This window comes from Styela clava, chromosome 8 (assembly GCF_964204865.1).
Source record: "Styela clava chromosome 8, kaStyClav1.hap1.2, whole genome shotgun sequence".
NCBI classification, from domain to species: domain Eukaryota; kingdom Metazoa; phylum Chordata; class Ascidiacea; order Stolidobranchia; family Styelidae; genus Styela; species Styela clava.
This window is the reverse complement of record NC_135257.1, coordinates 1,479,641-1,551,729: the sequence shown is the minus strand read 5'-3', so window position 1 is coordinate 1,551,729 and position 72,089 is coordinate 1,479,641. Positions and strand designations below refer to the sequence as shown.

Sequence of the window (72,089 nt, the reverse complement as noted above, 5' to 3'; positions counted from 1 at the left end):
GGTTGGAGACCGGCGGACGCCGCCGAGTGGCTAAAGAGTTCAGCCCCTTATGTTTGTACTTGCAAAGTTTTAGGAATATTTGAAGAAAGGTTTTCGAAATATAGATAATTTTCAATAAGGGGGGCCATCATCCCCCGCCCTACTATATCAATAAAAAATCTTCTTCAGTGCCGTTTTTAATAATAGATTTCCCAACGACTAATTGTGTTATCTGTTAGTAAGTCCCTTGATACCTTCGTTAGCGTACTAAAGTTTTTTGGAATATTAGGAATAACCAGGACTTGACGATGAGGGGTGTAGGTTATGCAAGTGGTTCCGAAACTTTTTGTTCGTGCGGCGCCAAAGTATCGAAGAAAATTTACGGCGCACTTGCACGAAGAAAAAAAATGCTGCTTTTAAATAAAACTCAATTTTATGATCATGAATGTGTACCTTATACCTTAGGTCCGATTTGACCCTAAGGTGAAAAATAAGGCAAAATAAGGGCGTACTTAAAAATAGGGAAGGATATTATAAATAAGGACAAATATATTTAATAAGGCACACGTGTGAAATATAATTTAAATATGTGGACGACATGGAAGTCCTGGTTGTTCATATATAGGATATTTGAACTCACGTTTTGCCAATGACAAAGATTTCGCAAAATGTAGCTAGTATGCAGCACTCATAGATAGCCTATCGGTGATTTGTACAGATACAGTATGTATTCTGCATCAATTTTCCTCGGAGATTTCTAATCGGCCCATCTATATTCAGATAATATTATACTTCTTCAGATTAAACTTGGCAGAAGAGGTTGGCACCACTAAGTACATGAAAATGTTTTTGGCAGCTGTGAGGCCAGAGGACGGAAGAAAGGGGATATCTACTGAGTTTCTCAAAACATAAAACTGATTTTAGTTCAAACTAAACAGAGCTACGATAAATTGAGGGCTATGATATGTAAAAAACTGAACTAAGTTCACCTCATACTTTTAGCCATATAATATTTGCATTCGAAAGCTCATACTCTTGGAAATATTTACCAACACCCCCAAATAGATCATGTTGTCAAAGACATTTTATAAATAATCTCAAATATATATATTTTGGCGACAAATTTCCGCGAATACAGTTTTTGAGAACCAATATTCTGTAGAATGTAATTTTGTGTGTTGCATTTTTTGGACCGACTTTTGGGGGACTAACGATTTTAACGGAATGAATTTTATTGTTTTGTTAAAATGGAAGTACATAGTTTCGCAAATACGGAGTTTCACAAGAACGTATATTCGCGAGAACGGATTTTGCGTAGGTGCGCAAGCAGTCATTATGCCATCAAAAACTTATGGTAGAATTGAAAATGACTCGGGTAAAATAATTTTCTCGTCAATTACTAGATAGATCACCTTCATTAGTTGAAGAATAAAATGCCCGTCTGAATGATACCACTTGAAGATTTTTTATTATTAAATTCAGTATTTTTGTCATCTTGTTGTTGAAATGGAGGTCCAAAAGCATCTCGTTGAAAATTTTCCTTAAATACTTAAAAAAATGCATCGTTATCTAATATCAAATATATTTTAATCAGTTATATGAATTGTAGAGTATATGTCCTGCAGAGAGCCTCTAAGAAGCGTTTTATTTTACATTTTTGTTTTTAAATATGTGTTTAGCAATTTCAGTGCATGTGCATAAATATCCATGCATGTCTGTCTAATGGGTCGCCCCTGGATTCTAGGCTATTTTGCCTTTTCATTGACAGCGACTGCTCACTGTCGGACCCCAATGCATTCCTTCGAATGTGACTGGGATTTTGGGCTGTGGCAGGGTTTGACTTCCCCAAAGGAACAAAGTAAGACCCGCGAAGGTCATCGAGTGCTGACCCATTGGGTTGAACTTGTTGCAGTATAATACTTGAATAAAAAAAAATATATATAAATATGAAGCAATTTAAATATAAGGAAAGAAATGAGGTTAATTTCAGGTAAAATAAGCATATATATATATCGGCGTTGTCTACTTACAAAATAAAAACAAAACATCGACTGCTTATCATAATGTCGGCCACAACTACCTAAGCCTAATTTTGTTCGAATTTATTTTAGGATTGCATGCATAGGTTCGGTTAGAATATCTTTCATTTCCACGTCCTGCCGTCACAAATTTGCTAATTATATAGTTTGATGTCATTAATTAAAAGAGTAAGTTTAAAATTTGCTTCAACTAAAATCAAATTACAAAGTGTCACGCATTTATTTTCGGTTTAAAAGTGTGTCACCGCTAAGGATAACCCTTTGTGGTGCACCCTACACAAAAAGTTTTGTGAGCACTGGTTTGTTGCATAAATTTCATTCATCCTTTTTATTTAGGTTTTCTGACATAAACAAACACAAAAAGTGAACAGACAAACAAAATGCAGAGCTACCTGGTAGGCGAGCACAACTTAAAATAAAAAAAGTAGCTACGTGCCCACCCACAAAAAATTAAAAAAAAGCAAACAGTTCTTATTAACGGACGCAAATGTTACGCATCATTATCCTTACTAAAAAGCTATAGAGCACCAAGTTTGCTGAAGGGATCGGTGGAAATTCACACAGAATGAAAAAAGGCCGCACATGAAAAAACAGCAAAATTTAGGTAGATAATTAAGTGTAATAAATTTCTAGCTACTTCTTTCGTCATTGATTTATGAAATTCAACGATCCACATGTCCGTATTCAATCATGGTTTATTGAGAGATCGCCAGGATTTATATATAAATGGAGGTGATTTTGAATAGTTGGATGCTGCAAATTCTAGATTGTGTGTAGCACAAATCTAAATAAGTAAAAAGCTATAGAACACATCTTATGCTTTTATAAACACAATTATAATAAGTATAAGTTTATTTCGACTCCATAATCAGCAATAGACGATAAAATAATTGATGAAAACATAATAAATAAAACTGATTATAAAATCGGGAGGGCGAATAAAACCTCAAGTAAAGCGTACAGATTTTAGGCGGAAAGGTATTGATCAAAGTGACTATAACACTTTATAGAAACTTTGTTATTGATGAAAGGAGTAGTACGTGTTCGCTCATCCAAAAGTATTAAATTAATTGAGGCACGCACACACACATACACAATCACCGAGACACGGAAAGAAAGAAAAAATTATACACAAACAAATAAAATACAAATGAGTAAAATTTTTGCCACACAAATTTAATAAATTTTATGAGGATTGCCAAATTGGATACCGAATTAGTCAACAAGAGTTATATACTGTGGATAGAAAAATATTTCTCAAAAGATATCGCCAAGCTGATTATAATTGGAGTCACCTAATGCCAAATTCCCCAGCCAGAATTGTCATGTTGGATCTATGAAGAGGTGGGCTAAACCTGCTTAAGATTAATTATTCAGGCAGTACAATACCGAGTGAGTTAGCCTCCATGGCGAGTTAGCCTCCGGCCTCCACCCTTTTAAAGTCATGGATTATAGCTTGGGAGGAAATTTTATTGAGGTTGTTTATCACTGGGGCCAGTTCAGATTCATCACGGATGATCCATCAGTCTGCAAGTTTTGTTGATGTATACCCTTTTTATGTTGAATTAGCTAGTTTTTAAATTGATCATCATGGTGTCCTAAAAAACGAAGTATATTTCTGCGAGTACAATACTCAATGATTGCAGATAAGGAGACAATAGAACTAACTAACATTCACAACAAATGAACAAAACAAATAATAAAATGCATAGTTGAAAGGCAGCAGCAAGTTTGGAATATTGAGAACATTAAAGTGTAAAATTGCAAAATCAGCAAAAAAATCCCAAATTGATGCATTGTTGTGATAAGTTTGTGAACAATACCAGCCTACGGTAGCACCAACGACTAGCATACCGGTAGCACGTAGCCAATGACTAACATACCGCACGTAGCATAGTATTCCCACTCTGCTCGACAGCGACATTACGAGATTTTAGTTTAACACACAGTGTCGCTCGTGAACCCAAATAAACGATCACTTTGCCCTGCCCGACGAAATTATGCATTCTCTGCAATGGGATAAGATAGGATTTACATATTTAGTTTGTATAGATACCGGACATAGTTAGTATCTTGCTGTACCAGTGTTTATAATGTAAATGCTTTTGTCCCAGGTAATGAGATAGCTGTATGGTAAGATTATTATGTCTTAATTTATTAATAATAGTGTAAAATATTCATTTGCTAATTGTCATTTTTGTTTTTAAAAAAAAAATTAAATTAAGAGATTAGGTCAAGGTAATTCTGTAGTCTGGTAATTTTGAGTTGCATGGACATCTTTGTATTAGTGTCTCATTAAACCAGGAATACTCAATTCCTCCTCGTCATCAGAAACAAACACTGTAGCACTGCTGCACTGTGAAAAGAAATGACAGAACCAGATTTTCGTGAGATAATCTTCAAAAAACTCAAAGAACGAAATGAAGCAAATGACCGGTTTGCAGATCTCATACAATCACGTAAGTTAAAACTGGCATACTATACCAGACCCATCATACAGTCATATTTGCAAGTGCAGTTTTAAGTATTCTATGGCGTCTGCAGCTGCCGCAAAACCACGGCGGTATTTCCATACCATGGCCGCTACGGCCAAAGCTATGGCGACTGATTTTTTAGCTGCCACAAACCAATGTCCAGCTGCCGTTACCGCGGCAGCAAATTGAAAACCAATGGTGAATGGCAGGTAAAATTTTGCTGCCGTAACCGGCAGGTGGGCCGTAAGGACAGGGCTGTCCCTTATGGTGACAAATATTGGGTAAGTTGGAACGTTTTTCTTATGGATACAGTCTTGATAGATTTGGGGTTAGGGTTAGGGTTTAAGAAGATATAATTCCGCATGATCAATTAGAATTTGGTACATTAGTTTGTGATTATACCGTTAATACTGATTACTGAATACAGAATAGCGCTATAAAACCATGGCAAGAGCTGCCGCGGTTCGTTCGTGGCAGGAGCTGCCATGAAGTGGTAAGAACTGCGCCTCCATATTTGGGACCCATCATACTGAGGGCCAGGCTTTCAGATGAGTTAAATCTGAATAACTTTCGCTTTCATTTTATATATTTCCAGTCGGATATTTGCAGCAAGAAATTGTGCTGTTTGGGCATATGGGGCCGCATCACTTTCGAACCTCTGGTCTAGGCAGTCGACCGTCTTTGCGGGGATGTAGAGTCAGAGCAATTGTAAAATTAAAAGATGGTGTTATGAACAAGAATTTGACAGTTATTGCGATAACTCAGAAGGCTTCATCTACGTTTCTGCACAACATAGACTATGATTTTCTCAAATATAATTTTGTAATAAAAAATTGCTCTACAAAAGTACTCGCAAGTTCTATTTGCCAATTTGAAATTTTTCTCCTAAAAAAGAAAAAAATGGTGATTTTCCAGTCTCTAACAAAAACTGCAAAAGTGCCTCACAGTTTTCACAAAAAAGTGCGCCTATAGTGAACACTGGTGCCTAATAACTTTTTGAAGATCTGATCATCAAATAAATTCTTCCATGCTTGGTTGCATATGACATCTTTTTTGAGGGCGCAGTTCTTACCACTTCATGGCAGCTCCTGCCAAGAACGAACCGCAGCCTCTCTTGCCATGGTTTTATAGCGCTTTTCATTATTCAGTAATCCGTATTAACGGTATATTCACAAATTCATGTACCAGATTTTAATTGATCATGCGTAATTATATCTACTTAAACCCTAAACCTAACCCCAAATCCATCAAAACTGTGTCCATAAGAAAAACGTTCCAACTTACCCAATATTTGTCACCATCATGGACAGCCCTGTCTTTACGGCCCACCTGCCGTGGTTACGGCAGCAAAATTTTACCTGCCATTGGTTTTCAATTTGCTGCCGCGGTAACGGCAGCTCACAGTTTGTGTGCAGCTAAAAAGTCAGTCGCCATAGGTTTGGCCAAAGCGGCCCTGGTATGGAAATACTGCCAGGGTTTTGCGGCAGCTGCAGGCGCCACAGAATACTTAAAACTGCACTTGTCTTTTTTGGTAGTCGCAAAAAGTTGATCAAAAACTGTAGGAACTACCCCATTATTTAATTAAATGAATTTTACCATATTGAATCGTATTTCAGATAATCAATTATTTGAAGAGGTTGCTGGACTTCGACATGACAATTTTCAACTTAATATTCAGCTAGAAAAACTTAAACAAGATAATTTGGATTTACAAGTGAAAGCTGAAGCAGGGTACTTGTTTTTTATTTATTATCACACAGATAGGATTACGGTTGGATATTCCGAACAATCCTAATATACCAGACTGACAATTCGTAGGATTATCACAGTTCGACTAGGTTGTTAAATTATTTTGTCAACTATGATAACTATGGTAAATAAATATGTTTCGCAGTGTAATGCCATGTGTGAGTGTCGATGCATTGAAAACAAATATCTTGTTGACTATGCCCATTGCCCATACTCTTCATGCACTGATCACTAACGAGAGGGCTTGTTCTTCATATGAATAAGCTATCTTATTAATAACCTTCAAATTCCTCAGGGAAAATATAAAAATACTTTTATAACATCATACTATGCTAACCTCATTTATTTCAATATGTTTCCATTCTTATTTGCAATTTTCAGTTATAAGTTTTCATTTTACTGATAGGTGTAACTCATAGGTGTGGAAGTGAAGGTTTTCAAATATGTTATTCTTTTCTGTAGTGGAGGAGCTGAGAAAAGTGAACGATATGTTGCGATAGAACGGAAGTTATTTAGAGCTCAAGAAGAATTAACCGAAGTTCATCGGACAAAAGGAGCAAATGCTCAACAACTTTATAATTTAAATCTTGCTTTGCAAGAAAATGAAAAAGAAAAAAATGTTGCCAATGATAGGTATGTTTTGTTCATGAAAATAAAAACAAACTGGTAAATGCATAACTGTGTTGCACATGCAAAAACAAATTTACATACCAATTGTTTGTTATAAACTGTGTAAAGCAATTAAAAATTATGTTGATATGGAAAAGTCGATTTTAAGAAAATGTAATATTGAAGTAACTTTTTCGGTGAATCTTTTCTTTTTTGAATAGTGCAAAGTAGAAATAAATTGACATGGACATCTCCGCTATTAGGCATGTCAGTGTCTTTGTATACTGATTGCTTGTGATTTAAATCTGAGAAATTTTAATAAAAAAATATTTTGTATTTGCAGATTACGAGAAAAAGATGAAGAAATCAAAAAACTCAAAGAAGAACTTGAAAATCTTAATCAAAAATATGATGAATTATTTCAGGTTGTTTTCCGATAAATATTTGCTTCCACGATTCTGATTTTTGAAGAATGAAAATTTAAATCGAGGGTTTTAAAACAAATTTAAAAAAAAAAAAATTACAAAGTAGCTGGTTTTCTGATCAAAGTTTGAAGTGATTCACCAAAGTGTTTCAATAAAAAGTTAGACGAGTTTGAAAGAGTTTCACTCTTTTGGGTTGACTTGACTTGTTTTTAATTAAATTTAAAAAATATTTCAAGATTATTTGGGATCCTTAATAATTAGGTTAAATGGAACAAATATATAGAGATTGCTGTAAGCTAATTTTTGGTAGAATGCTAGATTTAACTAAACTAATTCACTCTGCAAATAGTGTTGAGTTACAATATACTCAATATTGTATTCTAGTAAAGCACGTATATGATATAGGAAGATTACTCCTATTATGAATGATACTTGATTGAGGCAAGCTTAATAATAAGGGGTGAATTGTCTTGTTAGTTTAAAAAGTTCTGTCTCTGTGATATTCATTGTTATATGATTCTTTTTTTTCAGGGAAATCAAACACTTCGAGATGAGCATAATGCTCTACATTTGATGTGCAATCAACTGGAAACAAAGCTTCGAGATAGCCAATCAGAAAATTCTGATCTCGTTCAAAAATTACTTGAAATAAAAAATTTGCAAGCGGAGCAAATTGAAAAAGAAAGAGCCAATGTTAATATGAATAAGTAAGCTTGATAAACATATTGTGTAGCAAATTATGTAGGCCTAACTTCAGGTTCATGTTTATAAAAGGATGGGATCTATTTAGTTTCGATATATCGTAATCATATTTTTTCCAAACACGTTGATTTGACTGGTGTCAGAAATGACAACATGATCCAGGTCATCACTTTCGCAACAGACTTACATGGTCACTGACCATTGGTCAGAATCTCCTTGTTAAATTCTTTGGTCAAAATCCTTTTTCATGATCTCTGACCGGATGGTACTTATTTATACGGGGACTTGACTCTACAGTTTGAATAAAACCGAACTTCAACTCAGCAGTTGATGACTTGGCTTTCTCATTGATTAATAAACCGGAATGTTTATCAAAGAGTTATGTTATAGAAATATAAATGATCAAGAGTATCATGTTTTATGTCAAATTTAATTGCACAAAAAGTAAAAATAATATTCTTTTGTAACTTTTAAAATATCATACATTATATCATTGAAGTCGTACTTTCTGTAACAGAAAAAATTCTATGACTGCTACAGCGACAACAACAACAACAACATCTGTATCAACAGCATTACCTACCACTACCAGGTAAATATCAGCAGAGTTATATCCAGGTAGATGAGATTAGAGCAATGATTGTCTGTGCTAAATTATGGACTTGAATTCTAAATTGTATATTTTAATACCCGGTATATTACAGATGAAAGTAGTAATTTGATATCTCTGTATTTTTATTTTAATATTATTATATGGGTTCGATTAATATCTATTTTCATGCTTCAACAAAAGTTTATAACTAATATTTTTAGATAGGCCTACTTGAGGATTTACTAGTATTAGCATAAATAGAGTCATATAGTTTTTAGTTCTGGATTCTGGATGAATTGACGAAATTCAACTTGTGGCTTGACCAAACTTGATTTGAGATTTCTAAAATTTCCATACTTCTATAATAGGGTGATCACTAGACCATTACGACCATACAATAATGTACGGTAGACTCACAATAATAAGGATTATAATAAATTTTTTTCTTCATTTTCCAGCAATGGATCACCTCCATCCGCAGACGGGAGTCCACAGAAAAGATCTGGGTACTTACTTTATTATAGATTGCAATTCAATTATTTTTTTTTGTGTAAATTACCAGTTTAACGTTTCCAATCATTTCATTTTTGCTTATACAGCTTTCACTTCTGTTAATAACAATAGTCAAACTGTGGGATGTTTTGGAGGCTGTTTATTGATTTATCCAGTCTTACATTTACTAATATCCATATTCCAATTACATGAATACAAAATCCAATTTTCTGATTAATCTATACTGACTATTCAACTGACAAATCATTATAAATATTATTATACGATTTCCTATTGTTCAAGTCATATTGTAATGCCACTTTAAAGTGCAGTTATGTCTGAATAATCTGATTAACTCTCTCTGTAGTTTTCCTTTCTCTAGGTTCGGAGAAGCTGTTTCAGATTTCTTCAGGTGACATATTGATTTATTTTGTTTCAATTAATTTGCACATATTAAATTTCACTTTTTTATGCAATTCATGTAATGAAGGAACTGAGTATTTAGGACATGGTTCTTCAACCTTTTATATGGTGGTATACCTTTTAAAATTTTTCAAGAAAATTGTATGTATATCTTACAAATACCAATGTATGTTCAAGGCCTAAATAAACATGAAATTTTGAGCACAGATGGTAAAAAAAACTAAAGCTAACGATACTGCAATATCACAATGCAATCTAATGAGCTACTGTCCATATGTTCAAGTTGTACACGGTCTATATTTGACTGAGGGCCCTAGCGTCAACAGGAATCGTGTTTAACTTAAATCAAGTGAAATCAAGCCGAAATCATCAACCCAGACACCTGCATTATCTATATAATTTGTGATGTAACAATGTGCTCAAGTCGGTTTTGCGTAAACGACATTTTATATTTCATGTGTGCCGCGTTAGCATTGTTGTCTCCATATGAATATTAAATAATTTTATATTAGAGTTTAGAAGCCCTGACTTAGGCTGTTCACCCTTCGTATACCGTTTATTAGTCGTACTTATGATTCGGTATACACTTGGGTATACCCTATACCTGGTTGAAGAGCGCTGATTTAGAATACAGTGCAATTGAATAGTTAGAATATAACACAATGCATTTGACACTTCTTTCACATCTCACCATTATGCCAACTGGGTCATACATAATCTTCCCAATTATGACAATTTCTTTTCTATCAGACCAAAACCAGTAGCAAGAACTACATCTCAGGAAACAGGAATAGAAACTCCTAGGTCTCCTGCACATCAAGGATGTCTTTATGTCACTTTACCCTCAAGAAGTAGATGTAAATGGGTATGAAACATATTTTGTTTATAATATTGGCCACCGACAACTTCGTAAATAGTAGTTTATTGCTATGTTCAATTGTTCATTGATTTTGGAAAGTTATTATAGAAACTTCAAGAAGTCACTCAAATATATGTTAAACAGTGCTGCATTTATTTGTGTGCTCTTTCTTGAAACTTGTACTACAAAATAAAATACACTTCAATAGCAAAATTCTCAAAAAGATTCCCCAAAATACAGGTTTCACCTATCTAAGTTAGGAAATTTGTTGTGTTATTGGGCTAAACCAGATAGAATACGATAAACCTTCTATATTTTTATCCGGGAAATACAATGTGATGGCTTATTAATCATATGACAAACTACGACATTTCCATATTCTAGTATTATTATTAAATTTTGTATCGACTAATTTTTATTCAAATAGCGTAATAGCAGTTAATTATCATCAAGTTTTTTTTTAAATGGAGTAAAATTAAACATACAACTTCTTTCATATCTGTTGAATGGCATTCATGTCAGATTTTTTATGCCCATCCGAGTAGACATTTCAAAATATATTATTTCATGAGATCAATGTTAAATCGAATTGGTGTATTATCCACCACTTTTTTTTTGAAATTTTTCACTAGAAGAAAAGTATCTGTTACCTTTTTTGGTTAAAAAATCTGATTTTTATATTTCAGAAAGCTCACGAAGGAGAAGTATCTTCTGTTAAATTTTCAGCATCTGGTGAAATACTAGCGACTGGTGGTTCTGATAAAGTAGTCAGATTATGGAGCGTTGTGGGAGGTTTGTCTAAATTAAATATTTTTAAAAATGAGCTTCCAATATTTCAAAATTATAATATCTTCACTACAGTTACCGCTTACCGGTATGTCATTTAATTGAATAATATTGGCGTTTTCTAAATCTTGAAAATCTCTGATTCAATGCACACGGCAGGATGATATCCAAATGCTTACTTACTATTATGATTGAATATGCTTGTAATTAAAGTAATTAATTTTCAGGTGATCCAAGTCTGATCATCTTAAAAAGTGAATAAGATGACCTCTATTTTTATATTTTAGAAAAATGCATGATGGAGCACACACTACGAGGTTGTAATGGTGGAATAACTAATATAGATTTTGATCCACAGGAACAATTATTAATTGCGTGTTCGAGTGATTATGCAGTACGATTGTGGACAATGTCTATCCAAAGATTAAAAGTAAGTTGAATATATCTGAAACCTTCACTCTGTTTTCATTGCATCGAGTTTATGATATTATCTACATCAGGGGTCGGCAACCTGCGGCCTGGGAGTAAAACCGGTCCGTGAGTGACGCTTCAATGAATTACAGCTACAAAACGGCTGTTTTCACGATAATATTCTTTACCCAACAGAATTTATTGTGAGACACGTGTAGACTAAATTATATTATAACCGAACAATTTAATGACCAGATACTTGTTCAATGAGCCTACAATTTAATTATAACTATACATTAATTATTAATTATAATTATGGCAACAAAACGCAGAAAAGTTGATGCTGAGTGCAATGGGTTCAATGGCGCAGAAAATATTCAATGCAATGAGAAAATAAAATCTATATTTCATTCGAGAGATGTATCACTGCTTGATTTTTATGAAAAGTAATTTATTGAAGAAATTCTATGTTCAAATTTGACAAACCATGCGAAAAAATTCACATCGATGTTTGGAAGTACATATGTGTGCGAACAGCGAGGATTGCTGGACTCCTCGCCGCCGTAAGAAACAAATATCTGGCTAACTGATCCCGTACCTGACATGGACTAGTAGCCTATCTAGAGGAACGCCATATGATAAGCTGTCATATCGCCTTTCCTCTACCCTGGGATAAATATAAAAATCCCATCCTATCTAATTTTTTACACTATTACTGTAAGTAGCCAGCATTCATTTTATCTTCAATAAATATTCCTCTTATATGTTTTACAGTTGACATTAACTGGTCATCAAGGCAAGGTTTTATCAGCAAGATATCTTGGTTATGGTCACCGTCTTGTCTCTGGCAGTAATGATAGAACAGTTAAAGTTTGGGATCTAAAAAGTGGTTCCTGTGTTAAAACATATCTTGCCGGTTCTTCATGTAATGATGTTGTCACAACAGATCAATCTGGTGAATGCGTTGCAAGTGGTCATTTTGATAGGAAATTAAGGTTTTATGACACAAGGTTAGTCATTGTTTAAATGTTTTTCTTATCTTCTACTGTGAACAAATTGAAAATACCTCAATAGTTGACAACATTTGCCTGAACCGGCTAAAACATTCAATTTCAGAATTTTGGCTTAATACTAAACATGAACAACCATACCAGCATTTATGGAACAACCCAGGCCCAACTATGTTAGTGTTGACTTAGGGTGAACGATATGGGCCCAGGCTCCAATCCAATTCTCGCATCCACGACACAATAATTCGGGTAGGCTGTGCGGAGTCGGGACGATTGTAATCTTTACAATCATAGTTGCTTTATATGTTAATATTATATCGCATTTTAGGAGTGAAGGTTTGATAGAAAAGCATTTTGTTTTCAAAGGTCTGGTTCGTCAGCAACTTCAGAAATGTCATTAGGTGGCAGAATCACATCACTGGATACACCACTCGATAAAAATTCTGTTGTCTGCTGCACCAAAGATCATACATTAGAAATTATTGACTTAAGGAAGAGATCAGTGTTACACAGCCTGAGGTTTGTAGAATTTGTCAACTAAATTGGATGTATCTAATGTATATCCTCCCATGGGTGCTTGTTCACTTTTCTTCAGGACAATTTTCAAATAAAGGCATTTGAACGATGTGTTGCTTCTCAGTAATTATTGATAAGAACATACACAACAGGAGTTTAACTACTGTTGACACTGTAAATAAGACATGGTGCATCATAGTTATTGAGGTTATTTTGTCCCAATAGCCAAATTCCTCCTTCTTTAAGCTCCTTAATCAAGGCTGTGTGGGGTCTGGGGTGTTCATTTTCAGTAATTACATCATTAATCTACTTTTGCAGACAAAGATTTATTAACATTGTTACGATATAACATATTCAAAAAATTCAATAATACCCAATGTACCATCATGTGTTTATTATTACTGCGCTTTTATTTATTCTATGAATCATTTTTTAATCATTGTGACATTTTAGTGCCTATTTGTGTATGCTAGTCGTTTCCTATACATTTTGTTTTCATAAAGCCATGACTACTTCAAAGTTGCAACAGATTATTCGAGATGTGCGTTTAGTCCAAGTGGAGAATATGTTGCTGTCGGATCTTCTGATGGGACGTTACTTGTATGGAACGCCTCAAGTGGAGATTTGGAAACCACTGTGCATGAGCATGAGTGAGTTGTATTACTAACTTATCCTCCAAAAAATTCTGGTTCAGAACAAAGAGCTGAATATATCGGAAATATCAGTTTATTTTTAGCCAATACTAACACAATACCTATATATCAGTACATCCCTAGTGTGCTCTCTCCACTTGGCAAAAATTTTGGTGTAAACTGTAAAGTATTTATTCATCTGATAAAATGTCACAGTTGTGTGATAATACAAACATCGAAACATTGCCTGATTGTATAATTGTTTTCAATCCTACTGAGTAATCATATAATTCATCATTAGGATAGTGGACAAAGTTATTCAGGTCATTTCTTGCACCAATCTATAAAAATTTGATTTTATGAATCAAAATGTAGAAAATTTTTTTAAACATTTTGTTGAAATGGGCACAAGAAAAGTATATTTCAAGAATTGTAGCAGTCATGTGCATGAGTGTTACTTCATTGCTTTCTGAACATAACAATGTGGGTAAAGTGATCCTGTTTTTTAGTGATCCTGTTATATCTTGCTCATGGAATGGTGGAAATCTTATCACTGGGGATAAAGCACGAAATTGCATTTTGTGGACAGATGTATGAGAAACGAAGATTTAGTTGTGTCTTGGTTTCCTCATGACCCTCATTCTTGAGAAGAGCTATCCGTATGAATCCTACAGTATCTGACTGTATGCTGACTATAGATTTGGCAGGTTCATATGATCAAGTAATTTTGTTGGAAATTGCAATTACTGATCTTACTTCAATTGCCTCATTGAGTCTAATTCGAAATCTGAGGCATAAAAAAGGCTTTGTATGTTGTGGCAGTATCTACCTATTGTAGAATTGAAAATGTATACTGCACTGCAATATAATGTAGAAGGCGATTGTTATATCGGAATCAGTCGTTTTAAGTTCTGAAACTGTAGTTGGAGCGGCTCAGCAAAAATTGACTTCCTTATCGATATATTCTGAAAACTATTTCACAGATAACATGCTCAATTTGAATTGCATTATGCATAGGCTCTTTACATGATCGTAGTTGTGTTGCGCAATGAATCATCTTCGACAATAAACGACAATGTAAAATGAGCTGAAGTTCGACCATGTGAATCGGACTACTTTTTAAATGTCAGTATACTTACCCAATTTAAGCTTTGATGTCTTTTAAATCGGCAAGATTTGTTGTCTATGATATGCACTTTCTGATTACTTCTGCCTTTTTGTTCCTTCGGTTTTCGTAAATATTTACATTTCTTTAGATATTTATATTAATATTATTTAGAACTTTTATGACATCATTTTGTGATGCCACTCAACGGCAAGATATTTGCTAGGTATTTGACAGCTGTTCACTGTTTGTTAACCTGGCTTTCTCGTTCCAGAACCAGAGCGTTATCTCGCTGAATGGTTTAATTTCAACTTTTTCAGATTTATGTAATAAATCGATAACACCTTATGCTAATGGTCCTTAACCCGGGAGGGAGAAGCCGATAAGGCGGCGTAACCATATGACGAACCACGGAATAGGCGGCCACGGGCGAAGAAGAATACCCAATTATTAATTACTCCTTCCTGCGAAAAATTTTTTTCTCATTTAAGGTAGATTTGAGTATTTTCTTGCGTTGAGAAAGACGAGGTTACTTCTGTGTTGAAAGTCTGTAATTTTTTGTTGGGTATTATGCATAAAGTATTGTAGGTACTCCCGAAGTATGTGAGCCAAGATGGCGGACAACGGAACGTAGTATGTGTACCAGGTTAGGCCATAATTTCAGGTACAAATACTACGGGAGACACTTGGCTAGTCCTCGAACTCGTAAAAGAACTAAAATTGGAATGAAAAAATTATGGCCTAACCCCAACCTGGTACCGTATTGTAGAAACGAAACAACTATAAGGGGATTTATCACTGATCTGTATCAGGTTACCTATATCAACAGCCTTGATGTAAGTTTTAAGTGGAGCGTGATCTTGGAGCTTGGACCCATATGAATCTCTTCTTCGACGCTGATACTTGGGGAAGAGGCTGAGACACTCCACTAGTTTTGACTTTAGGACCGCTTTATGTCGACTGAAGTGAATTTCAGACATACAGCAGAATATGAATGGCACTGAACAATGCAATATAAAAAGTATATGCAGTATATAAATAATATGAGAATGCTTGGAAACGGAAAATGTATATCTTCAGTTGGTCAATATATTCATTTGTGCGCGAAATTCTTTTTCCGTTATTCAAATCAGATAGGAAAAATCAAATTTTTCTTTTTTCTTCCTTCATCATCAAGAGCTGTTAATTCTCTTTCGAACATCCTTATTTTTTCAGTAACCTGCATGCCCATAGTTCTCCAGTGTCTCACTTGTTCATTCATATATTCTACACTCCTCGTGCATCTCCGAATTTCTTCTTCTACATACTTTGCTTTGGCAATCTGCTTCTGCCGTTTTATTGTCAATTTTTTAGCTTTATTGCTCTCGCACGCCAAATAGTGGAGCATGTGACGATTTTTCAATACAGGCCTTTTGTTGTTCATGGCAGTTTGGGAATTTCCAAATGTTTCAAGACTTTCTGCTACTAAAATTTCCAACATCTGTGGAACTTCGCTTTCAATATCCATTTCGACAATGAATTAAATTAAATCTAATTTAAAGATATTCTTATTCAACTTTATATTATGACATCACAATTTCAGTTAAATATCGAAATTCGAACTCCACATGAATAGACATAAAACCTCGTAATCTCGTTCGGATTTTGAAGTGAGTTTAGACTAGAGAATCAAAACTGCTACTCGGTTTTAAAATCGAGAAAAATGTCTTACTTGTCAAAGGCAAGAAGGAGAGAAAGGGGCTTAATAATAACATCATGAATTATTTCGAAATTAAAATTAAGAATGTTTCAAAATTTGCGTACATTTAATCTAATTTTATGCATACGAAACATATTCATTTTAATGAGATGCTCTTTTACGAGAAATTGTCCTCCGCAAACTTCATGTAGACAAAATATATATAATATCCTTGCTGGCAGACACACTTAATTACGCGCACGCAAAGTAGGGAAATACTCTCATTCTAATCAGAAATATTTTCACTTTACCGATTGCGTCAAGACCTGACTTTCATTACAGCTCGGACGAGCTCTAACTGCTAATTATAAATGCTTTCATACATTGAATACATTAAAGGAATGCATCGAGCGACGCGTCTTGTCCAATTAACTGCAGCAGGAAGGTGGTATTGTCCTACTTCAGGTGTCTGTTAAAAATTACATTTAATTTGATTATGATTTAAAAAAAAAGCCTTAGCCCCTGATCAACACAATGTATTTTTCACGATTGAATTTAAATCCAGAAGAAAGTATTTACATTTCAAACAAAAACGATTAGGATAGAAACAAACTGTTATTCGTTGGTTTGGATGATTAAACTATCTCCCGCGTACACTCGGAAATAATTTTCATGCAATTTTGGGCGGCGCGTTGCCCTAGCGTTTAAAGCGTTGGACTCAATTGTGTTGACATCACAGACTACACATCTTGGGTTGAAATCCTGTGCCTCCACCCCACCCATGTTGTAGTAAATTGGGTAAGCAATACCAAACCGGAAAGTCTTTGTGACTTCCAAATGATGATGACTCTCTCTCTACATATCGTTAGATATCAGCTGTTTGTACAGAACATTGCTCGGAGCGAAAAGACTGAATAATCGTCGTATAAAAAATAATTACGGTGGACATGTTTTACCAATTGCTTGTTTTGAGACTTTTTGATTTTTTACAAATCTTGGAAACTCCCATCTGCTTATGTCAGCCTGTGTCGCAATGATCTTATCCATTCATGTAATGCGAAATTATTCCGAAACGTTTTGTCTCACTGAAACCTGTATTTAAACACATAGTCTTTATTGTTGGATATATATCGAACTGCGTGACAGTATCGTCGTTATAAATTATTTCTGTGTTGAAAATGATACCATCGAATATATCCTAAGGTACTGGTAATGAGTTACTAGTAAAGTGTAAGCTTAGCATTGTATTCATTATTGTTGCAAATATAACTCCTGATTACTAATACTTAAAGTATTGGGGTATAATCGATAGCTCTGTGGCTTAAATGTACGATTATAAGATTAGGAATTATTAGTTATTCATCTAGCAGCCGATTGTATTATTTTATTAACACGAGTAGTTGTGAAATTAATCTCTTTCTGTTATCAATATGCCGCTTTCTTGTTATTACGTAGATTTAGTGTGGAACTAAATCATCGTATCATACTTGAGCCAAATTGATTGGGGACTATTTATGAAGTTGTAAGTGGAAATAGCGCATGGTTAATCTACAAGCAACGTTGATTATAAACTAATCTCCTTTCGCCAATTGTTATTGGCATGTGTTCACATCGCCAGTCAGAAAACCATCGTTTGTCTTCTCCATTCGCGATTTTTCATCGCTTGGTGGCTTGAAGTTTTGTTTTCTGTTGTATCGTGTTTTGAAGTTGTAAGTGGAAATAGCGCATGGTTAATCTACAAGCAACGTTGATTATAAACTAATCTCCTTTCGTCAATTGTTATTGGCATGTGTTTACATCGCCTTTCTGAAAACGATCGCTTGTCTCCTCCATTCGCGATTTCTCATTTCTTGGTGTCTTGGAGTTTCTTTTCTTTAGCGTCGTGTTACTGAGCTGAGGTAGCTTTATAAAATATTCAATATGCATTTACAGCTTGCAGTATATAGACGAATTTAATATAGTATCGCAATAGCAATACTGCATGTATGTGTGATATCAATTGGCTTTTACCGCTTGAAGACGAATTTTGAAGACGAAAATGCCGTGGAATAGAAATCGTGGGATTTCAACTCTGTACAAGTATTCTGCATTTCATTTTCAGCAAAACGAAACAAACAGAAATCTATTGACAAGGATAATGGTGGTGATTTTTACCCTCGTGTTCATGGTCGCGGTCGTATTGGTCTTTCGCTGGACAATGTCCGCGCCGAAAGTCGTCGATTTAAATTTAACTGCCGGACAGATTATGAATAAGATATATTACAGGCGTGTGGTGGAATTTGTAGATTATGAGGATATTATATATTACCCTAAAAGCAAAATCGATGAATTAGTTGAGCCTAAAAGGTCTGAACAACAGAATGGTAGACGTTTGTTGACAGAAGACACATTCAGACCGAATGTTCCGATCGAAGAGGCAAGGTTAATTCGACGGCGGAGGGATTTTTATTCGCAGACTGAACAACATTATGGCGAGTATCGAAGGCACCGTTCAGCATCCTCCGATGCTGAGCTGAAAACCGTCACCGTCGTTAGAAATAATCAAATTGAAAACGACGCTATCGACCAGGCCGAAGTCGAGGTGAGAACTCTTGCTACGGAAATTAATCCCGAATCAGATCATGGTCAAGAACATCGACCTGGTGTATCAAATGAACCAACTTCCGATGACCAATCAGAAATGGATATCATATATATGAACGCACTGCAAGTTTGCGAAGATGCGTTGGATTCGGAAAAGTAAGTAGATGGTGTGAATTTATTCAAAGTTAGCGAAAGAATTGTAATCTGTCTTGGTCCCGGTGCCTTTCCAAAATATGACCTGGCCCGGAGGCCTTTATTGCATTGCTTAATATTTCAAAAATGTAATTAATATTATTCAATTATCCTCCTGTTATGAACATAAATATTTATGAATATATATATATATAACTATATACTAGCTTGAATGTTTATTATACTAAAAATATTGACAAATCTTTGCAGCATTGAGATGTAACATATCTATGGAGGTATTCAAATCATCGATTCATTTTGAAGTTTTATCGGGAAATTTAAAATGAATTGCTATTAAGATAACCTTATTTATTATTTATGTTCGAGAAAGCGCCTATACAGTTGGGTTCCTTTTTTTGCCAACAGCGTGATGCGCAATGCGTAGTACAACTCGACTATGGGCTTGTACGACAAAAATATTTGATGGTTTATCCGATTAAACTGATTTTCATTTTTAATTGAATTTATAGTGTTTCCACTTTAAAGTGTATGTATGAAGCTGATATAAATTTTGATTCAACAAAACATTGCTCGGTTCTGCAATAAAACAAACAAAAAAATTGTTCCGGTATGAAATAGATTTAAAAAACATCCCTAACTGAATATTGCATTAAAACGGAGGTAATCGTACAAGAGCTTTGCGGATGGCACTTTTTAATAATTCAAAATCGGTTGGCGGTAAACTAGTTTGGCAACATTTTGTTTTTATTTAATTATTCATCTCGACGGTCTTTTGACTATGTTCTCAAAAGTACCTTGGTTTAGAATGTTGAGTGACCTCACGACATATTTGACCCGGTCTTTTTCTCAAAGTTTTCTTGCGCAATATCATATGACTTAACATTCTAAATAATGGAACTTACCACCGTTAGGACCTGAAATATTTTTCATATTTGGTATCCAAGAATGCAAATACTATAATAATAATTAATACTCTTGATACACAAAAATATATATTCCAATTACCAATTCTTCATTTACGTACAGTTTTTGTGAATAACGTAACTCTACAACCATTGACGCGTACCAAAATATTCTCAATATTGGATCAAATTATGTTGCATCTCTTGTAGAGATATCGGGTCCAACCACAATCCCACGGGTTTTCATTGATTTCTTGCTGGATCCTTGTTCAGAGTAAATATGTCACAACATCGCATTAGCAGCTGTTCTCGCGATTAAAATGATATTGTCATATTTGTTGGATGGTGAAATTTCAATTTCAAAATCACTCCCGTTATAATGCACCTCACTCTTGAAAAAATTAATTATTTACGTTCCCCAAAGTCGTTTTATCCTTGCCATATATGGCATTGAACAACTTGACGTCGAAACACCGAAACATTTTGTTAAATGTTGTGCATTTACTGAACTTTACACATAAAAGTAAAAGTATTCACACAACATATTACCCACTCGCATTCCAGTTGATTTGCGTTTACGTTACTGATTTAGAATGTAGCGCTGAATTGTCCATTTATTGTTAGCGGCACGTCGAAGGTGATTAACTGGTTTCGAGGGTATCAGCGCAAAAGCAAAAGCCTCTGATGCTCTGCAACTATTTTTGATTAGTGTGGAACTTTCAAAGATACTCAAACATCTTGGCTCGAAAAACTGGAACAGACTCATTGTGAGCAGGGGCGATGGAAAACTAATGTAAAATTGATGTGAATCTTTGTTTTGACTGAGAATAGCTAGTTATCGATTGATGCGTAAGCGCCATGTAGCTGCATTTTTGATTACAATATCCTCGTGCAAAACACACAAGAATTTGGAGTTCGCATCTTGGTTATAGAAAGTAAAAAAGAACAGTAAACAGCTATGCGCTTTATTGTTTAGTGTTTAAATCATGACTATTTATAATTGGACAAGTCATGTTTATTGAGCCAATGCAAAGTCAAGCATGATCCATTCCTGTGTTTCAATTAACTTTCGGAAAGTGAGCATGCATTTATTTTTTAAGAAATCGTTCATTAAACATATCTCAACGAAAGTTGAATTTAGGTCAGATTGTTGGTTGGGTTCTTCATAAATGATAATGAGATATACCTCAAAATAAATCACATTTCGGAAACTTTTGTTCAGAAATGTCGTAAAACTAGCAATATCCACCATTATTGTTCGAAATTGGTAGTATCGATTCTAGTAATCGATTCTATCGGTCTGTTTTTCAGATCTTCCCTTTTTATTGGTACAATTGATTTAAAAATTATTTCTAGGAATAAGACGACTAATCATATCGGAAATGAGACATCAGAAGATGGACATCATAACCGATGTGCAGGAGAAATAACAAGCGGAGTACCAGCGTTGTGGGTCTTGCTCTACATCATAATCATTTTGTTTCTTTTCATTGGTAAGTCTTCAGAAAAATTGCCATTCAGTTGACGCTTACTTTTCTATGGATGTTATATGGCCCGACTTAAGGTTTTGACAAATCTCACCACAACTTATTTTGCACAAAGTCGCCAAGTAACATTAGTCATTTTGTGATTTTGTGTCTACGCTATATCAATGCATTCGAGAAGTGCAGACAAGTGTACACCCTTGAGGTCAGGAATCATCCAGGTAAATTTTGAGGCTTTCAATTTGATTGCTTTCCGCATATCAACTAAGTTGTTCCGTTTGTGCGTAAGTTAACTAGTTTTCGAATGACCGAGCACTGATGGTATAATCAATTCTGGCTCGTCCTGTACGTGACTATAGCTGACCTCGACAGTGTGCAAATTGTAGAACGTTACGATTTTGCTCTTTTGTTATATATCTTGATTCAAATTTGAGTAAATTCAACAAATGGTAAATTTACCCAAAACTTCCCATTTTCACATTGAAACAACCAAGAAGGATTAGGTATGTCGTAACATAAAGATGTGATTACGGTTGCAGTCTTTATTTTCCTTTTTATATTTTAAATTGAGGTCTCGCGATTATTTGTGACGATTTTTTCATCGCTTCTCTCGAGGCAATATCTCAGCGTCTCAATCTTAGCGAGGATGTGGCAGGTGCCACGTTTATGGCTGCCGGATCGTCGGCTCCTGAACTATTTATTTCAATTGCTGGTGCTGGTGCTGGAAGTGACGTAGGAGTCGGCACAATCGTTGGGTGAGTCGAAATGATATAGTCCACAGTAAACTTTAGATTCTGAGTTTCTCATTGAGTAGTAGACAGAACTCTTTTTTCCACCTTATAAGTTTTGTATTCACGTCACTTATAACTCTGGGGGCTTAGGTATAATGAATGTTACTTTATTCAAACATGATACTTCTTATTTTGTAGGTCCGCTGTCTTTAATTTATTGATCATCATTGCTCTGACGGCCGCTTTAGCAGGAAAGGTAGTCAACGTGAAACTATTATTTCATTTTTGTATTTTTTTTGCTTTTACACCCTGTTAAATGAGTTTGGTGAAAATATGTGTTGTGTTGTATCGGTTCATTTGTAATTTTTTCGTAAAAAGCTTTACTTCAATTGCGTTCAAATTCAAACCAAGCGTTTTTTAGATGAAAAACGCTTACGTGCACGGCGCACCACAGCTGACGACTATCGTTATATTTGACGTTTCAAAACTTATATATTAGATTAATATTACGCTGGTCATGTTGATGCAGCTTACGTAGTGACACACATATATTTCATGAAATAGGAGAATCAGTTATAGTGAGTCAATACAAAAAATTCGAATCTCACCGCTGCTTATTCATCCATCGGAAATATTGCTAACAGATGACGGATTTGTGATAATCCACGTAATCCCGTATGGTTTTGACGGATTTTTCGGATTGATTTTTATTGTAATCTTGCTTAACAATTGTTGATCAAATATTAGGAAAATAAGCTTTCGGTAGCGGTCATATGTATAGCTGGATTACAATAAATTACAATAAATTACAATACATATATCGATATATTAATTAATGCATAAATTTGACATAGTGAACTTTCACTTTTTATAGTATAGGGTCTGGTATGCCACGCATTCCGATTTGTAGTCCTTCTTTAGACTTATTCATTATTATTCAAATTTATATTAAAAATACAAGCATGCACTTTGTTTTGATTGTGTTTGCTCTGTAGTTTTATGTCCTACAACTCGTTGTTTGGCATTCGCATCGTAATATTTAATCAATTAACGCTTGCACAAAACCTTGCATTGTATACCACCAGCTACACGGAAGAGTGATTCTCCAAGCTTTTTTTGTAGCACATCTTATTCCATCTGAAAGAAATCCCCATTTCTATGGACAATTATTAATGCACGACAGTACTATTACTGGTTTTTGTTAACACTATATGCGTGAACACACATTCGTGTTGTAATAATATATAAAAAAAATTCAATTTTCCATTCAATGATATATATTTTTTAGCATAGTAACCAAGGTAATGATAATAACATTTTGGCGTCAAAAAATAACAATCATTCAAACTGTTGAATAATCGATCCGTTGTTTACGCTATTGTCAAGTCGTCTTCGCCCTTTTGGATTATTATTCATATATAATACTATTTTAATATTGCCAGTCACGTGCATTCATGTGTTGAGTTAAGTTTTTATGGCATAATAAGAACATATACGTGATTTCTGTACAATATGATTTGCTGTTTGAAATATGAATATTTTCAAATTCTCGAAGTTTCAAACAAACGCAATGCTTGAAACATTCCCATCACATTTTAATGGGCACATCAGACCACAGAAAGTAAGAAAGATGGGGAAATTTGGACGACGTCGCGTGAGCATAAAAGTATCATGCTAAAGCACTAAGTGGACAAATTTAGTGCATTTGCATTATAAAGTAATTCACCGGGTGGGTTAAAATAGTTTGATCGCTTTGCATCTTTTCCGAAGAGAATAAATTTATTGCTTCGTAGAAATTACAATCAAATCAGGGAATCACCAATAGGACTTGTCTCTAATCCTTGTCACCGCTTGTCTCTAGGACTTGCGAACATTTTTAACAAACAATTCTACACGATTCAGGTACTGTGTCTCGACTGGCGACCATTTGTTCGAGATTCAATCTTTTACGCAATGTCGATTGTTGCCTTCATCGTGTTTTCACTTGATACTCAATTTACATACTGGGAATCACTCATGCTGCTCGTATTATACGCTTTATATATTGTTGTCATGAAGTTTAACGCTCGACTTATGGATTGCATGGGAAAATGGAATTGTTGGTGAGATATACTATGACTATTCGTAATTAAGCTGAGCTGCTGATAACGACAAACTAAATTTGCAGAAATATAGTTAACGTACGCCATCCTACTTTTTTGTGAGTATTGTGAGTAAGTGAGGTATTGAATCATACTCAGCCAAATTGGTTGATAACCAGATTAGATTATGCTTTGGTTTGGAGAAACAGCTTGTTAAAACCAAAGTCGACCTCTGTCGTTCTCTTCTTCCGACCGAGGCGGAAGTGAGATGAATGTGCTCCGTTGGAACAAAGAAAACAGGTTTTGCGATAATTCTGACTTGAGAGGGATTTTCGCCCATAGGGGGGCAATATCGCCCGCTGTGAGAATAAATGGACTGGGATATTTCAGCCTATTGGCTTCTGGGCCTGGAACAACTATTTTTTTGTGTCCTAGGATTGTATTTTCGTTTTGGCATCGCTTTCATTTTACCAAAAATCGAGCACACTCACAACTTTGATCTGGAAGTGTTTTATTGAATAATGGAATGCTGCGATGTCTCTATATATTTTGAAGATTGTACGTCAAATTTCGCTCAAATTGATAATCTACTCGAACTAAACGAAACTCCAGTTACATATTTTGTAGCAAACAACTAATTACGTCGATCAAAGCTACATACAAAATAATATTGGTTACCATCAAAACGCAATACTTTTTGGAACGTTTCAGATGGAGTTTGGGCACATTTTTAGCTTCAACTTGACACAGTTTTTGTTTCAATTCAGTTCATGTTTCGAAAGTCGGGTCGGACCTGAAGACTCTGATAAGTCATTAGAGATAAAAGAAACTTGTCCAAAAACTCCTGATCCTCCACCCACACGATCTCCATCTCCGAAACCAGTTTCGAAGGCGGCAGTGGGGCCGGAAGTAGTGGCAACAGCACCAGTGGATATGTCACCACCTGAAAAAATGGTGTCACAGAAAGAATCTACTATTCCCACAGCGCCTCCGCCCACCTCACTCTCGACACCGGTATTACATTCTTATTTTTTTCAACATGCAGTGAAGTTTTGCATGTCTTAAGAACTCGTCATACTATTTTCATTAATTTTCTTCACAGACTCCGGAAATTCGAACTCCAGAGTCGAGAGCAGAGTCAGTTGAATCTAAAAGTGCCAAGTAAGTGTTTTTCTATTTTGGAATCAAACTTCTTTTCGTGTTGAAGGATAGTCAACTCGAGTGTATTATCCCATTTTTGATGAAATATTATAGTAACCAACGGTGAGGTTTGTCACGTGACAAGACCATAAATTGCCGGTACCATTTCTCGTGTTTTTACACAGTTGAGCATTGAGAATGTAGAATCGTTGTACTACACCTTTCACTTTTATTTTGTATGGTATGACTTTTTTATATTTGACATATAACAGTGATTCCGGTATATGTATATGTGGCAGTAACAACGGAGGAGGTGCGTCACCACAGCCTAGCACATGCACATCGTGCGTCATACACGTGTCGTCTCAACCTTGTAACATGGGATGCGTGACGTATGGAAGTCCTCGTATATCTAGGCCTGTATCTCGTTGTCCATCCTGTACATCGGTGAAGGAAAGCGTCACAGTTATAAATGGAAGAAGCCAATTTCAAAATAATGAATCTCGGAATATCGCCAATGACGTGAGAGTTGTCGAAGAAAAGAATACATACTTGCCAAATCTATCGGCCACAGATTGTGATTCCAGACAGCGTTCCGATTCTCTCGTGACCCTAAACCTGACGCTTGATTCAAAGTCTACAGTCAAAAAAAATGTAAACGGTTCCAACAATGTTAGCAATTCCGAGTGCAACTGTGAAAACGAGGACGTTAAAATTGTATCCGAAACTTTTCATGAAACGGCAGGAAGTATCGACGTAGGCGGGCCAGTAGAGGTAACCACTTGTTTTATATATACACCCCGTTAACTCTACTTGCATATTCAAAGCTTGACAAGAAATCTTAAATTCTGAACAGCTATGATAGGCCATACAGAATGAATCACATCTAAGATAATCAGTATTGCATATCAGAGATAACCAGCGACGAAGTGGTTTCTCAAAGCTGATATAAGATTGATCTTCCACCTTAAAACGTGTTTAACTTTTTCAAGCTTTTAATAATTAATGTATGTACCGTATATATCACATTTCCAAGAATCGTATCGTATATTTCCAATACCCTTTCGAGCATGTGAATAATGTAAATTAAATTTGCTATTTGAATTATCCGATGTTACTTGAGCTACCGCCGTCGCTGAACAATGTATTCAATATCATTATGGTTACTCATAGATAGACAATGTGTAGTTAAAAAAGTATTACTTGTGTGTTATTCTGCATGAAACTGGCAAAACTGCCGCTATTAACTGGGGATTATCAAAAAGAATGTGAGTGATTGCTAAAAATTAAGCAGAATTTATTTCATTATTGAAGTTATTTCAGATTTTCGTTCCATTTCGATCCAATATTAAATCAATCTGGATCAATCTTATATTTCTGGGTTCAAATTGGGGTCAATTCTACATTGAATCCAAACTCGCATGAAATAAAGACGAAAAGAAATACGCCAGTAGTCAAGTTCGTTGACATTCACGTTATACCAACATTGACGAAAATGATACACACGAATATAATATCCATACGTATAGCCAGATTTTCGTTCCATTTCGATCCAATATTAAATCAATCTGGATCAATCTTATATTTCTGGGTTCAAATTGGGGTCAATTCTACATTGAATCCAAACTCGCATGAAATAAAGACGAAAAGAAATACGCCAGTAGTCAAGTTCGTTGACATTCACGTTATACCAACATTGACGAAAACGATACACACGAATATAATATCCATACGTATAGCCAAAAATACTAGTTCTATTTCCGGAAAACAAACATTTGAGAAAAGTAATTTTTTATGTGTTTGTTTTTCTAGGCTGGAAATTTACAGTATTTGATAAGCTTGCGAAATGTGTCTTCAAATGAGACAATCGTGTATTGTTGTAGGTGTGGACTATTGAATCGTGTATTGTTGTAGGTGTGGACTATTGAACATGCAAACAGAAACTAAAATGATTGCCATAGTAGATTTCATTTATTTTAGCGTTTAACAGCAGCAGATACTTGCTCACCGCAATGTTTAACAATTTGATTTTCTAACATATTAATATTTTATGTTTTCAACAGAAAACTTAACGCTTTATATTCATTACACAGTGTCTGTGACGCATGGTACAGCTTCATCGCAATATAAACCCAACCCCGTGATGACGCATAAACAATATATATATTCATATACCCTTTTTCCAAAAGACTCCACCCAAGCCAAGAAAAATTTGTCATCTAGTGATTGCGCTGCCGGACGCGATTAATAATTTTTTATGAGCTGTACGCTCGCACATTTATTTGTCCCAAATTTTGATTATTAACTGGCTGAGTGACTTGAAACGTTAAACAAAAAATCATAATTGTGGATACTGCAAATATTTGTTTAGTTATGAATTGGCCCGATCTATAAGTTTTGACGGAGATAGAGGGAAAATGCATCGAATTTAAACATCCGGTCTGGCCGTACAAATTCTTACCACAATACTGTGCGGTTATAGCGCTCGTCGTATGACCGTATCGACTATTTCATTTTTATGGTTCCTGGATACCCATAATAAGCTGAAATGTAATAGATGATTATATGAATTATTTCCCCTAGCTGTTTACTTTAAAACTTCGTTTGCAATGATTTTACTCTAGTGTTCTTGCATATATCCAGATGGGAAAAGAAGCGGCAGGAGAAGATGACGGGGTACCAACAATTGTTATTCTCCCTTGCTTGCCTGCTGTTAAAAATCCACCACCGGAGAAGTGAGAAATACATTCATTTTTCTATTTTCTCGGTTTTCCAAGCCAGCTCCGACTTGACGATAAGTCTTTATCATATAAATTATCTGTTACAGACCAAATTCAAGTCGATGCATTCCCGGTTCCAAATATGTTCTTATGTACGTCGTTTACATTTTATCATTTCCATGGGTGTGTGCTTTCACGTGGACAGTTCCCAAGTGCGATACTCCGCAGAAAAGGTAATACGTCTAAATTTAGCCATAGTGACGGCAGGAGTAAAATACAACAATCTAAATTTAAGATAAGTGTTGATGTTAATGGTTCTCGGATCCCAGTACAAGTTCTGGCAACTGATTGATTCCTAAAATGGTCGCCAAGGAATATCCCAACCAAAATATAAATTTGGGAATTTTTGATTATGTTTGCTTTCTGAACTGTTCATTTTATCACGTGAAATCAGTTTAAGAATGGATAGGAAGTTCACAAAGAATACACTATAGCGTAGTACCCATTACATTCAGTTACTCTAGAAATAAAAAGTCCATCGTGTACTCGTGTTTTCGAGTTCCATCTCGAATGTCGACGTGAGCTACCACGAAAGGAAAAATACTGATTAAAATACTTTAAAAAAATAAAATATTTAGCGAAAAAAAAATGATAAATAGAAAAAATAAGAAGCTAATTCATTAACAGTCACAGGCTTTTGTTGCAAGAAGGTTGGGCAGGCCAAGGCACAACACCCCCGCTTTTTGGATATTTTTTGGTATTGATTTGCTATTAAGATCTCTTAATAATTGACCTTTTATTGTTTAGAAAATGGTACCTTGCCTCATTTTTTCTATGTATTGCTTGGATTGCTCTTGTCAGTTGGATCATGATTGAACTAGTTGAAAAGATTGGTTGCTTACTCGGTATTGATACTTATACAATGGGTCTTGTCGTGGTAGCTGTTGGAACGAGTGTGCCGGTAAGTTCTTTTCTGTTAGAGTTGGTTCGAATTTATCAGAGGATATACACCACCCAGTGGACTAGATATTAAATAGGCATCTGATATGACTACTTAAGTCATTGCTAGGGCTGTGCAGTTTGAAGTGGGGTCTTATCTTCTGTTTGATGATACAGGCGTTTATACTTGGTTGTAAATATTTTTGGCTTTGGTTCAAATTTTTACCTGTCCTAAACCTACGAATAATACCTTGTACTCCTATTACTATAAGTGTGTCAATACCAGGTGCATTGAAGGCCGAAATGTGTAATAAGTCGTGAATCCAATCTTCTCAAATGCTGCAGTGGAGGTTTCAAGCCATTTTTCTTTGTCACTGTTAATCTTATTTATATTCAGGATGCCATTAGTTCAGTCCTTGTTGCAAAAGAAGGTTTTGGAGATATGGCTGTATCAAATGCACTTGGTTCAAATGTATTCGACATAAACCTTGGATTGGGGTTACCATTCTTCATCACAAGTCTAGTAACATCAAGTCCAGTCAGTTTGTTATCACCATTACAAATGGTAAGTAAACTGCCATAAATTATTAAGTTTGATAAATAGGTATATTTAGTAACAACTTTCAATAAATTATTTCAAATAACAATTCGATTTTCATTAAAAGCCTGACTTATCGATCTCCCGCATGTTTAATATTTTACTCGACAATTTTTACGGATTACGATTTCACATGAGTTATTCTCGCAATCGCAAACAGGGCATTGGTACGCACACAATCGTTCGCAGCGACGAAAGTAAGGGGATCCCCCCAAACAGAAACTGCGGTTTCGATTCCTTGGCACTTGACTCAATAGCGATCATCCCTAATTAATTATTAACTCGCTAATTATACGACATAATTCATCCAAAATCAATAGGTTTCTGGTCCGAGATGTCATGAATGCACATGCAAAATTTGGAGCAGATTAACCTCGCTTTCGAAGATATCGTGTAACATACGAAAGTGCAAACAAATAAACAAATACGTATCAACATACTTACCGATCGAGATCGATAAATTATAAATCAAAATATATGCAGAGTTGATTCAATTCGAAAAATGAACATTCGAATGAAAAAAATCTAAAATCACAAAGATTGCGGCTGATGTAATATATTATCGTACTCAACCAGGCAAACTTTCAAATAAATTATCTAATCATACATGGGGAGAATCTGCGTTTATTGATTATCTTACTGCACAATGATTGAGGATTTTAGGCTAGGAGTTATAATTTAACTATCGTAACCAAATATTCTCATTTCTAGTGCCTGTTCGAAAGTTTACCACTTCCATTCAAGATTGTTCCTCATGTTAAATTTGGACTTATATTGTTATTAGTTTTACTGGTCGCCGTTGCAGTTTTTATGTTTGTTCGGTTCAAGTAAGTTTGTTTCTATTACTGTACAATACAATACATTAAAAAAGGCATAGCTTATCCTTTCTTCGACAATGACCATAATTGGAAAGTTTGGCGCTCTCCAAGTATATATGTGTACTAATATGAAGGTAACTAATTTTGTTCGCCTACTTTACATCAAGTTGTGTAAAGGGACGGAAGCCTGTAGGTAGAGGGTATATTCACTTGGCTAAAACAGACAGTCCCCGAACTAGTAATAAAACTAAAATAAGGAAAATCAGAATTGAATTATGGCCTGACCCTAACCTATATAAGGGAGTACCTAGAGTTTAATGACGAATGCCTGCGTGTTTTGTTGCACTATATCCAGCAACGGAAAGTGCACAGATGGATTCATTGTAATGCCTATTTATTTGGTGCATTAATTTTTTGAACAAAAACAACTGATGGTAATTTTTTTTTTGAAATATCATTACGTACAGTTCAACACTGTATAGTACAGTGTTTTCCAACCAATGGGTCGCTTGTTTTTCAAAAGTTCACCACTCAATTTATATTGAATTTTTTTGTATTTGATCTCCATTTGGTATTGAAGAGTTGCTCAATAGTATATGTGGGAATTATCACAGTGTAAAAACTCTATTTTGATCGAGCAAAGTCACGCTACAAATTCGAAAACTCGCTAATAGGAAACAATGCGACCTCCTCACTTTGAAGTAAATTCTGGTGAATTAAATGTTATGTAAAAACGATAGTTTGTACTAACAATTTAATTTTGCGGCTATAAAAGAACTACATGCCGTTTATACTTGAGTCGCGACATTTTCCTTTTTTTAATTTGGGTCGCTTGAAAAAAGGTTTGGAACCGCTGGAGTAGTATATTCATGTAAGTCCAACCATAAACTGAGTAGTCAGCATCTGACAAAGAAATGCATATATACTCGTCGAGACTATACAAAAACGTAAAACTAATTTTTTTAACAAAACGAGAGTTAAAATAAACTTATATATTTAGATTGAACAGAAAAGTTACAATTCTCTTTATTGTGATGTATATAGCATTTATGATATATGCATTTGTACAAGAGAAAAGATGCTATTCCTTCTTTTGCTGATGACGCAATGGAGTCAATCGCTCAAGACGTGCGATTAGCCGATGTATCACCGCTGGATCTTTCAAAATATGCCAATAATATACTGGATGAACTAGAAAGTCTTGGGTCTCACTGAATACATTGTATTGGCGTCATTAGAATTGGCTCTCAACCTGTGAACCCCAGGACGAGGCGTCGAATCATTCAAAACTCCAAGAATTGACAAGCAAATTGTAGTCGAGTGCTGTCATTGGAGCTGAAAATTTGTGTGAAACTTAAGGGAGTTTGTAACGATCAAACGGGGCAGTTGGTCTAGCGTTCAGAGCGTTGAGTTGGGAACATCCTTCAATTGCGTACAAGTTGGATAAAGTACTAATGCACACCGTATGTTATCATCTGTCACTGACCCGGGTATCCGGGTATCTACTCCAATATTCTTTCTCTTTTTGTAATTAATATTGGTAAAAAAAATCTTGTTCTATTTTATGGCGTTTCGTCTGAAAAGAGGAGGTAAAACTGATGGGACTGCTAATTATGCATCGGGGATTATGTCGTGCTCACTACCGAATTATGCGAGCTTTTCAACCAATCTTGTTCTTTTTGAAATGCAGAAAATATCACGAAAGTTTCTAGCGAGACGGAGCATGGGTGCGGAGTCTTATTGAACAGACGCTGACGAAACAAACCTCAACCCAGTCTAGTGAGAACTTGCACGTGTTTGAAACGCGTGTGAATATGGTTGTTTGTGATATATATACAAGGTGACTCCAAAACAGAACTCGATTTCCTAAATAACTTTATTTTTTTTTACTCTCGAACTTTTGTTTGTGCATGACTGTCTGCTAAAGTTTCAGAAGTCGTTTTGTACAAAAGTTAGGCCCCCTCTAGAATTTGTTTCAAATGACCTGCTGGGTGGTAAAATAAGCAGTGGTCTTCACAAAATCAACACTTTTGTTTGACACAAATTGTTTTTTATTGCGAACCAGGAACCGAACATTACCGTAATATGTGGTTTAAATAGCTTCGAAATAGATTCTTGTTGTAAAACTAAAATGCAGGATACTCGTTACCATAAAATATTACAAATAATAAGTTTTTTGTCGTATATCGATTTCCCATGTTGCATCATTTTTCCCCGGAAATTTTATAAGTTGCGCAAGTTGTCAATCACTCGCACGCACTCCTCTATAGGGATTTCTCTGAATTTTGCTGCAATTGCAGATGAGTTCACCGATTGCACGAGGATTTATCCAATCCTTACAGCGTCTTTCAAATACCCCTACAGATGAAAATTTGGAGGGTTCCAAGTACGATGAGTGAGGTGCCTCGACGTCACTGCTGACCAGCTTTTCCTGAAATCACACGCTCGGCCAACTCTCAGCCAGTGTGTGTGTACACCACCACGCAACGTATTCGCTTTTTAATTTTTGGCCTCGAACCACTGATACTTTTTACGTAAGTAAGTCTACTAAAATGAGTAGTATTTTTTTTTGTCGGACCGATTGTGCGATGGTTGATTACCCGTGCCGTGATGCCATGCCATATTCCAGTTAACATTATTGACTGATAATTACGCACAACGGATGCAAGTCTGCCTCTAATGCCAAGAAGGTAATGCGGAACATATTCTAGACTCTAGCTAAAGGGAGCATAACTTTTGTACAAAGCGCCCGAGGTTCCTGAAATAATCATACACAAACATATGATCGGGTGAAACAAAATAAAATTTATCCAATTTCTTCCCTTTTTGTAGAATTAAGAAATTCATGGGTTCTATTTTTTGGAGTCACCCTGTATCACACTAGATTTAGCAGTAGAGGGTTCGGGATTTCGCATCGAGCAAATTTATGCGAGATAAATTCGGACTCATCCCAAATCCTAATTTGTTTCTCTTGTCCTGGTATATCCTGGAAAAGCGCTGTGTTTTAACATGCTTCGCGCCATAAATTCTGGACAAACTCACGAGCATTACGCAGCCCTGAAGGAAGAGCTATTCGTTTCATCTATTTTTACAGACGACAATACGCATGGGCGCAGGTTGGACCACTTATTTTCTTTTGCATCTTTTGAGCCGTAAAAAACCTACACATTCACTTGGCGTTGCGAGGCTAATGGAGAGAGGTGTAAATGTAGTTCTTATTCAGCGACGATGAAATTCTCTAGCGACACACATCTTGTCATCAAAATGTCTTGAAAACCGCTTGTCGAGTGTCCCACTGCAACCCACTTGTGGCGCACATTCGGACGGGTGTCTCAAAAATGTGTTGTTCCAAATATAATTTCCTATAACTACAATTTTATAAATTACGCAAATCAAACACCGCGATTCCTTGCGCAACAAAATTTCTGCAAAAACTACCATTAATTTGTTTAATAAAAGTGCCGAGGCGCAACTTTGCATACGTACTGGGTTGCAGAGCCATCTGCGGTGCAATTGATTCAAGTACTGTTAGCTGTTACTGTTAGCATTGATTCTAATGACACGTCATGCATGTATTTGAATCACAAATATAATGTCAATTTCATATGTTCTGAAATACCCATTCAAGCTGACATAATGATCAATGTAAATATAATTCGCAGGCAAATATTTTATCTCTTCTGTTCCTTGAAATCGAGATGGTAATTGTATATTATCGGAATATAAGCAATATCGGATCGATACCGGTATGGACAATGAGGGGGATATCGGTATATCTCTAATGCAGAGCTTTCCAAACTTTTGAGCTCGCGGCCCCTTTCAATATATTAAACCATTTCGCAGCCCGTGTTCACATTAATAATGCTAAAAAAATGAACATTAATATTGCATTAAACAAGCCTAATGCTAAAATGCCTAAATCGAAATATTTTATTGACACAGTTAATTATCAACTTTTGGTAGGCCTACTCGATAACGCAAACAAATTCACATTTACTCAGATTAATATTACTCAATTATATATTCAGTGTGCTGGGTGCGAATGTTTTGCAGCAAGTCCAGCCGTGGCGCAATGTTTGTTGTTTGAAGGCCTCAATATCAATGAATTATGGTGTCTGGCCATCGACGGCACGGTCCTTATCCGGCATTGTTACTCACTCTCAATGATCAAACTTAGCACAAGGCAGCGGTTCGTGCGGCGCCAAATTATCAGAGAAAAATCTCACGGTGCACCTACACGAAAAAAATACTGCCTTTAAAATAAAACACAATTTTGTCATCGTTAATTTATAAAGGTAAAAAAAATGTTCGCTTAAACTCGGTTTAGCAAATGAATAAATGAAATATGTTAAATATTCAATCATGAAATCATCGTTACGCGAGCAAACCGGGTCCTACGATCGGTATAGACATTGTTATGCAAGCGCGATGATTCTAGCGTGTTTCCGCGAAAATAAGACCAAGCCTGAAAATGCGACCTAGCCCTCCCCTCAAAATAAGACTTAGTCGATAGCGCAAAAAAAAAATTGTTCTTCATATACTTTGTATATTTAAAAATCTCGTAATTCTCTAATTTGTTTAATAAAAAATGAAAACAAAAGACATTCCGCAAAAATAAGCCCTAGTGTTATTTTTCTGAAGAAAATTGAGAAACAGTCTTATTTTCGGGGAAACACTGTATGATGATGTATTCACTTGGAATCGTGAGATTTTTGTTTTACGCTAGTTTTATTAATTGTATTTTGACTCAAGAGTCTGAAAGAGAACAATAGATATGGTAATTTGTGTAAAGATGTTGTTCTCTTTGCGGCCTCTAGTTTGGGAAGCCCTGCTCTTATGCATAAGGATGATATTTTATGAATAGTAATCACAATAGTTTTATCAAGTACAGTGAGAGTTACCTTCTGACTTAACCCGGTTTCTAACGATGGATCTGTTCCAGAGGTTCGACAGAGATCCTCTAAAACAGTTGCATATTATAGGACTTTTCCATTACCTAGTCTTAGCCTACTAATTATGCAAAAAATAACTATGGTGCATTGCAGATATTCAGATAAATTAGCTTAGCTGTGTGTAAAGCTTCCCGCAGATATAAGTTTCAGTGGACCTGTCGATGTTACACCTTAGATTCTCATATCTCCACAGATGTTCCACGCTTGAGTGTGCCTACCTATCTATGATAGCGCTTAAAGGCGTTCTACGTATCATGGCTTCCAAATATCTTAGGTTGTTATGACAAACTAAGGAGTATATTAGCGTGACCCTCATTCATATTCTACCGTAGTAAGAGAATTTAACTCAGTTTTACGGATAAATCGAAGATAGGCGGTAAATGTACATGAATGAATGTAAAATCAGGGTGTGTTTGAATTCACTAGGTGATAAACTTGCGACAAAGAATACCCTATTGCAGATCTTTGGCCGAGGTTATCGTCATCCGTTCCGGTATGGCGATATGGCGCCGAGTCATATCCAATTTTTTTTCCTTTCCCTGGAAACGAGGCATCATCCGTATTGCTATCAAAGGGAAATAAACATTAATTTAGGAAAGCATATTTTCAAGATAAGTAAACCGATGTGTGTATAAGAAGTGAAGAATATGATAAGAAGTGCATTTTAACAATTTCCCTTGATAACAGAATACCTGTTACAGAACACCAGAATACCATGGAAACGAGGTATCGTTATCGACCAAACACGATTATAAGTCGCACAACCTGTATTTTCTGTTATTGTCGTGGATCACAAATTAAGCTACATTCACTTTCAAAATGTAATTCCTTTTGTGCTCAATCAACTGCCATCACCAATAGTATACTTTCAAACTCATATCCACGTAAAGCTGGTGAAAATATAAAATATATATCTTGGAGCTATCATATCTTCATCATATATAATAATGAAGAGATAAATTAATTCTCTTAACTCTGGCATTAGTATCTCAGTCTGATAAAAAACGGAAAACTTGCATTACATTTAAGCTCAAACTCGGCTGGAATCGTTGATTATTCTAATCTATATCTACGCCGCCTTATGTAAGTGCCACAAAAAGAAATAAATAGAAAAACGATTGAAATAATTATATTATATATTTGAACATCGCTATCGCGTTTGATTTCATATGATATCGTTTAGGTGGGTATGTTTTCTCGGTATGCTATGCCGATGAATCGGATAAGAATCGAACACTCATCATCAACACTCATAATCATACTTAGCATCCTTAGTCCCTACACGCAACCTCTAAAGCAGTGGTTTCCAACCGGGAGCTCGTGGCCCACCAAAGGGGCCGAAGAGCAGTTGGAGGGGACGACCATGCCAGGCGCAAAACTCATTTTGTTTTCACACACTTCACAAGAAAACTCTCCGTTCTTCCTAGTTTTATTGATTGATAAGGTCATTTCACAGGGTGTTTTCACTTTGTTGAGTATAAATTATTTGAACACAATGGGATAGATTATAAATTTATCAATCGAAGTAACGTTTTCACGGAAGCTTTTACGCAGAACACGAACGGGCCATCCGTGTTTTTAAGACAAAAGAGAACGCAACTCAAAAATAAGAACTTTTCTTAGAAACAGGCATATGTTACTTTATAAGACGCGGGCTAAAAAAAAGCCCGATATGGTAACCCTGGGCATAGTTCATCTATACGGCAATATTCACAACTTTGGGACAAATAGGACACGTGGGAAAAGGAGGACACGCGAGACAATTGGAAGTGGAACTCGTTTGACAAGCCGGACACGACATTTTCGAGACACCGGATTCCGACACACTCTGGTACACAATAGGGCAGTCTATTAAATTTAACGAAATATGCCGTGAAAAATCAGCATCTTCATCTAAAGAACGGTGGGACTTCAAATTTGGAGATTATATTTTTTAAATTAATGTTCTCCCAATATATTTCAGATCTTTCTCCTTTGGCAACACAAATGACAAAACTACTACTTTAGCGACATACGTATCTAAAAAGTCTGCTATTGAATATTTAATCCGAAATAAATTCATTGTTTTACTTGGGGATGATGCCTTACTTAAATCAATTGAAAATAAGATCTAAAACTTTCATTCTCGACGATGAGGCCATATAAACATCAAATACGGGTTTTTGAGTGCTGTTCAAAAAAAAAAGAAAGTGTACTTTTTTTATTCCCTAAACTGTTCACAGCGTCCAATAAAACCAACATTTATATATTGACAAGTAAAATGCCCAACTCCAGCCAAAAGAAAATAATTTACTTTTTCGAATACACGCAGAAAAATATTTTTGAATCTAGAATTGTTCCCAGTGAGGCATGTCCCACTGAACCCCAGTTCATTGTTCCCCAAACTGAGATGGAGAAATTTTAGTTTCACCTCCCCCCCCCCCCAAAAAAAACAATTTCATCTCATCGCTGCTCTCCGTTTGCGCGGACGGGCCACCCACCGAATGACGTAGTCAAAAACTGCTACCCGATATAGTATGAGAGCTGATTTTCCACTGGGTCCAGTGTCCTACCTAAGCCCATACACTTCATATTTCGAGTTAAAATAAGCAGGGGTCTTCACAAAATCAAAACTTTTATTCACCGCAAAATGCTTTTTACTGCAAACCAGAAACCGAATACTGCCGCCATGTGCGGTTCAACTAGCTGTCAATTAGATTCTGATTGTAAAACTAAAACGCAGGACACGCATTACCATAAAATATTACAAATGGATGTTTTACAAGTGTTTTGTGATATACCAATTCCCAAAACATTTTCCAGTGTAAACCATGTTGAATCATTCCCATCTGAAATTTTTTTTATCGCACGATTAAAGGAGAAAAAAGACTTTTCCTGGCGGATAAACTTGAGTGCAATAAAAAAATTAAATTGCCCCGAATGTATTGGAGCGATCTTGGCAGCATTGTAAATCAAAACAGAAGAACAATATCAAGAGATAAAACAGTGTATTCGGTAATTTCAAACAACTGGTGTGAGAATTATATCAAAAATAGAACAGTCAGTTTAACGAAATGATGTTTTACTTGTGTGATCCATGATTTTATTGAAGAATATTTAGACCATCCAGTCCAGTGTTAACCCTATTTACAGTCCTCAGACATCCATTTATGATTGTAAAAAATGCTTGTTTTTCTGCAGTAAAATCATATAAAGTAAGGTGTATTTGATGAATTCACTGAAAGAGTCAATTCAAATTACAATAAGTTCTGTTTAAAATAAATAATAATAACTGTACCAGGATGTTCAAAGAATTTAATGAAAACCCAAAATTGAACACTTGACAAGAGCACCGTTTAAGAATATTTCTTTTCAATACAATTTACTACAATATTGATCTAGTTTTAATAAACCTGAACTAAAATGAGATGTAAAGAATAATTCCAAATAACCAGAATACAAAGATAAAATCAATGAACATTTTCTTCCAAGCTGCTGGGATCAGGCAACTTGAATTAGCGCAGATAAATGAAAGAAACAAAGAACAATCATTACACATAATTTGAACAGGTATAGGGTACTTGCGCTAGCTTGTAGAAAAACTTGATATAAATCTCATAAAGATGGAATTCCACAGTTCCATCTGAAGAAAGGTATAACAAAGACAGCTGAACTTGCAAATGAATTAGGCAGTGATGAAGTATAAAAGTGAGAATATGTAGAAATTGTGCTAAACAGACTGCACTTGAGATTAGACTGAATATCCTGCGTTATCACAGACATAATTCAGATACCACTTTTGGTACATTTCACAACTCAGCATTTTGTTTGCGCTATGCTCCCATTCCAATTAACTACTCTGCATAGAATTGAATGTTGGGGATTATTCCCCATTAACTATTTTATCACAGGCAAGTAATACAGTGTGTTGTCCACCGCCACCAACCATAATAACCGATCTTTCTTCCAACTGTTTTCCCCGGAATTCAATAGGAGTCCACTCGTCATCTTCTTCCCCTGCAGAAAACAACATTTACTTTCATTATCTCATTATTTCAACTGAAGATAACGTTTTTCCATTTGCAAAGAAAAAAAACTATAGTGAATGAAGCCATGATGATGAATTCTTTCGTCCAGATATGAGCCTGGCTGGCTTGGGTATAGGTTCCAGCAAGTTCAAATCAGTCAGTATGGATGTGGCCCCGTGTAGATTGCAAATGTGAGCATGATGGAGGAATAGCTAAACCTATTTTTACAGTGGCACGAATGTTCAGTACATCACATGTCAAATTCCCAGATAAACAATTTTCAAGTGCAGCTATTTTACACTGTTTTTTAAATTATGTTTTGAACAAATCTGTGAGGATCTTCCTATCTCACCACAGGTTCGATTTAAAATCAGCATGTATTCAAAACTATATTGTTGAATCTTCAGGGATATTTGTGTACATGAAACTCTGTGTACTAGGGCTAGCCTATTCGGTTTACTTGATATGATACATCTACATTTGCTGAGTTGGGAATTATTCCCGTACTTTACCCATTTACCAAATAAACCGTTAAAGTATGACAATCCTATGTCTATTACAACTTACAGGCTAAAAATATATAACTGAAGAGAAATGAAAAAGATCAAACTGAATAAATGATAAATAATAAAACAGTTTCTGGATTCCATACCTGATGTAAGTTGAAAGTTAGTTCCCATTCCCCATGCAAATGCTTTCCCATTCTTATCAACAGCAAATGATACACAGGGACCTGCTCCAATTTGAACAATATTTTGTAATGCTTCAATTTTAGTTGGTTTATCAGCGATTAGAACTTTTTCGCCAAGGCCTAACCGACCATAGTCACCTCGACCAATACAGTAAACATCACCTGTAATAACAAAAGAAAAAGTGAATAACATATTATAATCTGCTCAGCGATTCATTAAAAACATTGAAAATCGGATTCAATATCATAGTAGTAAATAATAATACAAAAGTTGTTAGTGTTTACAGGTGATAAAAGGGTACTCCTGTGGTATGTGTACCAGGTTAAGGTTAGGCCACAATTTTATTCTGATTTTCCTTATTTTAGTTCCATTACGAGTTCGGGGAATGTCTGTGTTAGCCAAGTGAATATTCCTCTGCCCATAGGTTTCAGTCCCTTTACACAAACTTGATGTAAAGTAGGCGAACAAAATTGGTTACCTCCAAACTGGTACACACACTTCTGGAGCGTCGATAATATATTTTATAACTGAACTGTTTCCCAAACTTGTAATTTAAATCTTAATGAAGGTAATCAGCTAAAAGTTTCCTCAAAGCAAGGTCCCACAAAAACAGGAAATTGATTTCAGATTTTATAAAGAAATAAGCTGAAACTTACCATGCTCATCCAGTAACATAGAATGATGCAATCCACCGGATATTGATCTCCATTTCTTTTCAGAAAATGTGGGAATGTAAACTGGCATATACCTGCTTTCTCCATCTGGTATACCTGATATAAAAAAAATTACAATTATTAATTAAAATTCAGATCAGGAGTAGAAATCTTTGGAGTTAATAATTGTCTTAGAATCATAATAATGTTCTTCTAAGTCTTTATCTAAGCAGCTAAGTAGTGGTGCCAAGTGAAAGTCGAAAAATCTGATATTTACAGGAAGATAAAATAGAGATACTCTATGCATGTAACAAATCTTTTGAAGATAACTCAACATAAATAATTTGTTATAAAGTTGCAACTTGGCATGACTACATAATTATATTGCAAAATCTATTCACTCTAAACATTGAAATTAATTTTAAGGCTTGAAAACACAATTACTCATATATAAAGTTACAAATATTGCAAGCATGCTTAAACTTACCTAACTGATGATAATTATTAAGACCGAACCCAAAAACATCTCCATCCGTTGAAACTATATATGTACAATATGATCCACAATAAACTTCACAAAACATTGGTTTTCCTGACTTCCCCTTTATTTTCGGCACTGTTACAGGTTTAGGACGTAGACATCGTTCTTCTTATAAAAGAGAGAATAATATATATCGTAAATAAAATGATACAAAAGAACGTTCAAAATTTGATTCAATTCAAAATCCAAATGAGAGAAGGTGATAACCAACAGACCACACAGCTCAAGCCCAGCCTGTTGTCGAATCGGTATTACATTAGTCCTGCTTGTTTGAATTATGCATTATTTGAATTCTGTTGAATTTGAGTCTAATAGTAGTCATAGTATTGTTAGTTTGTTACATCATAATATAATATACCAGAAAATCAAAACCAGGAATTGATTTTCCCATTTTTTGAAAATCAAACAAACAAGAAACCAGGAATTGATTTTCCCATTTTTGAAAATCAAACAAACAAGACCCTCCAACTGATAATCACGTTCTCAATCTATTGCATTGCTTAGTTTTCAAATAGACATTCATCATAAGTTACTGTAGGTTAAGCTTAGGCACACTCAAACAATGAGCAATTACAAGCTTTTGCCAAGGCTAATCAGGCATTCAAATTGTCTATATAACCCAATTGTCTATATAATTCGAACCCACGGGCGGTCTTTATCCATCTGACTGAAGTATCAGTAATACAATTACCAATCCTGTTTGATAAACACACCCTAAAATAAATCAATTCATTACTATCTTTGTATTAAATCTACAGAAATCAATCAGAAACTATCCTTTAAACCTGAATCTTGCTGTCCAAGGGATTTATAACCATTAGCTCTGCATTCAAGCAAAATATTCAGATTCAGACTGTTCTAATGAACTACCATTCAACTCATATAGTAATTTTCTAAGTCGATATCCAAATCACATTTTATGACAAATCTTTTGTAAAGATAAAACCATCTCAACTGTAAAACCGCATTATACCTGCAAAACTTAATCTTTCACGCAAACTGCTTCTTGGCATGGGTACTTCTGGATTTGCTGTAGTACTAGAAGATGAGACTTCATCTGTAGAATATTATTATTATTCTGTTCTCTCACTTCTCTGTATTATTAAATTTATCTAGAAGTCTGCCATGACCATCAATTTGGAACATTGAACTTGGTAAGTAAATAATCTGCTTTCCTAGCTCTACTTGTAACTTGGACGAGGAACCTCTGTTTGAGTCTGACAGACTTAAGACTAGATTTGGTTTCTTAAACTGGGTGTCCTGACCCCTCCCCTGGTGGGTCACAATAAGGCTTCATAGAGATTGCGGTGGACTAGATGAAAGTTGCTATTACACTAATTCATGAAGAGATTCCGTCATATTTGCTATCTCAATAATGACAGTGAGCATTTTGGTGATGATGATTATATATGGGTGCTTGGGTCTAAGATTGTTAGCAATCAATGACTAATTTATCATATTGTATCACTTCATTCTTACCTGCACTTTTCCTTCCACCTCTACTTAATGCGTATTTACTCAATCTTCCAAGTTGTCCTTGCTCACCACAACCTAATGTAAATACCTGTGAAGTATTGTAATATTAGTTTGAAAACCGGTAATATGTCTCAAAAAAAGTAGCATGCATTTTTTCTAATGAATAAGCACACAAGCAAAGAAATAATATTTTTGCTGTCTATGAAAATTGAATGCCTACATAACGTAACATAACTTCACAGTGCAAGATCAAATTAGGCTGCTTAGGCATTGCCTTACTTAATATTGCCCTACTTAATTCATTACACTTAGGGTTTGAACGAGAGAATGTTAAAGTTAATTGATGTACATTGGCAAATACTCAACTCGTGAAACAAACGAACCCACGATTTCCAGATAAATTGAAAAAATTCAATTTGCTTTCAACAGATTTAGTTCTGAAGATACAAAGGTTCAACTGAATGAATATTAGAGAAAATTTGAAATGACAAACCTTTCCCTCGTCAGTGATCATTGCAACATGGTCACATCCAGAGGCAATTGCTACAACACAATTTTGAATTTGGTCTAATTTGATTGGCTCGCCACACTTTTCCCATTCCTTAGCTAAACCCAGTCTGCCGTGATTATCCTGAAAACAATTGAACAAAAATGAAACATCCTAAATCTTGTAATCACAAGAAATTTATAAACTCGATTGAAAAGATTCGACATGATCATTAATTTTTATGAACAATTGGGGCCCAATTAAATTTGCACCGAACAAAAATTAGCGTCTATGTTTTCAGAGTCCTATATGTTTTCAGAATCCTATAACATAGGCTACCTAATACCTGCTTGTTCTGCAGTTGTCTTTGTTTAAAAATAATAAATTAAAATAATTTTTTATACTTACTCGAAAACAGCCCCATAAAAATACATTTCCATCTTCTGATAAAGCAGCACAGTGACTATCACCAGCAGATATATCAATTACTTTTACTCCTTCTAAACTTCCACCGACAATTTTAGGTTCAAATCCTTCTGAATCGTCAGATGTTAATCTTCCTAATGCCCCCTCATCATTGCAACCGAATGAGTAAACCTACGATTATAAATCCATGGGTGTTAATGTCCAAAATTATATAAATAACATGTGAGTGAGAAACCGACAATATTAAAATAGCAGAGGATAGAATTTTTCATTTAACTCAGGCAAGGTAGATTGCAAGGTAGTTCGAAATAACTGATCAACCATGGTGCAAATAACTTTTAACTGGAGTGTCCAACAACCTTCTTCAGTTTCAAGTCATATTCAGACTTTCAGAGTTACGGTATATATATATGATTTTTAGCTATACCTTATGATCGTCAGTCAAACAAACAGTGTGCATTCCTCCGCCAATAATTTTCTTGATCTTTTTTCCATCAAGTTCTCCTCTCACCAAAGCAGGCTTTTTTCGTTCCATTATATCTTCTCCTAGTCCCAGTTGGCCTGTATCTCCTTGTCCCAATGTTAGAGCTACTCCCACAGAAGCCAATTCAAATAAATTGGGAACTGAAAGTCAAAAGTAGAGTGTCAGACTACAAAATATCGTTTTGTTGCTACAATGTACTTTTGAAAAAAAAGTGGAATGAAAAATATGAGCATTTCTACCAACTTATATTTATTACACATATAAAAATTGGTGATCTAATGGATGCAAAATTCAAAGGACCAGTCATTCACTCATGCCTAAAACTTTTTTGTAACCAATATATTTTATCAAAGTTTTATATAGGCTACAGAGGTGTCGATTCAAATACAGCCAGTATCTCATATCAGCATGTGGTCTATGTTATCTGTGATATATATATAGGAATAAATATTATTACCTTCTATCTTCTTCTGTTTTATTCTTGGTTCCTCAGAAACGGATTTACTGAGTTTACGCTTCCCAGAGTTTGAGCCTTTCTCAACTGCAGAAACTGGTAAAAATTGCAAAAAATTTTAATAAAATATTGTTCCTACTGTACCACCATACAGTCATAATAAACTATGGTGTGATTTTTGAGTACTTTCTCTCAAAAATCTGAAAATTGTTATCTGGTTATAGAATAAAATCTGAAAATAGGTTTTTGCCATAGAAAAAATTCAACTTCAGGACTTGGTTAAAAAATACAAATAGCCTCACTTTTCCTTGGTCTCCCTCGAGATTTCTTTGGTTCTTCAGTTTTACCCACATCTTTAGTTGATAATTTGCGAACCATTTTCTTTTCAAAACAATTACAGTTATAGTCTACCGGTAACAATCTAAAGTTTGATAATATCCCGTTATAAGATAAGCTTAATACTGTCCTGGGCAGCGCAGTACGGTACTTTGTCTTTTAGAACTTTAAAAAACAGTTGGGCTATAGTCTAACTTAGCTACAAGTACCGATTCATTCTCACCAGAATTAGAGTTATTACGGTATGTAGTACCGTAGGTTGTAGGCTACGTACAGACGTATAGGTACCACAGTCGCTACCATAAACAGTCAACTGACCATTAAAAACTGCCTTCATAAGTCAGTGATTAACACCTACCGTAGCTTAACTACGACAGTTTAAAATATTCTGCAAGTCGTATTACTGCATTCTGGTATTGCGAATACTATTGGATTTACTTAGTAAAATGCAATCTGGAGACGGGAATGCTGGAACGGTTTATCAGTATTACGCCAGTCTGGATTTCATGGCCTTTTTGAACGAGAAATCGGGCGTGCAATCAGAAATTCCCGCGTGCAAATAAGAATTCCTGGCGTGCAATTATAGCTCACGACGTGCAAAACAACTGCACTCGCGTGCAACTGACTTTGACATCAGATACCTCTCAATACATCCGCGTAAAATTACCGGTATCGGATAAAAAATACGTTGAATCAGAGAAAAAATGGACGTTTGACCTTTGACCCCAAACATTATTTCTACAGTTTGTCGCTAATTTTGAGAGTGTTTGTGCGACTTTGGATACCGGTACTGTTCAGTACATCCGCGTAAAATTATTGGATAAAAAATACGTTGAACCAGAGCAAAATGGACATACTTTGTCATTAATTTTGGTAGTGTTTTTACGTAGAATTAATGGATAAAAAATACGTCAAATTAGAGCAAAATGGACGTTTGATCTTTGACCCCAAACATTATTTTCATACTTTGTCACTAATTTTGGGAGTGTTTGAGCAACTTTAGATACCGGTACTGTTCAGTACATTCGTGTAAAATTATTGTATGAAAAATACGCTGAATCAGAGCCGTACTTGGCCATTGGTGCGGAGGCGATCTTTTCGTCCATAACTATTCTCACGGGATTCCTATTTCCTATCATTCAACACGATATGGACCTTTCCCCGAGCATCGACTTCCTTGTTTACTTCGTGACATTGGCCAATCAGCAAGATGCAAAAAAGGATGTAACAATGAGAGGAATTTTTCGCGGGTCAAAGGTTGGGGAAAGGTCCATACTCCATGGTCTTTTTGCTTCGCAATATTTCGATCAGACCAAATCTTGCAAGCTGGTATTTGTCGACAATTGTGGAGGTATAATATTTTGGCATCTTTATATTACTGGATTATTGATTTTAAAACCATTTAAACCGATTTACATTGGTGAGCAATTGCAAATTTTCGGCGTGCAAAATTGATTTCGCTCGCGAGCATTTTTGCGGAGCGCTAGCGCCCTCGGGCGTGCACCTGCCATGGAATCCAGTCTGGGTATTACGCACCGGTTCTATTGTTGATTATTGTTTGTTCTCGAGCCTCTTATCTTCAGAAGTGCTATAATTACCACAGGCGCTCAAGCGTCGTCCCGCGAATCACGCAGTGCAGCAGTGGTACATTCCCGCAATTAAAATGCACATCTCATACCGGTACACCGATGTCATTTTGACAGATTTTCAGCAGAAAAAATAAGACTTTACGTCCGGACGTCAGAGAAAAAAAATATTTTGTCACATTTGACTTATGATATGATAAGGCGTAAATATATACTACTACGGATAGGTCATTGAGTTGTATAAATAAGGTATATAAATGAATATTTCTGGAGGCTGAATCTAGCACAAAATAAAACAAGAGAGCTATGCTCAAATATATGGACACGTGACGCCACATAAGGGCAAATTTTGATGGCGTTATAGCACACAAAAAAAACGATAAATAAAAGTAAGCCTTCTAGCTAAAAATATAATCTTTACTCTTTAAAAATTTTAAAGCAATTGGTTTAGTAATAAAGGAGAGAAGCGATTTTTTAAAAAACGATACAAAGATGAAGTCCAACAAGAACAAGATTACCAAAAACATGAAAACGATCCATAGGTCAAGTGCAGTTTCAAGTATTTCGTGGCGTCTAGAAGTGCCGCAAAACCATGGCGAGATCATTGTGGGTATATACACCTCAATGGGCGAGATATCCCAACCATAACCGCTATGACCAAACCCACGGCGACTGACTTTTTATCTGCCACAAACCACTGAGGTGTAATGCCACAAACCAACAGCGAGCTGCCGTCGTAACCATTGAGGTGTATCCAAAGTGACTACACTTTGGGTGTATCACCTCAATGGTCGTAACGGCAGCAAATCGAATGCCGCCAATTTTGCTGCCGTAACCACAGCATGTCGGCTGTAATCATTGAGGTGTCTGTAATAGCAAGGCTGCCCCTGATGGTGATAAATATTGGGTAAGTTGGAACGTTTTTCTTATGGATACAGTTTGGGTGAATTTGGGGTTAGGTTTAGATTTAAGTAGATATAATTTGGCATGATAAACTAAAATATTGTACATGACTTAGTAAATACACCGGTAATAGCGCCACAACACCATGGCAGGAGACAGCGGGGTACGCTCGTGGCAAGAGCTGCCATGAAGTGGTAAGAACTGCGCCTCCATAGGTCACCCACATGTCCAAAAAACAATATTTTTAATATAAGGGATTCATTACGGGTTAAGGAATCGATGTTTTTTTCTGAGCATCGACTCACTCGTCTACTTCTTTATCATTAACTAATCAGCAAAATGTCAATTGTGGCGTGCCAATTCAAATTACCGGCCACACAGAAAAGCTTTTCCCACCCAAACAGGCCTTCGGCGCTGGAGCTTGGGAGTAAACGTTGGATTGCTTTCGTGGTTTTGTTGGTTATTTGTCAATTTTTGATTGCGTTACCTAAATTCAGGTATAGATGTCTTTTTGTCCCCCGACGTAGCCTTGCTACAAATTTTAAAATTTTTAAACCGCATATAAGATACGCTCAGTAGGCCTACATAGACTTACACAATGTACAATAAAACAAAATGGTGATGAGAGACGGGGAAAACAATACTGATTATCTCAGAAGGAGTCACAAAATGAAACAAATATATAAACGAGAATATCGGTCGGAGACCGAAGCCCATCGATCGAATGTTAGGGGATCTCCAAAACAGAAACTGCGGTTTTGCATCATTCGCTCTTACTCCATAGTGACACCGTGTGTCACATCACTAATTAATTGATAATTCGCTAATTATGCAACATAATTCATCCAAAATAGGCTTCTAGTCCGAGATATGATGAATGCACATGCAAAATTTAGAGCAGATTCAACCTCGCTTTCGCGAGATATCGCGTAACATACGAAAGTGTCTAACAGACAAACAGTATAGTTCTGGAACAATGCTTGAATGCTTTACATTGCTTTGGTAATTGTTGACAAACAGCATCATGAAATTATGGGATGGCGATATCAATTTTCGGGAACTATTTCACTTTCTTTATTTTGCTAAGAGGTCGTACAATTCATGGAGAATCGCCCACAAATGTTTATTTAAACAACTAAATTGAAGAAACAAGACATGCATTTAGCACACACACTGCTTAGAGTTTAAAATATTATATTTTATCTATTTTTCAATTTTGTAGAATATTTGCGTAATTTATTGAAAATCAAGAAATGGGTCTCGTATCTTGCATTCACTGGGACAGGTATTGAAGGCATTAGATAAAAATACATGCTGTAATACGAATGCGCCACAGAAAATGGCTTGCTTCACATGCAGGGGCGTGTCAAACTTTTCTGCTACGCGGGGCGAGTTTCTCCCCTTATACCTAACTTCAAAAATAATAAGAGGGATAAACAAATTATAGATACAGTGGTATACATGAGAATGAATCAATCAAAGGTCAAGTAAGAGTTGAATGTTTGTATTATCATTATTTTAATCATCAAACTAAGCAACAACCTCGCCCCATAACGTTCTGGTCACCACCTAGTCACTCCCCTGGTTATATATTACACGCAACTTTAGGAGTTGCTCTTACCCAATCCGCTATTTTAAAGCTTTTTTGATGACAGTTTAAAGTCTTAACTTGCAGAACAGACCAAGTTGTATTCAATACAAAAAGTCGGACTTCTGATTTATACAAAGCATTGGAAAATAGAATGCATTTGTCGCTTGAAAAAAATATTTTCAATCGCTCATGAAATTGGTGTAAATCGTTGTAAAATCTCCTGCGGTTATTTTATTGCAATTCTTGTATGTCGAATGAGACAAGTATTTGCAGTAGGATATGGATTGGATTTTGTACGAAATAAAAGTAATTCTGATTCTACAGGGGAGAAGCACACAGAGGAGAATCCTACAAAATGGCGTACTAGTCTTCGACCCTGTCTCCTTCTTGAAGTTCATGCGTGAAAGCAAAGTATGATCTAGAAAATGAAAATCATGTTGATGATGAATCTTGCTATGCGTTTAATTTTTAAGATTGCAAACAGAGCTTGGCATTTTAAATCGAATAGTGAATTTTTGGAATCGGTCCAGACGAAAATTTTGGATCGCCGCCATGTTTTTTTTTCGTTCACCAAAGATCGAGGTCCGTCTATTTTTTCGTTGAGGCATATTTGTTTTACATACGAGTGATTTATTTATGACACAGGTTTCTTATTCTGTGTGAACACACAACCAACTGTACTCTAAGTGAATGATTGTATGTTTTTAGTAATTCCATCACCAATATTTCAAGTATTCGAGATTCAATTCTGAAACCACTAGGTATTTGGAAATATACTGGAAGAATCAATTGAATCTGTGCACATTTGAGTCTCTAGTTGCAAAATCTTCATCATTATCTAGAAAAGAACTAGTACGACAATCTTTATCAATGTCCCCATCTTAACAAGACTATACAATAGATCTCAATCCAGCGATATGAATATATTTAGGCATCTTCTATCAATAAAAAATTTTTTTTTTGCAGGTTGTGTGGACAAGTATAGAAGGCAAAATATTTATGCTCGAACTGGAAATGGGAGCTTTTTCGGTACTTGGAGAACTTATGGCGCATTTCGTTGTAACGTTGATTAATGTTGTAAACGAAAAAGTCATGAATGAAAGGGTTACAAGTGAAATGGTAGACCTGTAGGTACAGAAAGCATTGTTCAATTATATGGACACGAAAGTGAAACATTTCAACAACAGTATACAATGTCAGATCTATGGTATACAAAGGACAAATAGTATAAGAGGGATTGTCGCCTGGTTGGCATTTTGGTTACGACGTGTGTACGCGAGTACAAATTATTTGAAGCCATCCAAGTCATAGTTGTGTGCATTTAATATAAAATGTTAAACCTCTTAGATCATAGCATTTCAATATTTCTATTGCATGTCTGTGACAAGTCACTTTTATTTTATTCCATTTCCACGAACAATCCTCTACTGTCCAGTGTCGAAAAAAATTTCTTTCTATCGAGATCGAAATAGTGTTCAAATGGCGCTGTAATTCATCAAACGGGCAGGGCAGCATTTAGAGAACAAGAGAGCTATGCTCAAATACATGGACACATCACAAGGTGTCGCTATTTTTTATTCTGACATATAAAAAACGAATCTCAAGTCCACAGAAATTTTTGAAATATGCAAAAGTAATAGCCTTCTGGCGGAAAAATTAATCTTTAACCACTGAAAATTTCAAAGCTATTGGTCCAGTATTCGAAAAGAAAAGCGATTTTATCATGACGAAAGAGAAGAAAAACAAGAACAACAACATAATATCGAAACGATCGTTATGTCCACTGACGTGTCCAATAAAAGCAGCAGATTGATCACTTTCTACTAATCCCACGTGACGGGAAGTCATATCTTATTGATTAGGGAAGCCTTTGCCACTTAATCCATTGTAAAACATTGCCTAATTAATGAAACTGCATTTTGTGACTTAAATTATAGTCCTATATTACAAATTTTGCCAAATCACAGAGAATATGTTGATACAGTTGAAGACACCGTTATTCATTCAAAATTGAGTTTTTATTATCTTCAAATTTGAGTCTTTCCAGTTACATTCATCCGATTTATATTTACGAGAAATTAGGAGCTTAAATGGATTGATATTGAATAATCGTCTTACCTGGTCCCCACGTCTTGTGTATCATTATTATCTAATCTTGCTCTTTTAGGCGCAGACACGATGAACATGTATGTGAAGATTGTAAACTCGACAATCTATACAACTCCAGCACGCATCGATTTGTGATTAGGGAGTGGGGCTCACGTCCCTTATTACCAAAAATTCTCAAATTTTGCAATCTAAGACGTTTGACCATCTGGTAATACACCAAAATTGTGGATGTCCAATCAAAATGCCAAAACAACAAATCAATATTTAGAAGACCGTATCCTGGATTTCTGGTAACTACGAATACCAAATGAAGATACTGACAAACTGGTGTTGAAGATTTTAAAACTTATAAAAGTGAATTTTTAACCTAGTGACATCTCTTTTAGACGTTGGTTTCCTACTCGCAATCAAAAAATCACCCCCAATCCTTGCTCCAATTACTTGTGGGAGAATTCGTCAGAAAATCGTCGATGACCGTGAAAATTGGAAGTCTGCTTCTAACACAACGAATAATAAAGACATTTTCAAAGTTTTTATTTCTGAAAACCGGACCAATCGCCACAAGAATTTATTTTTCGAAGCAGAAGCTCTAAAAAATAACGTGGTTACGCGTATTTATGGAATTCAGATGGAAAATTCAGAATAAAATTCAAGAATAGGGTTTTTAAAAAATCAATAGGTTAGACTATTTTTTATTATGCCTTCATTTTATTTTATCAAAATTACCAATGCTATATGATAACTTGGGCTCAGTATGTTATTCTCCATACCGGAGTGATTCATACATACAATGTAAATATGGTAAACCATCTCCTACTCATTCCAAACGTGCCTTGATTAAAAAGGCCATACCTTCTGTCCAAACTTGCCATCATTGGAATCTTTTAGTTTGCCTACAACTTTACGTCCATTACAACTAAATATGTAGAGTTCTCTATCGTTGGGATTGTTTTATCTCAGTATATTTCACAAGATTTTATTCGTCTCCAGCAATGTAAAATCACTGCCAATACATATTGATGATCCGGTACAAATGCTGATGAACTTTTAGCAACTTTCCCAAAGTATAGACATGACCAAAACCAGATTAAGAATATCTCCTATTTACTATTAGGTACATGCGTATAGATTGCTACAACTTCGTTTATTTTCCACTCCCACCAAAGCTGAAGGAGTTAGGTTTTCAATACGCTCGGATGTTTCATTCACGGAAACCCAGGAGTATGGTCTCACGTTTCCTCATTGTGAAGATTTGTGGATTCCGGTCATGGATCACCCACCAACAACCATTATATATATATATATATATATATATAGGTTGTATTTATGGAATTCTCGCTGCGATCTTTCTAATTTCACAGAAACAATGAACTCGTTACATTGAAAATCAGATAGCTTAAAAAAAACCTTACACAATTTTGAGAGATTTGAACAAGGATCTGTACAATTACATGCTTCTGTCTCATCTGGCCACTTTCACAATAACGCGTTCGACTCCCACATCGTATGTTTTAATTGACCATATTTACACCGATGCGATTGATCTTTGTTCGTCATCTTAAATTACATGACATACAGATCATTTTTCATGTCTGTCATGTCATGTCTTCCTTTACTTTTACTAGTGCACCTAAATGCAAATTCAAAACTCGCAAGGAACTGAAAATGTCTAATCTCGACATCGAAATATGCATATATGTACTCAATGGCTTCATATAGACAGAACTGCCAACTGAAAACTTCAATGTACCTAATTAACACACGCACTTATATTATGGTCTCCTAATGTCATAAAAAAAATAAAAATTCGCTATCAAAGCCTTGAATTACACAGGGTAATATATCCATCACATCTTCTCAAGAGTGAAATGCAAAAAAATATAAAATACATGGTACAAGGCAAGGTGCACACTACAAAAAATAGCATAACATATTACCAAAATCAAAGCAAAATCATTATTCATTGAAATTAACTAATAACAGCGGTGACATCAAACACGCATGGCAGACTGTCAAGGAGATTTTATATAGAAAACCAGTAAATGATACATATATATATCTGAATTAGAATTTGAAAATGGGTTTTGAAACAAAAAAACAGCCAAACAGTCGCTAACGGATTTAATAAATTTTATTTCAAATATTGGGAAAAGTTCAATGTTTAATCAATGAAATACTACAAACGAATACAAATTTCTTGAACTTGCTCGTCGCTCATACATTTACGATAAACTAATGCTACTGAGGTATTCAATGCCACATCAGCTTTTAGAATAGGTAAGGCTGCCAGCGGCCTGAGAAGAGTCAAGAGGCCGCCACCGATATTGTTTGCCATTGTTTCAACTATAAAGTGACCGGCGCTACTGACTGTTCGTAACTGCTGAATTTGTGACTTCTAATAATCAGGAGCTGCCTTGCAACACGTAGGTCCGGGTCACGTCGACCGTTGATTGGCCGAGTGACGCGTTTCAATTTGGGGCGTTTTTTGGATTGAAACTCGACTGGGGGCTCTCTCGCAACACGCATCTCAACTGCAACAACAAGCTTCTTTCTCAAACCAAGTTAAATTATTTTACTGTTTATCGCTATTTTTATATTGTTTTACCGTCGCTGTTTTAAATAATTGAAGAATACAGTACACAACCAAGATTTCACACGTTTTAACTAGAGACTTGGAAGCGTACAGCTAAAAAAGTGCAATCTGCACGCGCGGAGTCATAGGGAAATACTTCCACGCACCCTACAGAAAGATAGATGCTTTAATATACATTATATATATACACTGATATTATATACATTAATAATATCAGTGGTTTTCAACCGGGGTTCCGCACAACCCTAGATTTTGACCAGTACAGCAAAGGGGTTCCGCAAGTTGCCATTCAAATCTGAGAGTATGTGTTAATGTATATTGTTAATATATAACCAAGTTTCCAAGTCTCTGAAATGTTTCATTGGTGTGTTCCGCTCCAAAATCAAGTTGAATATCACGGACTCATATATTTGCGTTTAGCTTGGTATATACTTGAAATTTTAAATCAATCCATATTAGTACCAAAGGCTGGTAAGAGCTGTAACTTTTTTCTACAAGTTTCCCCAGTAACATTATTGATTTGAAACGAACTTAATATGGGTTATCATCAATGTTCCCTCTAATTTTTTGTAGTATGTGTGCGCAGAAATTTTGGTTTGTGCGCACTTTTTTGGAAATGACTCTAACCGGGTAATGGGCGGGCCAACAACAAACTTTCTCAACCTCCCAACCGAGAACATTGTTACATTACATCGAAATACGTCTGTGCGCAGCCTCTGAAAGCTGTGTGCGCGCGCACACGCGCACACCTTAGAGGGAACACTGGTTATCATGGTTGTTTACGATAAACAAATACTAATGACACCCCGACATGAATACTTTTTCTCCGACTTAAAGTTCCTGTATGCCTGTGCATTCTGCTGTCAATACTGTTAGACAAACTGAGGAAAAATGGACACGTATATTATATAGGCCTACCTCCATTTTGTAATTGTTAATTAGGGCGATTTTCAATTTGAAGCGCCAAAAAGCCTCTACAAATACGTTTTGTCTGTAGATATTCCACGAAAATAAACGTGAAAATATGCATGTCCGAAGTTCAGTTTCAAAATATGCAATCTGCTTCTTATTGCCGATTCAATATTGATAATGCTAAACGAAAATGAGATGATGCAATGCCGGATGGAAATACTTCTATTGCTTAAAATGTGTCAACAATATAATCATACTGTTCGCTCAGCATTAACTCAGAATATATTATTATCGCAGGATCTGCTTATTTATCACATCGGAAAGGAACGACGACGCTTGATGATGTGGTAAACCTCGTACCCGGGAGCGACGCAAGCAGCCGAATTACAATATTCGTGACAGGCAGACGTAACGTAAAAATTCAGGAAATGCTGTCTGGAACGGAGTCAGTGAATGATTTGAAATGGAAGTTGGAACTGTAATGTTGTCACCCTCAGACTTTTATTGCTCAAGGCATTTTATTTTGCACTTCTACAGTAAAGTGTGAAGAACTACCTTATTTTAACTTGGTGCAGAAGAGTTTCGATTTTTATATCTTGAACGGGTAGGGCCTTCTACAGTTTCCCTAATGCAAAATCTTATTATACTGGCATCGATTACGTTGATAACTATTGAGCAAGCTAACTGGCTTGAAGTTGTTTTTACAGAAATTAAATGAATGTTCCATGTATATTTAACTGTGTGCCAAGTAAGATGAGAACCGCAAGCACGTATAAAGAATTCAAATCAGCTGCTGTAGTTTGCAATAATCCTCTATCATGCACGGTCGGAAAAAATATTTTGCTGGAGGGAGGATCAGTTGTTGACGCTGCTATTGCGTCTATGCTAACATTGGGAGTCGTTTCGTTCCAAAGGTAATCTTAGTATGTATAGGAACACCATAAATAAATGCCATGGAACGGGTATATTTAACTTATTCAAACGGCCGGCGCAAAAAAATAGAATCATTTTACCTGACTTATTACTTATCGATCTTAAGATCGGTGGTAAGTATGTTGATAGGTATTCGTCTGTTTGTTTGTCTGTCTGTCAGATACACGCAAGCGAGGTTGAATCAAATTTTGCATGTGCATTCATCATATATCGGATCAGAAGCCTATTGATTTTGGATAAATTATGTCGTATAATTAGCGAGTTATTAATTAATTAATGATGGGACACAGACACACGGTGTCACTATGGAGTAAGAACGCATGAATCGAAACCGCAGTTTCTGTTTTGAGGGATTCCCTAACTTTCGATCGATAAGTCTTCGGTCTCTGACCGATATTCTCGTTAATATTTTATTGCTACTAATTTACTTGTCACAACCACGTCAGCAGTTGTAATCAATCATTGTAGACATGATAATTCTGCTTCTATATTGTGGAAATCCCATTTCATTTTATTCGCCAATCACAAAAGATGTTTCCAATTGAACTAACCAGTTAGCCCGAAATCTCAAACATCAATTAGTAACATGCTTCTATATAGCGCTGCATATCAACTCTAGCTGGTTTGCTTGTTGGATCACCTTCTCTGGTATTGTATGTAAAATTGTAAATGATATGACCAGATTGTAGATATTGTGTAGCAAGCCATTGTTGCGTGTTACGCTTATAATTTAACACAGCGATGAATACAATTCACACTCACTGCATTAATATCAATACTTTGTTCTAGCGCCGGCATAGGTGGTGGATTCTTCATGATTTATTATGATGCAACGACAGGAAAAGATTATTTCATTGATGCAAAAGCAACCGCTCCTTCGCAAGCAAGCTTTGACAGTTTTAAGGATACAGAGTCCAGACGGTTTGCTAGAACATTAGGTAAGCATTTTAAAACATATACTGGGTTACAATATTTCGATAATTTGTTTCTTGACCGAATCTTTGGTATATTTTATTGCTACTCACTATATAATAGGCCTGTTTGTATCCTATAATCGAGTATTTGTGCGTGACGTTTCATTTATTTGCCTCTTATATGCCTCGTCGGATTGTGCCTTGGTTACTTACGGGATTTCCTACTTAACGACTTTGTTATTGGAGGGATATTTCTATACCCTTATATCACCTTATATCGTGGCTTTTAAACAAATTCTCAATCTGTGGTTAACACCACTTTGGAATGGAGGCAAAACTTGTCAACACGAAGCCACTTGAAATTACTGTAGAATTTTCATGTCAGCGTCAAAGTAGAAATATTTTTTCTGCAGAATCTGCGGATTCAGTGTACCTCGGAGGTCAATTCAAACGGTGACCGTACATTTGAACCCACGTACAATTGAACCCATGTGTATATTCGCGGGTTCAATCTATATGCAGGTGCTAAACCCATGGGTTAGGGTTAGTATGGGTTAAATATCCATAAAACAACAAAAATTTTCATAGGTACAATAATGTGCAGGTGCAATCGTCGTGGGTTCAAGTGTACGTGGGTTCAAATGTAATGGAACCAATTCAAACGACAATTCGTAATTCTAAAACATCATTAATGTAATGGAACCAATTCAAACGGCAATTCGTGATTCTAAAACATCATTAAAAAAGCCATGATTTTCTACAGGATTGTTACTTTATTTCTAACGAAAATAGGTGGTACCTCTATTGCCACCCCTGGTGAGGTTCTGGGGTACTGGGAGGCACATCAGCGATTTGGAAAACTTCCATGGTCACGATTGTTTGAACCCGCTATCCACGCAGCAGAAACTGGTTTCGAAATGACTAAGTCATGTGGTAAATGGTTGACAAGAATGATGAGAAATACGAATAAAAATGAAGATCTAAGGTGAACTATATTGTTCTACTACTTTAAGTTTACGGTTACGGATTGGACTTACTAATTAGGCATAGACGATAACAATATTTTGCCAGATGTGCTTAACTATATGTGATACGGGAACAGTACAGAGCGAACTACAGTTCACGGCTAGCAAATACAACGACATATGAAATTCCTACCATTATCTGTCGTGTCGAAAACATACATTTATTTCATTCTACTTCCACATTTTGTTTCACAGAATCTTTCTTTCTTGGCCAAATGGCACTTTCAAGCAAGCTGGTGATATTATTAAAAATGAGAAGTTGGCAAAGACTTTGCGAGTTATAGCTAAAGAAGGAGCGAATGCATTCTATAAAGGATCACTGACAGATTCCATACTGGAAGATATACGCGACGGATTTGGATTTCCGTCAACTATCACCTCCAAAGATTTAGAGGAATACAAGTATTGCAATGTTTCGATGTAGCCATGTTTAGGCATTAATTAATTTGGGGAAATAACATCGAAATATGGGGGTTCGTTGCTATATGACCTCGTTTATTTATACTACTATACGAAATCGTATATTCTTTGTTGTTTACTTCCAACCAGAATTTCACGTGAAAATACAACCCAACTGACGATGATATGATCTGGCCTGTAGGCTAACAGCTTATGAGAAATTCAGTACAGTTGCGACAAGCAACATATCCACTCTCATTTAACTCACTTTGCATTTGTTTTTAGCAAACCTCGCAGCTTGCTATTGTTTCAACTTTACTCCTACAGGAACTTTAACTTATTGATGTGCTATTCGAATATGAATTATTCAACTAAATCAACCAGTTTATTTACCACAAATACTCGCTGAATATTCATTATATTATATTTTAACTGTAAACTGATATGTGTTTAGAGTCTTAATTGAACGTTCTCTCAAAATCAAATTTGATGACTTTGCTCTAGTGACAACAGGCGCTCACGGCGGGGGACCTGTACTTGCTTTTATATTGAAGATTCTTGAAGGTGAGGAATAATTAAAATATTCTACAATTTCCAATCGTGTCAAAAATGAATTTTTTTTTATTCAATACTTCATGATCTTTACGTGCCTATCGTAAATAACATTTATTCCACAAGTAGGTAACTCATCGCAAATCAACATAATCGGTGATTAAGTCACTTTCACTGATGGCATAGGGCGAACAAGAAGTGTATTATGCTGCAAAATGCATTTTTTTTAGCTTGTTCCAAAGCCAATGACCCAGAGAATTGACGTTTTTTGATTGTGTACTCATTTGATCAATAGCTGGAAACGTTTCGTTTTTCATGTTATGCTTTCATGCAGCCATTTTTCGATGTGCAATTGTATGCCCCCTATATTTGTCAACCAAAGCTGGTCGTTGATGGTTATTTGAGTTATCTTATCAAAAGGTTATAATTTCGACGTGGACGACTTGAAGAATAACGAGATTTTGACTTATCATCGGATTGTTGAAGCCATGAAGTTTGCGTTTTGCAAAAGAGTAAAGTTGGGTGATCCGAATTTCCATAAAGAAGTCAACGAGGTGATTTCAAAGTCAAATTAAATGTTCCGGTTAAGCATAATTCTCAAAATTAATCTTGTACGGTCTCCTTCCTGTTGCTTAGCTCTAATACCTCCTAAGTGACCACTGATATGAGGCATGGGTAGCGAATGTATTGTTGTTTGCCTTTTATTCAAGCTGCACACAGGTTGGAATTGCATAAGAAATTGCACTTCGAAGTTGCATAATATAAACCATAGATTTGATATTATTAAATTTGACTATATGATATGGTAGCTCAATAGACCTCGGAGGATGTCAGACAAATCGCGATTGGGGGAATATATCCATACTTATCCATCCAAGTTCTTAACCTTCAAAACCTTTCCCTCGATTTTCTGCTCTCAGATAGAATTTTTATATACATGGTTAAGCGTCATAGCATTCAATGCTGTATATAAAAGGTTGATATGCATTGACTCTAGATTGTTAACAAAATGATGTCGGACAAATATTGCAAAACTGTGAGAGAGAAAATAGACGATTTTCAAACACACCCTAAAGAATATTATCAAGATAGTTCATTTGCCACCGTTCCCGATAAGCCAGGGACGGCACATTTGAATGTTATTGGAGAAGATGGAAGTGCGGTTTCGATGACGAGCTCTATAACATATGCGTGAGTATAATATATCATTTGATCATTTGGTGCTTGTTGTGCTGTATGCAACGATTTGGATTGGTGGTTTGTCAAGAACTACATAAGTGCCGTTACTGAGAAGTTTATGATTAATACTAATAAAAACACATCATTAACTTGTATTTGACTGTGAGTTTTATGTTTCAATTCAACTAATTGGCTACGCAAATGAATTGTTCTGTGAAAGTTAGTAAACATCCCAATGTTATTGAACATCAGGTCTCATTATCGAGGTATAACCACAAATGTGAAAATATCACGAGCACTGCTCTATTTCGTATCAATTCTATTCGAATAGTATTTTATTGTAATACAATATTCACTTTTTCTATTTAGCTTTGGAAGCAATATTCTAGGACAAAGGACTGGAATTTTATTTAATAATCAAAACTGTGCGTTTACAATAGATAGTAAGTATAAAAATATGAGCTAAATACAGATTGCATAAAAGTATTACATGAATCGAAAATATTTATTTGAAAAATAAATGTCAATTTGGCTCCCATACTTTTATTGCAGCTCGAGAAAATTCGAACAACACAATTGAACCAGGGAAACGAGCACTTTCTTCAACTACTCCGGCGATAATATTGAAAAAATCGTCAGACGGTACAAAAGTGAAAATGATAACGGGAGGTGCAGGGAGCTCTCGAATTATAAATTCCATTGCAATGGTTGGCTATTTCATCACATTTTTCGTTATGAAATATAGGGAAAACCTTTTACAATAAATATTTCATGTTGCTGAAAAATATTTAGGGCGATCCAGAAGTAAGTGTATCAATATGGCGGTAATTAATTTTGTTCGCATACTTTACACTAAGTTGTGTACAGGGACGGAAGCCTATGGGCTTTTATTCACTTGGCTGACAAAAACAGTCCCCGAACTTGTACTAAAACTAAAATAAGGAAAATCGGAATAAAATTATAGCCTAACCCTAACCTGGTACACATACTACGGGAGTAACAAATTTGATTTCACACCGGATCAGAGTATAATTCTGCTACGACACAAGTAAACTGCAACATATAGCTCTCTTTTGAAAATCTTGTCACTCTTAAAATATTATAATGGTATGGCATGAAATATGGTTGCGATTTATTTAATCATCAATTAATGAATGCAGCTATTCATATTTCGTATTAACATCACAATTATTATGTAGTAAGAAGTATTTGCATTAATATCACCCATTATTCACTTTTGTATTTAGACTATTATGCAGCACTTTTGGTTTGGAAAAAATATTGACGAAGCTGTCAGATCCAAAAGATTACACCATGCGTGGGAGCCAAATATATTGTACGTGCAGGAAGGGACGAAAGAGGTAAAGTGTATCATATAATACGCTCATTCTCGATGAAAAAGATTTCAATCGACTTGAATGGAATATGCTTCATGGCTAATTTGATTGTTTTGCACATAATAATTTTTATCTTTTAGTTTAGTTTAGTTTTGTTTTAGTAGCATGACATCATCTAACTGCATGTTAACTTAAAAGCAAAAGCCAGCCCGTCTTAGAGTTTTTATGTAGATATTGTTTAACACGAGATTTGAGAAATTTCAGCTAAACAAGCATGGGGTACAGTTTGATTAAAAAAAACTCGCAAAACCTAAAAATATTTAGCACGGGTATTTTATTGTCAAGTGGAAACCTTCACAGTGATGAAATTGGCCTTAGCGAAACGACCAAAAACATATGATACAAGCTAAGTAAAGCCACAGCAGCAAATACATTGTGTATCACATCATTTGATGCAAAACATTGACGAAGGAATTGTAATGATTTTATTTCTACTGTACCAGGAAATTATGCGAGGTCTGAAAGATCTCGGACATGAAGTTGATGTCGAACAAGATTTTCTTACGTCTGTTCAGACTATTGCAAGATTGGACGACGGAACTATAGCTGCAAAATGTGATGATAGACGAGAAAGCTCCCCCGACGGTTATTAAAGGACTTTAAAAGCTATTTTTCCTTGATATTCATAGAACAATTAAATAAGGTGTTATCGTGTGAGGATGTACAGGATTCAATATACAGTATAGAATGTTACGTTACATGAATTTATAAATACATTGAACACAGTGGCATGTGTAGTCTTGCTGAAACATATTTAAAATTTATTCAAGGTTTGATATTGTTATTATGTATGATTGACTTTTCAGGCAAAAGAAACAATCAGGTTAACACAATTTCAAAAAAAAAAGACGGGCATAATGCGGCTACAAAACCGACCGTACGTGTGAATTTGAATTCCTTCGCATCTCAATGCCTTTGACATGGCGTAGCATGATCATTCATCATAATAAATAGCAATGATTGTAACCCCCCTTTTCTAATTTGTGAAACTGTTCGAATCTAGTCCAAAGCATGTTCAGGTGTATTCGGAAACATTAAGCCACAATCCCCACTTGTGGTTGCACATTTCCATCAATTTCTTTTAGATTCATCTTTAAAACTATACTTTTCTCAGAACCCAACAGTTACTCTGTAAAGAAGGTCGTTAATTGCTAGTTCCCCTCGTTAACAGCCAGGGCTAGGTCGGTATGTGGTATCTTCGATCCTCTGAGTTTTGGTCCTAGATACCAAAATGGCAAATGCTTCTGCAGTATTTCGCCTTCTGCTGATCCAAGAACTTCACCCTTAACAACAGAGAGCGAGCGCCCCCATCTGCCCTACTCTATTATTATCTCATTATCCGAAAATCTGCAAAAGAGATCCTAATCTATTATTCTAAACAAAAAGTGAGATTAGCAGAACAAGTGTTAAACAAGCATGACAAATGTGGGACAAGCAAGACGAGTGTGAAACAAGCAGGATATCGGATATCCATTATAATCAGAAAAAATCATTATTATAATTGGCAAATGAGAAAAACCTACAATACTCCGTGTTCCCAGATGGTCACTCATGCAAGTACTAACCGAGGCCGACGTTACTTAACTCCCGAGATCAGACAAGATCGAGTGCAATCAAAGTTCGGTCCCACACGACAGCGGCACTTTCTTTTCGGCTCTTTATATTTATGGCGCAACTTCCAAAAGTAGAGACAGACAATGCGTAACTTCGTGAAAGAAGTGCATTTAGAAGAAATTCCCATAGTGGAAATAATAGATAAGTAAACCACCTTTGTGATATTTTCGTTTGGTTTTTAGAACAATGCAAGACGTAGACTGGCCGGGCAAGCATCTGTCTGTGTTCATAACTTCACTGATTTTATTTCTGATGCTCTTTCGTAGGCATATATATCATCATAATGCTCACAAGCTTAATAACATTTTTGCTATGAAACTACGGCGCGCGCAAGTCGATTTTACCACGAATAGTAGGGTAAAAATGAAAGCATGGGTAATATAGGGTAAATTTGGTCTGCCCAGGCCATCGTTAAGCCACCTGCATTTCCGAGGTCATTCAAAAATAAACAAGGTCAAGCCATAGGTAGCCTTCCACCTATTCCCTATCACGACAACTCTGATAATTAGATTTTTCGGTTCAGCAATTACAAGATTTTTAAAAGCCACGCTGAAGTCGGTTAGTCTATGTTACGATATATGTGCCTTCCCGATAGAAATTGTAATAAATACTCAACACCTGGTACTTATTCTGCTTGTCTCATGCTTGTCCAGCTTTTTTCACAATTGTCCTGATTTATCGAACTTGTCTCACACTTGCTCTTATCGTTCCACATTTATCTTGGTCAAACCACAATCGTATTGCTTGCCCCAAACTCGTCCGGCCTATTTTAAACCTTTCCTGCATGCATCACACTTGTCCTGCCTTTTTCACACTTGTACTTGTTCCACAATGGTCCTGCTTGTTCCACAATTGTCCTGATTGCTCATACTTGTCATGCTTTTATCACACTTGTCTTGTTTGTCCCATAAATGTCCGGCTTTTCCCCAATTTGTAAGGATTGTCCCACACTTGTTCTGCTGATTTCAAACCTGCCTTTGTATCACACGTGTTCTGCTTTTCTCACATGTGTAATGCTTGCTTTACACTTGTCCTACTTAACCAACACTTGTCCTGCTTAACTCACATCTGTCCTGCTTTTCCCACACTTGCTCTGGTCCTACATTTATCTTGATCAGACCACAACTGTATTGCTTGCCCCAAACTCGTCCGGCTTAATTTAAACCGTTTCTGCGTGTTTGTTCATTGTTTTGCTGCGTATCCTATACTTGTCCTTTTACTCCCACTTTTGTCCTATTTGCCTGAAAATTTTAAGCTTGTCTCACACTTATAATACATGTCTCATACTTGTCCTGCTTATCTCTTACTTGCCTGCTTTTCCCACAGTCATGTTGATTGAATCAAACTTATCCCGCTTGTCGCAAACTTGTTTTGCATGTCTTATACTTGTCTGTTCCACAGTCGTCATGATTGAATCAAACTTGGTTTGGTTGTCTCACACCTTCTCTGGCTTATTCAAACCGGTCCCGCTTATCTCTCTCTTGTCCTGCTTGTCTCACATTTGTCCTGTTCTTCCCACCCTTGTCCTGATTAAATCATAGTTGCCTTGCAATTCACGAAATTGCTTTGTTCGTCCCATATTTGTCTTGGATTTACCACGTTTGTATTGCTTGTCTTATACTTTTCGTGCTTATATCAAACCTGCCCCTGCTGTTTGTATTACACTTGTTCCGTCTTTTTCACATTCGTACTGCTTAACACACACTTTTCCTGCTCATCCAACACTTGTCCGACTTACCTTACACTTGTCTTGCTTCTCTCACACTAGTCCAGTTAGCATTACATTTTCCCCTGTTTGCCCCTTATGGTGCTGCGTGTCCCACACTTGTCCTTTGTCCCATTTTTCCTCCCATGTCTGAAACTTATCCCGCTTGACCCACATTTGTCCTGCATGACTCACACTTGTCCTGCTCATTTTAAACCTGTCCTGCTTGTAAAAAACACTCGTCCTATTTGTTCCACACTTGACCTGTTTTACTCATATTTTTCCTGATTTGATCAAACTTGTCTTACTCTTTTCACATTTAACTTGCTTTGACCACAATATTAGTCCCTGTCCCAAACGCGACCGACTCTATTCAAACCATTCCTGCTTGTATCAAACTAGTCCTGCACTCCTGTTTGTCCCACATTTGCCCTGCTTGTCTTACACTTTTCCTGCTTATTTCAAACATGTCCTGCTTGTAAAAAACTCGTTCTGTTAGTTCCGAACTTGTCATGCTTGACTCACACCCCTGTCCCGCTTTATTTATCAAACTTGTCTTGCTTGTCCCACACTTACAGTTCTTGCCCATATTTCACTTGTTTTCGACCACTTTTGTATTGCTTATCTCATACTTTTCCAGCTTATTTCGAGCCGATCCGCCTCCTTTTATCACACTGGTCCTGTCTATCCGACACTTTCTCTGATTGTCCCACATTTGTCCTTCTTGTATTGTTTATCCCAAGCTAGCCGGTCTTATTTCAGAACCGTCCTGCTTATATCACACAAGTCCCACACTCTCCCGGCTTTTGTCGCACTCGTCCTGCTTTTATCACACTTGACGTGAATGTCCCACAACTGCCCTGCTTGTTTCAAACATGTTCTTTTTTTCACTTGTCTTGGTTGTCTCACACTTGCATGACTGGCTACACACTGGTCCTCATTGAATCAAACTTTTATTTCTTGTCTAGAATCTGCAATTCATATATCTCACATTTGTCTTGCTCTTATCACACCTGTACCTCACGTATCCTGCATATTTTAGGTTTGTCCTGATTGTCCCACTCTTGTCATGTTTTTATCACACTTGTCCCCCATTTGTCTTGTTTGGCTCATACTTGTTCTGCCTTTATCACACTCTTCCAGTTTGTCCCCACCAACTTTTCCCACTATTATCATGATTGTCCCACAGTCCTCTTGAACGAATCAAACATTTCCTGCCCGCATCACAATTGTCTTGCTTGTCTCACACTTGTCCTGCTCATTTCAAACCTGTCCAGCTTGTAACACACTTACTCTTCTTGTCAAACGTTTCACTTGTTTTCTACCACTTTTGTATTGCTTGGGTCATACTTGTCCGCCTTCTTGTTTCACACTTGTCCTGCTTGTCCCTCACTTTCCCTGCTTGTCTCACATTTGTCCTTCTTGTATTGCTCGTCCCAAACTAGCCGGTCCTATTTCAGACCAGACCTTCAGTTTTTCTCCACTTGCCTGACTGGTTCAACACTGGTCCTTATCGAATCAAACTTTTCTTTCTTGTCTAGAACCTGCTCTTACCACTCGTGTTACTTGTACCTCACGTATCCTGCTTATCTCATGCTTGTCCTGATTGTCCCACACTTGTCCTGTTTATTTCACAATTGTCTTGCTTGTCTCATACTTGTTCTGCTTTTATCACACTTGTCCTATTTGTCCCTACCAAATTTTCCCACAATTATCATGATTGTTCTACATTTGTGATACTTGTCCCACAGTCGTCCTGATCGAATTAAAAATTTCCAGCTCGCATCACACTTGTCCTGTTCATTTCAAACCTGTCCAGCTTTTAACACGCTGGTCAAACGTATCCGCATGTTCCACACTGGTTTCGCACTTGCCTTTCTTGTCTCCACTTGGTCTGCTTGTCCCACATTTGTCTTGCTAATTTCAAACTTATCCCACTTGTATCACACTCGTACTCCTATCCTGTTTATTTCAAACCTGCATTGCTGGACTCACATTTGTCGTGCTTGTCCCATACTTGTCCTGCTGTTCCAATGATTATCCTGATAGTTCCATACCTGTCTCACAGCCATACGGAGTGATTCAAACCATTTCAGCTTGTATCACACTTGTCCTGTTTAAATCAAACTGTCACAGTTGTTCTACTTGTCCCACACATGTCCTGGTTGCCCCACACTTTTCCTGAGTTTCTCACACTTGTACTAATATATTCAAACTCGTCTTCCTTGACTCACACTTGCTCTGCTTATCCCACATTTGACTTGATTTTATCATAGGTGTATAGCTTGTCCCTCCCACCCCTAATTCGTTAGGATTATTTCGAATCTATCTTGCTTGAATCACAAATGTCCTACTTGTCTCATGTTTGTCTTGTTTATCTCAAATATGTCTTGCTTTCCCGCACTTGTAATTATTGACTCACACAAGTTCAGCTTGTTTCGAATTAGTCCCGCTTGAACTATTATGCTTGTCACCGATTTGCCTTGGTTTTTCCACTCTTGTCCTGATTGAATCAAACGTGTCTTGCTTGTCTCACACTTGTCTTGCTTTTCTCACACTTTTTCTGATTGAATCATATTTGTCGTGCTTGTCCCATACTTGTCCTGCTGTTCCCAATGATTATCCTGATAGTTCCGTACCTGTCTCACAGCCATACTGAGTGATTCAAACCTTTTCTGCTCGTATCACACTTGTCCTGTTTAAATCAAACTGTCACAGTTGTTCTACTTGTCCCACACATGTCCTGGTTGCCCCACACTTTTCCTGATTTTCTCACACTTGTACCAATATATTCAAACTCGTCTCCCTTGACTCACACTTGCTCTGCTTATCCCACATTTGACTTGATTTTATCATACGTGTATAGCTTGTCCCTCTCACCCCCAATTCGTTCGGATTATTTCGAATCTATCTTGCTTGAATCACAAATGTCCTACTTGTCTTGTTTATCTCAAATATGGGTGCTCTTGCTTTTCTCACACTTTTTCTGATTGAATCATATTTGTCGTGCTTGTTTCATACTTGCTCTTCTTTTCCCATATTTATCTTGGTTTATATTGTCCCAAACTTGTCCTGCTTCTTTCAAACCTGTCCTGCTTGCATCACAGTGGACCTACTTGTTCCACACTTGCCCCGCTTGTTTCATACTTGTTATGCTTTTTTTCACTTATTTTGCTTGATCCACGATGGTATTCCTTGAATCAAAATTTTTCTTCTTGTCTAAGACCTGCACTTCGTGTCTCACAATTTTCGTGCCTTTACCAACCTTTCATTGATTGTCCTCACTTATCCTGCTTATCGCATGCTTGTCCCAAACTTATCCAGCCTTTTTCACAATTTTCCTGATTTATCAAACTTATCTTGCTTGTCTCACATTTCACTTGTTTTCTACCACTTTTGTATTGCTTGTGTCATACTTGTTCAGCTTACTGCAAACTTGTCCGCTTACTTGTTTCCCACTTGTCCTTCTTGTCTCACATTCGTCCTTCTTGTATTGCTCTTCCCAAACTAGCCGGTCTTATTTAAGACCTTTCCTGCTTATATCACACAAGTCCCACATTTATCCTGCTTTTATCACACTTGACGTCCTTGTCTCACAGTTGCCCTGTTTGTTTCACACTTTTTCCCTGCAAGTTCTGCTTGTCTCACACTTGCCTGGCTGGTTCCACACTGGTCCTTATTGAATCAAACTTTTCTTTCTTGTATAGAACCTGCTCTTCATATCTTGTATTTGTCTTTCTTTTACCACATTTGTGTTACTTGTACCTCACGTATCCTGCTATTCTTATGTTTGTCTCATACTTGTCCTGCTTTAACACACTTGACGCGTATGTCCGTCCTGACCAACTTTCCCCACACTTGTCATGATTGACATACAATTGTCCTGCCTGTTTCATACTTGTCCCACAGTCGTCCTGATCGAATCGAACATTTCTTGCTTGTCTCAAACTTGTCCAGCGTGTAACATACTGGTCTCGCACTTGTCTTTTTTGTCTCCCACTTGCTCTGCTTGTCTCACGTTTGTCTTTCCAATTTCAAACTTATCCCACTTCTATCACACTCGTATACCTATCCGGTTTATTTCAAACCTTTCATACTTGTCCCGCTGTTCCCAATGATTATCCCAATTGTCCCACAGCCATACTGATTGAATTGCATGTCTCACTCTCGCTATGATTGTCCCAGAGTCGTCCTGATAAATTCAAACTTTTTCTGCTTGTTTCACAATTGTCCTACTTGTCCCACACATGTCCTGGTTGCCCCACACTTTCATGCGTTTCTCATACTTTTACTGATATATTCAAACTTATTTTGCATAACTCCAACTTGCTCTATTTATGCCACATTTGACTTGATTATATAATACTTGTATAGGTTGTCCTCAATTCGTCCGGCTTATTTCAAATTCGTACATGTCCTGCTTGTCCCACATTTGTCTTGTTTGTCTCAAATGTGTCCTGTTTTCCCACACTTGTCATGATTGTCAAGCTTGTTTCCAATTAGTCCAGCTTGATCCTCACTTGTTTTGCTTGTCACAGATTTTGCACTGCTTATTACACAAATGAGTTGCTAAATTGTGTTGCTTGATCAACACTCGTCCTGCTTATTTTGAAACTTGTCCTGCTCGTCTCAGACTTGTCTTGCTTTTTCCGCACTCACCCTGATTGAATTAAACGTGTCTCGCTTGTCTCACAGTTGTCTTGCTTTTCTCACACTTGTTCTGATGGAATCATACTTGTCGTGCCTCTCTCCTATTTATCTTGCTTTTGCCACACTTGGATTGCTAGTCCCAAACTTGTTCTGTTTTTCTTCACATTTGCCATGACTCATTCAAACTGGTCTTTTTTGTCTTCTACTTGTTCGGCTTATTTCAAAGCTGTCTTGGTTGTATCACACTCGTACTACTTGTTCCACACTTGTTCTGCTTGTCTAACACATGACCGGCTTTACTCACAATTGTGCTGTCATTTGACGTTGTCTTACATCCTGACACCTGCTCAGCTCGTTCCACGTTTGACTTGCATTTACCACACTTGTCCTGCTCTTTTCTTTAGGTATCCAATTTGACATGCTTGTTTTGCACCTGCAGGATTTCTGCCCAGCTTCTGATGACATTCATCAGAGATAGAACACATCCAATAGAATGTGTTTGTTGTTCTTGAAGAATAATAGTTTCTGCTCTTTTTACTATGCCACAATATGTCGCCACAGTGTCACATTCATTCAAGTAAGTTTGGTAATATTACTTGGTAGTTTTCAACTGATTTAATATTACCCATCATTTGCCATTCTTAAATCGTGGATGCCAGTAAATCTTAACATAAGATCGCGAAAAATGAAGAAGCATTTCAAAAAATATCGGTATCATCTGCAATAAAAACAGCAGTACCCACTGGAATGATATCAAGGGGTGGATAATCATACTATTTGCTCCATCATGTGACGTTTTAATATCGCATCTCCCCTTTACCATTTTACATGAGTACCAATTTGTATCTAAGCTCAACTAGATATAAAAAAAAAGCTTGGTACTGCGAATGTGGTGACCAACTGTTATTGGAAAAATATTCTACAATAAGATTAATTAATTGCATATTACTGAAAGTTATGCCTTAGTTATTATTTACGTATTGATTTTTTATCAGTTGTAGTTTTAGTTGCAACTGTGATTATAATTTGGAGTATTTAATGATGTGATTGCCAGGCAACAGCAACGAACGAATCGGACCAAACAAATTAGAACAAAATCCACAGCTAAATTTTCGTATACGAAGGTAAATTGGTTGTATAGCAATGTTTGAAAGGGTTCATTCGTCACACAAACGTTCATCAATTGAAACAAAAAAGTACAAACCAACCCAATAAGAGTAATATTTATTTCGGAAAAAATCTAACTAATCGCAAAAATTTAGAAATATTCTATTGGAAAGCATTATCGTATTGTTGCATATGTACTCAATGAGCGGAAGTTTCCGACCAACCGAGTGCTATGCAATTCCAGAGTCCTTCTGCAACGTTTTGTCTCCCCAAAATCAGACTACTACAGACAGGAAGTTCACAACAATGAGGAGAAAAGAATAATCATGCGATTTAAATACGGTAATAAATAAATTTGTTTAAAATCGAATTCTCAAGCGAGTACAGTTCACAATTTATGTTATGCTCATATATATTTGTCATCTACACTTAGTCCACTTGAAGTTGAGGATACAGTTGTTACTGAACTTGAAATGGTTGGAAAGGTTGAACTATAGTAGAACAAGATGTCAAACCTGTAGTTACAAACGAAACAAAATAAATTTAAATTTTAGCTTTTACAAAAAGGAGTTGCACAAGGAGTTTGTACATCATAGTTATAATCCTAGGTTGACCCATTGAAGCTTCGAAAGTTTTCGCACGAGACAAGACTTATATATTGTACATAGATAGGTACATGCATATATTTCAAATACTCACTCGGAAAAATCTGGTACTACACAATAGTGGAAAACTAATAGGATAAAAGCATATCCTCCTAGTATTCCAGTCTCTCTGTAATAATTACACAATGCGATGAATTAAAAGTGAGTAAGTTATGAAGAGTTCCTTAGAAAAATAAGGCTAAGGTAAGTTTGATGCATTCTATAGCGGGCAGTGAGTGACTCGTATGATACGGGAGTCTATGAATGAAATAATATAATAAAGTTTTTTTAACAGTCTAAAATAAATCAAAGTTTGTGACGCAATATAAATGAATTTGAAGTGGGGGGTATTGTGTTTCTAGGGCAGTGGCAAATATCATTCCCCTGAAATTAAATCATAAACGTTTGTAATCCTATTGAGGAAATCTAGGAACAACAAAATTGAATGAGAGTTCTTTTGCGAGTTAATTGCACAATACTTGGCATAAACAAAATTCCGCGTTCTAGTAGAAAAATATATTCTCATCTCAGCGACTTTAATTTCGAGCTATAATATTGCAAAATATAAAATATCATTCCTAGGAAGTTGTGTATAAATATATTTTGTTGATTCACATTGACTCGTATGTGTAGGTAATTCAGGATGGGCAATTACTTCTCGGAGTCGGCCGGTTACAGATGGTCGACCTGGTTACTGGGCGGAGGCTCAAAACTCAATATGAAACTGTGAATAAAATAGAGTTTATATACAAATAACTAGCGTAACAGCGGAGGTACAACAAACAGCCAGTGTACCAAGTTGCACAATGATTATTGGTACGATGATTACATATCAAACAGAAAGCTGGATTGACTATTGTCTATAAAAAATAATTTTCTGTCCATTCCGTGTCAAAACACGACATTCGGAATCCACTTTGCGTTGCTTCCTCATAGGGATGGATTTGTTGCAGGGGCTGGGAAATCAGGGAAACTGCGCAGAGAAAGTTTATAATAAAAGAAACCCAAAAGCTATAGGATAACGTTTATAAATATAATAGGACAATGTAACAATCGGGCTCATCATGACGTTATTTGATAAATTCAAACCGTTCAAACACATGCCTTAAGATGTGCAGTACCGCGAGATTAAATGAAG

The 72,089-nt window shown here is 36.1% G+C and overlaps 4 protein-coding genes across 5 annotated transcripts; 3 read left to right on the top strand and 1 right to left on the bottom strand.

Annotated features, from left to right (window-relative positions):
- The first annotated feature begins 3,986 nt into the window (after positions 1-3,986).
- On the top strand, positions 3,987-14,484 carry LOC120346206 (autophagy-related protein 16-1-like). Its single transcript, XM_039415890.2, has 16 exons — positions 3,987-4,132; positions 4,323-4,477; positions 6,109-6,223; positions 6,704-6,874; positions 7,194-7,275; positions 7,807-7,982; positions 8,495-8,569; positions 9,028-9,075; positions 9,429-9,473; positions 10,235-10,349; positions 11,030-11,135; positions 11,417-11,559; positions 12,315-12,550; positions 12,917-13,069; positions 13,570-13,716; positions 14,208-14,484. The coding sequence occupies exons 2-16, from the start codon at positions 4,387-4,389 to the stop codon at positions 14,293-14,295; spliced, it is 1,791 nt and encodes a 596-aa protein (XP_039271824.2). The 5' UTR covers positions 3,987-4,132; positions 4,323-4,386; the 3' UTR covers positions 14,296-14,484.
- A 3,911-nt stretch (positions 14,485-18,395) lies between these two features.
- Positions 18,396-32,195, top strand: LOC120346195 (sodium/potassium/calcium exchanger 4-like). The gene is made up of 14 exons (XM_039415873.2): positions 18,396-19,220; positions 21,476-21,612; positions 22,175-22,358; positions 22,533-22,590; positions 24,237-24,436; positions 25,183-25,429; positions 25,518-25,576; positions 25,828-26,329; positions 28,199-28,290; positions 28,383-28,508; positions 29,083-29,236; positions 29,612-29,779; positions 30,524-30,639; positions 31,631-32,195. The coding sequence occupies exons 1-14, from the start codon at positions 18,520-18,522 to the stop codon at positions 31,728-31,730; spliced, it is 2,844 nt and encodes a 947-aa protein (XP_039271807.2). The 5' UTR covers positions 18,396-18,519; the 3' UTR covers positions 31,731-32,195.
- Positions 32,196-38,177: 5,982 nt separating this feature from the next.
- Positions 38,178-45,223, bottom strand: LOC120346211 (regulator of chromosome condensation-like). Of its 2 annotated transcripts, none has more exons than XM_078115010.1 (10): positions 45,105-45,223; positions 44,806-44,898; positions 44,292-44,488; positions 43,847-44,035; positions 43,445-43,582; positions 42,955-43,039; positions 41,422-41,583; positions 40,938-41,051; positions 40,242-40,442; positions 38,178-39,578 (listed from the first exon to the last, which is right to left on the bottom strand). In XM_078115010.1, the coding sequence occupies exons 1-10, from the start codon at positions 45,178-45,180 to the stop codon at positions 39,445-39,447; spliced, it is 1,389 nt and encodes a 462-aa protein (XP_077971136.1). In that variant the 5' UTR covers positions 45,181-45,223; the 3' UTR covers positions 38,178-39,444. The 2 variants fall into 2 exon arrangements, with proteins under 2 accessions (XP_077971136.1, XP_077971137.1); XM_078115011.1 differs by having other exon boundaries at positions 41,422-41,580.
- A 10,295-nt stretch (positions 45,224-55,518) lies between these two features.
- On the top strand, positions 55,519-61,960 carry LOC120346207 (glutathione hydrolase 1 proenzyme-like). Its single transcript, XM_039415893.2, has 11 exons — positions 55,519-55,746; positions 56,555-56,703; positions 57,472-57,664; positions 57,900-58,106; positions 58,558-58,667; positions 59,076-59,209; positions 59,653-59,846; positions 60,204-60,277; positions 60,387-60,541; positions 61,082-61,195; positions 61,675-61,960. The coding sequence occupies exons 1-11, from the start codon at positions 55,547-55,549 to the stop codon at positions 61,822-61,824; spliced, it is 1,680 nt and encodes a 559-aa protein (XP_039271827.2). The 5' UTR covers positions 55,519-55,546; the 3' UTR covers positions 61,825-61,960.
- The last annotated feature ends 10,129 nt before the right edge of the window (positions 61,961-72,089 follow it).

Coding starts and splice junctions, on each gene's coding strand:
- LOC120346206 (XM_039415890.2), top strand. CDS start 4,387: ATGACAGAACCAGATTTTCGTGAGATAATCTTCAAAAAACTCAAAGAA. Junction 4,478..6,108: donor TGCAGATCTCATACAATCAC/GTAAGTTAAAAC, acceptor ATCGTATTTCAG/ATAATCAATTATTTGAAGAG. Junction 6,875..7,193: donor AAAAATGTTGCCAATGATAG/GTATGTTTTGTT, acceptor TTGTATTTGCAG/ATTACGAGAAAAAGATGAAG.
- LOC120346195 (XM_039415873.2), top strand. CDS start 18,520: ATGCCGTGGAATAGAAATCGTGGGATTTCAACTCTGTACAAGTATTCT. Junction 21,613..22,174: donor CATTTTGTTTCTTTTCATTG/GTAAGTCTTCAG, acceptor TTTTAAATTGAG/GTCTCGCGATTATTTGTGAC. Junction 25,430..25,517: donor CCACCTCACTCTCGACACCG/GTATTACATTCT, acceptor TTTTCTTCACAG/ACTCCGGAAATTCGAACTCC.
- LOC120346211 (XM_078115010.1), bottom strand. CDS start 45,180: ATGGTTCGCAAATTATCAACTAAAGATGTGGGTAAAACTGAAGAACCA. Junction 44,036..44,291: donor GTTTGACTGACGATCATAAG/GTATAGCTAAAA, acceptor TTATAATCGTAG/GTTTACTCATTCGGTTGCAA. Junction 41,052..41,421: donor TAATAATTATCATCAGTTAG/GTAAGTTTAAGC, acceptor TTTTTATATCAG/GTATACCAGATGGAGAAAGC.
- LOC120346207 (XM_039415893.2), top strand. CDS start 55,547: ATGAATGTTCCATGTATATTTAACTGTGTGCCAAGTAAGATGAGAACC. Junction 56,704..57,471: donor ACGGTTTGCTAGAACATTAG/GTAAGCATTTTA, acceptor TAACGAAAATAG/GTGGTACCTCTATTGCCACC. Junction 58,107..58,557: donor AAAGATTTAGAGGAATACAA/GTATTGCAATGT, acceptor ATATGTGTTTAG/AGTCTTAATTGAACGTTCTC.